This window comes from Triticum urartu, chromosome 4A (assembly GCF_056163025.1).
Source record: "Triticum urartu cultivar PI428250 chromosome 4A, HENAU_Tu73, whole genome shotgun sequence".
Lineage (NCBI taxonomy): Eukaryota > Viridiplantae > Streptophyta > Magnoliopsida > Poales > Poaceae > Triticum > Triticum urartu.
Window position 1 is genome coordinate 229,977,466 of NC_141876.1, and position 72,089 is coordinate 230,049,554.

A 72,089-nucleotide genomic window follows, 5' to 3' on the forward strand; every position below is an offset into this window, starting at 1 on the left:
AACATGGGTCTCATGACCCAACATTCAGAGCATACAAGTCAAAGCACATGCGGAAGCTTAACATGTCTGAGTACAGACATCTACAAATGAAAAAGGCCGAGAAGCCTGACTATTTACCAGATCCTGCTGAGGGCACAAGATCGTAGCTGAGGTATCGAGCTAAACATCGAAGTCCACACGGGACTACTAGCGAGACTGATATCTCTCTGCAAAACATAAAATAGGCAAATGTGAGTACAAATGTACCCAGCAAGACTTACATCAGAACTAGCTACATATGCATCAGTATCAACAAAGGGGGCGGTGCAGTTTGACTGCAGCAAGCGAGCTTTGACTCGGTGGCTATCCTGAACTGCTTCAAGTAACTCTTTTGAGGTGGCGCACATGAGTCCACATATTCACCATATCAATACACCACTATGGATCCGCTCCCGTCTTCCTACGAGAACGCCATCCATAGCACTCACTCTTATCTTGCACATTTTAGAGTATCCACTTTCACTTGTCCATGAACTATGCAAGCGGTCCAAGTTTCCATATCCAAGGAATCCGGCTATTTGAATAGATAATGATAACCCTGCAGGGGTGTACTTCTTCACAAATGCTCTCGCCACTTATCGCCATGTACACGTCATGTACCTCGGCAACCTTCAAGCGGAAGCCGGGCGAGGGTGTCGGCCATGACCTGACTAACCAACAAGTCTCTAGTCCAGGTTTATCGCCTATTCGGGTTCCGTCCGCAAGGAGATCAGGCCGGGGTGTCGCTCACGGCCCCAAATGATGTGTGCAGGGTTCCCAAGCCCACCTATACCGGGTGCCACTTGGTAGACTACTAACACTACCTACAAACACCAGAAACTAGTTGCAACTCCTGGACAGAGATCGAGTTGATTAATAAGCCAAGAGGGGGCCGAGTTACCAGAACCCAATGTGTGGTAGTAACTGTTTATGGATCACAAACACAGAACTCAGTTCCTGAGAACGGCTGCAATGAGACAACCCACCATGTACTCCTACATGGCCTCTCACCGCTACCTTTACCAAATCATGTTCACACACTTAGCTCTCAACGGTAGGACATGTTCACCATGTTCCAATTCATTCCCGATGAATCAGACCTGACTCAACTCTAAGCAGTAGCAGGCATGACAACAAGCATGAATGAGTAGGCACATCAGGGCTTAAACAATTCGTACTCATGCTAGTGGGTTTCATCTATTTACTGTGGCAATGACCAAGGGGGTTTTTCTTGCCTGGCACTTCTGAAGAAGATATAGCTCTTAATCGATGTCATCGAACTCATCGCCGAAACATACACCTACCGAGGGGGAACAACCACCGGCAAACAAGAGGGAACACAATCAATGCAATGCAACAATATGATGCATGATCATGACATGGCAATACGATGTGATTTGGCCTAATGCAAGTAGCAACACAATTAAGTGTAGTTGGTTTGAACCCAAGGTTCAAATTCAAACTCCACATATGGTTATTTAAATGCCATTCATTTGATTTGTCCTAAACAGTAGCTATAAGTTGTTCTAACATGCATGAAAATGGTACAGATGGATAGATTGGATTTTTCTGATCATTTTTCATATATAATTTATCTTATTTGGACTTACGGTTGAAATTCTATGATTTTTAGAAGTTTTAACTATTTTCTAGAATTTTCTAAACCTTTTCTAATTTATTAAAATTTCAGAAAATAGTTACAGCATCAGCATGATGTCAAGATGACGTCATCAGGTCAACACAGTTGACCGGGGTCAAACCTCAGTTGTGGGACCCACATTCCAGGTCACTGTGCTGATTAGGTTTAGATTTAAACTAATCCAAAACTTAACAGGGGCTGGCCCCACCTGTCATGGACCCAGGGGGTCATTAGGTTAGTGCCTAATGGCGTTTTCGCCAGAGTTAGGCCGCCGGCCATGGACAGACGTGGCGGAGGTGCTCGGGAATCGCCTAGAGGGCTCGGTTCGAGGTGTGCTTGGGCTCGTTGGAGAGCCCTCGCTGGCGTGCGTCGAACGGTGGTGGTGGCCGGTCTTGTGGTTGCCGGAACCGACGACGGCGAGCTCGTGAGCGGCGGCCGGAGCTCGGGTGCGGTCTGGTTCGGCGCGGCTACTCACAAACGAGCGAGCTGCGGCGCTGGGGGTGCTCGACGGGTCCCGGCAAGCACAGCGGGTGCACGCCCATGACCAAATGGTCACCGGGGCTTCGCCGGCGACGAGCCTGTGCGGCGGTGGCTGCTATTAGCAAGGGGGCTGCGCCTACGGCAATCAAACGGAGGCGGGGTTAGTGGGGAAATGACCAGGGGCTCACAGCGGTTGCAACGGGGGCCTCGGCGAGCTCGGTAAGGGGCTGGTGACGTCGGAAGGTCACCGACGATCTCGGGGAAGAGGCGGCGAAGATGGCGGTGTAGAGGGTGATGCAGGGCGTCCGGCGTCGCGTGAGTTGACGGAGAAGTGCAGGAGATGGAGGCGGAGCCTGTGGACAGTACGGGGAGACGAGGGAAGCACGGTGGTTGCGGCTTTACGGTGGCACGGCTGCGTCAGCCATGGCGGGGAGAGGCGAGGGAGAGGAGCAGGGGGGAGTGAGGATGTCGGCCCAATCCAGATGGCAGCGGGGGAGGCCGAAGCGGCGTCGACGTGGCCAGGGGAAGCAGGCAGGCAGGAGGTGTGGCGGCACGGCCGTACGCGCGCGTCGGCCACACGCCTGGCCGACTAGCGCCAGGAGGACGACGGCGCTGATGGGCTGGGCCGCCAGCAAAATTAGCAGGCCGGCTGGTGAGCGCCAGGTAAGTGGGGCTGCGGCTATAGGTAAGTGGCCCACGTGGTTTTCTGCCTTTCTTTTCCTATTTCTGTTTTGTTTCCTATTTTGTTCTGTTTGTTTGATTTGGTTTAACTACCAAATCACTTTACAAACTTCTGAAATTCAATATGTGGACCTAGGGAACTAGTCTAGAGCCACATACAAACTTTCAAAATTATTGGACCCATATTTAATATATAACAAATATAAGTCCAATGCAAATAATTATTAGATTAACTCAAATTCCCAAAATAAATATTTCTGACATTCCAAAAATAATGGTTTGAATTTTATCTCTTGCCAATATTTTCACAGAATAACAGGAACATTTTCTTGGACTTATTTGAGAAAATTTTAATGTTGATCATTTTTAAAATGTTTCTGAGACTTTGAATAACTCAATTCAAATTCCTTGAATTTTAAAAAGATGCATGGATGCTCACAAATGCAATTAATTACAAGAAAGATCTAGGGCTGTGACAGAAGATCTCACAAAAGGAGGAGGTGGAAGGCCCCTTTGGTTGAAGCATTTGTTTGCATAGTGCCCTTTCTGCTGACACTTGTTGCAAGTAACCTCTGAGAGCGGACGGTGATAAGGAGCACTTGACCTTGGAGTTTGAGACTGAGCTTTATTCTGATAGCCTGGGTTGGGTGAGTGGGAAGATCCATTGCCACCTTTGCTCTTCTGCTGGTAAGGCTGATGAAACAGAGGAGGAAGAGGCAACCAGAACTTCTGTTGGTTAGCTGCCACTTGTGATGAAAAATAAGATTGAACTGCATCCCTGACTCTCTTCTTAGATGCCTCACACTTGAGCTGAGCAGCTTCTTGCTTTAGTGCCATGTTGTAGAATTGATTGAACTCGGTCAGCTTAAGAAGCACGAGAGCTAACTGCAGATCTTCTCTAAGGCCACCTCTGAATTGATATATCATACTCTTTTCATCAGGGATGTCTTGTTTAGCGAAGCGAGCAAGTTTCTGAAACTGGATATTGTATTGATACACAGACATGCTGCCTTGCTTGAGATTACAGAACTCCTCACGCTTGCTCTTAGCAACACATGGTGGGATGTGATGAGCTTTGAAGTGTCGGCGCAAATCATTCCAGGTAATCACACGACCTCCTCAGGAATCTCTGTATTGTTGATACCACTCAGCAGCTTGATCCTTGAGTTGAAATGAAGCAAACTTGACAAAGTCCTCAGGCCTGACATTGCTACATTCAAAATGCTTGCAAATGTCCATGAGCCAATCGTCGGCGTCTGTGGCCTCGACAGAGTGTAATACCATACTCCAGTGTTGTGTGGTGGATTGCCTCTTGGGCTAGGGATGAACTAGTACAGTGGATGAACAGCCTCCTGAGGAGAGGTGTTCTTGAGCTCGATGAGCTGGTGAGATGGCCTTGGTGGAGTGGATCCGATCCAAGATGAGCCAATCCTTGACTACGGTGGTGGCTAGCCCTATTTACAGAGGCCCTAGTCCTCTTCCCAAATGTTTAGGCGGGAAGGGATCCCACAATGGCCAATTTTGAAGGGAGACAACTAGTACAAGTTATCCTGACAAAAGGTGGTCTTCGCCTACCAAAGGTTCTGGTGGTGACGCCGTCGTGGGCTCCACGGTGACCTCCATCCCGCCGTCCTGCTTGTCTTGGTCTTGTTGCACCGATGTCGAAACATTTGTCTAGCGCCTTAGGACTGCTCGCCTGCGCCTGGTTCCTTAGCATGAAAGTGGAAACTGGCACTCTGTTCCCGCTGGCGCCCGCCTGGCTTCGGTCGTCATGGCTCACATCACGCGGACCTCGCGAGGTGCCCTAGAGGAGGTCTTGGTGTCGTATGCCTCGCGAGGCTTGGGCCCTCGCGAGGGTCTTGAGTGGTTGCTGATGAAGATGAGCCATACCAGGACGTTGGTGGAGCCATGCCCTAGGCTGCAGGTAGGCAATTCTGGGCACCCCCGTTCCCAGGACGCCGACAGTAGCCTCCGGGCCGAAGGCACGCTTGGACTTGGCTTCGAGGCGAAGCCAAAGGGCAAGTGCAGAGCGCCGCGGGCCCCAACCACCTACGGCCTTGCTTCACGCATGGCGATCGACAGGACGTGGGTGTCTCCGCTTCCCCACGCTACCTCGACAACTGCCCAACTTGACGAGACCCTGCTGCATGCAGAAGAAAGCCATCATTACCTTAGATCGTGGAGGCTGGCGGTTGGCCTCCTTCTGGCTATAAATGAGGAGAGGAGCAGAGCCCCCGCTTCTCATCTCAGCCTTCATCCTACTTGCTCCCTCTTCTTCCTTCTTGTTGCGTCTCTTATGGCGCCGATACGGAGGTTCTCCACCGCTGAGAAGGGAAAAAACCCCTGCGAAGAGCTTGGGCGACTCCCATTGAAGAAGAGGCTCGCCCGCTCCGGTGACATCATTCTGAGGCCAGAGGTGACGAGGCCTTGGTACGAGCGGCCTCCCCCTGGCTAACCGCTACCCTTGTACACTCGGGAAGAAGGCACAAGAGGACGAGGCAGCGACGGGCGCCCACGCCATAGCTGTGGTGGCCGTGCTGTGGTGGCGCGCGCCGCCGCCCTGCGAACCCACGTCGAGGGCTCCTAGCGTGAACTCGTGGTGTGGGTGGCAGTGCCACCACGCACGTGGATCTGATTCCCGCCACTCTTTGCCGAAGAGATGCTGCCTAGGGGGGCGCTCGAGCTATGGCTGCAGCACGCCGAGTGTGGCACCCCGGCGATGGGAGCAGAGGTCGAGGCCGTCTCCCCGAGCAAGATCTTCATGACCCATGTATGGGGCGAGGTTTCCCGCGTCTATCACACGGAGGGGGCCCTCGTCATCCATTTTGAGTATGACGGCGCCTCCACAATGTTCTTCAAAGTCTTTGATGAGGAAGGCCGCCGCCTGGAGTGCTACCCTGAAGGGGAATACCAGGATAGCGCAGGGGCAGGCACTGGGCCCACCCTTGGTCCTGCCAATGACTCCTCCAGCAGCAGTGACGGCGCCTGGGAGTCCAGCGACTCTCCTGAGCCTAACGAGACTCCGGAGACGAGCGACGACTGTTACGTGCCCTCGAACTCTCGCCGCGCCCGGAGATTAATGGTGGAGTTCGCTCGTCATCGCCACTGATCTAGATGGTGTTGGCGGTGGCCCCTCGTGGCCCACTTTGATGATGGCGCCGACAACGATACTTGTAGATAGGGCTCCGAGAAACTTCCTTCTTTTGTTCCCTGCGAGGAATCGAGACAAACCCCATGGCAGTGTGTAAAGGATCTGTCACACTTTTGCATCAATATCATTTTTATTGTGAAATTCATGATTGCATGTCTTGCTCCGGCATTGTCCCCCTTTTCGTCCTCGTGGTAGCTTAGTGCTCTATGCCGACAGGCCCCAGTCCCCAGGCAGGCTTCAACTGTCACTGGTATGCTAGGTCACGATGCCGTAGTCAAGGCCAGGAGGTGAGCGGCCCGAGGTCTGGTAAGAGCTCCTGAGGTGTGCTGCTCAAGAGGTCCCCCTTGGCGTGCAAGCAGCTCCCTAAAGATAGAAAAGGAAGGCGGCATTGTTGGAGTAGGGCTGCAAGAGCCGAAAATCCTAAGCCGCAAGCTGGGCTGCCTTGGATACGTGACTTATCTTAGCGATCCTGGGTCAATTCTTTGCATGGCGTCTAGTTCATGCACCGCTGATGGCGATGCTACCAGATTGTGTCCATGCCAACTCGCACCCTTCACACTCTCCTGAGTGCTCTGCATCCTCGGGTCCCGACCCTCGAGCAGGCTCAGCCGTCGCTGGTATGCCAGGTCGCAATGTCGTGATCAAGGCCAGGGGTGAGGGCTGGAGATTCAGTAAGAGCTCCTGAGGCACGATGCTCAGGAGCCCTCCCTTTAATGCCCAAGTGAAAATCATGAAGGGGAGCAGCTGGTGGGACCACCTGTAGCCAGGCTCCAGAGGTTCCTGTGGGTTAGTGCAAGGAGAGAAAGTAGCCCGTAGCCACGCTTGTTGTCCTGCCATTGCTCCTTTTGTGAAAAGATAAAGGCACTACGGATCTAGTGAGGTGGCGTGCGTGGAGCGGGCCGCGAGACAGAGCTCGATCACACATGTTTATCAGTGTTGCAGGGATGGACCGGAGCACAAGCGTCGTGCCAGCATGTGAGTCTCTCCGTTGTGGGGTGAGCAGGTGACCGATCAGTAGCGCGGGAGGCCACGACGAGCAAGCACCAGGTGAGTAATTATTATAGAGCAATTTATGCGAGGAGGCAAATTAGTTCAGATAGATGCAAGAACGATACATGCCACTGGGATGGACCCGAGCGGCTTGGGAATGATGCAGCCCGTGAGGTGCTCCCAACAGAGCAAGCTAAAGATGCAAAAGGATACACGCCACAGGGACAGGCCCATGCGACTTGGAGCTAATGTTGCCCGAAGGGTGCACCTAATTGAATGAACTGAAAAGAGTCACCTGATATCGTAGGCTGGAGTGATGTCGGGGTAGCTGAAGATCTGCGCCGGAGAAGTTGCTCCTCATGAGCCGCCAGGGTCCTGAACCTCGGGAGGTTCTGTAGGCCCAGGTGGCTCTTGAAGAACTGTCGCAATCTCTGCCAGAACAGCGCGATGCCTGGCCTCCTGGTCCGCCAGAATGCTCCATAGGTTGCACTGGAAGGAGACAGCCGCGTTCGGCAGGCCGAGAGGCATGCAAACGTAGCTGTGAGGGGGACCCTTGCATCATCCAACGCGCGAAGGCCAGAAACGTCCCTGAGATGCGGCCCTATTGAGCCCTGGAATGTCGATGCAAATGCGCAGCCCGCCTTCCTCGCCAGGATGGAGAGCTATGCCAAGTGGTGGGCGGCGGTTGCCGCACATGGTCCTTGCCTCTTGAAGCTCCTGGATCACCTTGGTGATGAACTCCTGAGCAGTAGGCACTCCATGCCTCGTGCCCTCCTAAGGGAAACGTGCGGTGAAGCACGCCTCCCTGGCACCTCTTTCTTCACAGGGGACCATGATGATGCCGCCGCTCCCTGGCATCTTGAGGATGTTGTAGCCATGGTGGGTCACTACCATAAACATGGCCAAGGCTAGATACCCAAGTGTGGCGTTGTATGGCAGGCGAATGTGGGCGATGTAGAAGTCGATGAGCTCGATGCGGTAGTTGTCACGCTGGCCGAAGGTTACAAGGAGGCGGACCTGCCCTATCGGGGTGGTGGAGCTGTCGGTCACTCCTGAGAAAGGCTTGGTAGGCTATAGCTGATCGTATGGCACCTAGAGGTTGTCGAATGTCTCGACAGACAGGACATTGAGCCCTGCGCCGCCATCGATGAGGGTCTTAGTGAATTGAACATTGCTGATGACGGGTGAGTAGAGCATCGGGAGGGCGCCGACGGTCGACGCACACTTGAGCTGGTCTGACGAGCTGAAGGTGATGGCGCACTTAGACCACCTGAGCGGGTGCATGGCCTTGAGCCTGGGAAGGGCCGTGTTCACCTCACGAGGAAACTGCTTGAAGACGCGCTGAGAGGCTGGGGCTTGAGCACCACCCAAGATACATGCGATGGAGCGTGGCTCCTAGAAGCCCCAGCCCCCTCATCTTGATGGTGGTCGTCGTTCCTTCTCGGTGGGGGCGGAAACGGAGAGACGTCGGCGTTGCCCTGAGGGCGGTCCTCACGAGGCTGGTCCCTCCAGGCGCCCTCACGAGGATGGTCCTGCCAGCGGTCCTCACGAGGCCGGTCACGCCACTCCTGGCGGGGGCGGCGGTCGTCCCAGCGTACTCCACTTCGTCCTCCTCCTCGGCCGTAGCCTTGGTCCCCGCGTTCGGGGCGTCTACTGAAGTGCCCATCTCGGATGGCCCTGAGCTCCTGATAGTCGCTGGTGTTGTGGCTGTGAACATTGTGAAAGGCACAGAATGGACAGTTAGCCTTGGATGATTCGGGGTGGTCGAGGCCGCGCTTCATCTGGCTCCGCCGCGAGCATGGCAGCCCCCTTGCACTTCGCGCCCTTGATCTTTGCCTTCTTGTCTTCCTAGTCAGCAGCTCGGAGCTCGAGGAGGGAAAGGCGCCCTTCCTCTGCCCTTGCGCACTTGGTCGCCATATTGAACATCTCCAGGGCCGTGCATAGCTCCTCATGGATGGCGAGCTCCTCCTCCATGTTGACGTCGTGGACGCCATCCGACAACGTGGAGATGATGGCCTCATCCATCACCTTGGGAATCTTGTGGGGAACGTTGTTGAAGCGCTAGATGTAGTTTTGTAGGGTTTCCCCTGGTTGCTGCTTGATGCGCCGCGGGTCGCCTGCGGCAGGTGGGCGGTCGCGACTGCCTTGGAAGTTGGCCACGTAGCGCTCGCGCATCTCGCCCCAGGAGGAGATCGATCCTGCGGGCAAGTTCAGGAGCCATGAGCGTCCGCAATCCTTGAGGACATGGGAAACTAGTTCACCATGACCTTCTCGTCTCCATTGGCTGCCTTGATGCTGAGCTCGTAGAGCTGCAAGAACTCCGCGAGGTCAGGAGTGTCGTCGTAGTGCGGAGGCAGGTCTGGCTTGAACTTGCCTGACCAGACAACGCTTCCCAGCTCAGGAGTGAAAGCACGGCAGCCTGCTGTGGTCATCGGAGCCCGTCGTGGAGGCGGAGCCTGATCCTGAGATCCACGCACTACCGCCGCAGGCGGCACACAGTCTCGACACAGTGGTGCTAGGAGCGCAGGAGCGTTTTCTTGCGGCCTCGGGACTTCTTGGCAGCTTCTCTCTTCATGCGCAGGCGCCCGACGAGGTGGGTCACGCCGCGGGACCACGCGTCTTGGTGCGAGGGCGCCGTCTTGATGTGGGGGTGGCGGAGGCGCTCCGTGAGCTACGTCACCCGCAGCTGGAGGTGGGCAAGGCAGCGAGAGGGATGATACGTCTCCAACGCATCTATAATTTTTTATTGTTCCATGCTATCATATTATCCATCTTGGATGTTTTACATGCATTTATATGCTATTTTATATGATTTTTGGGACTAACATATTAACCTAGAGCCCAGTGCCAGTTTCTATTTTTTCCTTGTTTTTGAGTTTTACACAAAAGGAATACCAAATGGAGTCCAATTGACGTGCCAATTTTTGATGATTTTTTATGGACCAAAAAAGCCCCTGGAATAAAATAGTTGGGCCAGAAGAGTGCCGAGCCATCCACGAGGGTGGAGGGCCCGCCCTACCCCCCTAGGCATGCCCCCCTGCCTCGTGGATGACTTGGAGACCGTCTTGACATGAGACCGACGCCAAAAATTCCTATAAATATCGAAACACCCTAAAAGAGACCTAGATCGGGAGTTCCGCCGCCGCAAGCCTCTATAGCCACCAAAAACCAATTGGGACCATGTTCCGGCACCCTGCCGAAGGGAGGAATCATCACCGGTGGCCATCTTCATCATCCCGGCGCTCTCAATGATTCGGAGGGAGTAGTTCACCCTTGGGGCTAAGGGTATGTCCCAGTAGCTATGTGTTTGATCTCTCTCTCTCTCTCTCTCGTGTTCTTGATGTGGCACGATCTTGATGTAACGCGAGCTTTGCTACTATAGTTGGATCTTATGATGTTTCTCGCCCTCTATCTCCTTGTGATGGATTGAGTTTTCACTTTGAAGTTGTCTTATTGGACCGAGTCTTTAAGGATTTGAGAACACTTGATGTATGTCTTGCATGGGATACCTCTGGTGACAATGGGGTATTCTATTGATTCACTTGATGTATGTTTTGGTGATCAACTTGCGGGTTCCATGACCTTGGGAATCTATGCATAGGGGTTGGCACACGTTTTCATCTTGACTCTCCGATAGAAACATTGGGGCACTCTTTGAAGTTCTTTGTGTTGGTTAAATAGCTGAATCTGAGATTTGTGTTGGATACTTGAGGTGACATTGGAGTATCTAGGTGACATTAGGGTTTTGGTTGATTTGTGTCTTAAGGTGTTATTTTACTATGAACTCTAGGGCTGTTTGTGACACTTATAGGAATAGCCCAATGGATTAATTCGAAAGAATAACTTTGAGGTGGTTTTGTACCCTACAATAATCTCTTCGTTTGTTCTCCGTTATTAGTGACCTTGGCATGACTCTTTGTTGCTTGTTGAGGGATAGTGATATGATCTAATTACGTTATCCTTGTTGAGAGAACTTGCACTAGTGAAAGTATGAACCCTAGGCCTTGTTTCAACGCATTGCAATACCATTTTCGCTCACCTTTATCATTAGTTACCTTGCTACTTTATAATTTCAGATTATAAAAACCTATATCTATCATCCATATTGCACTTGTATCACCGTCTCTTCGCCGAACTAGTGCACCTATACAATTTACAAATGTATTGGGTGTGTTGGGGACACTAGAGACTCTTTGTTATTTGGTTGCAAGGTTGTTTGAGAGAGACCATCTTCATCCTACACCTCTCACGGATTGATAAACCTTAGGTCATCCACTTGAGGGAAATTTGCTACTGTCCTACAAACCTCTGCACTTGGAGGCCCAACAACGTCTACAAGAAGAAGGCTGTGTAGTAGACATCAAGCTCTTTTCTGGCGCCGTTGCCGGGGAGGTTAGTGCTTGAAGGTATATCTTTAGATCTTGCAATCGAATCTTTTAGTTTCTTGTTTTATCACTAGTTTAGTTTATAAAATAAAACTGTAAAAAATGGAATTGAGGGTGCCTCATATGCTTCATCTTTTTAATATCTTTCGTGAAAATAAGGATTCCGATAATTGTGCCAAAATGTTAGAAGAAGAATGCAATAAAATGTTTGGCATACAATCTTTGAATGATGAGCATGATTGCAATGTTGTTAGTATGAACTCTTTGAATATCCGTGGTACTAATAATGATTGCACTAGTCATGATGAAAATGTCTCTTATAAGCATGTCAATTTTTGTGGAGTGCATAGAGTTTGCAAGTACACACCAAATAGGGAAGATAGATTTTGCAAGAGGCATAAGTATTTAGAAACTAAATGGTTGCAAGAGAGGGTAGATGCATGTGCTGAAAATTTAAAACTTCTTTGCCATCCTTGTCAACTTGGCAATGAACGCGATCATTTAAATCTACAATGCAAATTGTTTCATGATCATATTGTGTCCAAAAATTGTGATGACTTGATTTCCCTTGCGCATCATAATGAACTTAGTTTGCTTGTGGGTTATGAAGAAATGAAACGTATAGCTAAGGATATTCCAAAAAATTTCCTTGATAAAGTTCTTGGTTCTGATCTAGAGGAAATTTATATGTATTGTGCGGTGAATTGCATTGAAAATCCTTATATTTCCAATTACATAAAGACAAAAAACAAATAGAAGATGAAGAGAATACTAATGAAAGGGAAGAGATTTCCCAATATCCTCCTATTCTTTCTTATGATGAATTAGGTAATGAGGAGGAGCCTTCTATTCAACCAATCTCATTAATAAGGAGATCCAAAAAGAGGATTAAAACCATACTTAATGTGAAGAAGAAAAGGAAAATACGGAGAAGCAAAGGTAAAAAGGTGTCCCTCCATAATGATTTTGCTCCTATTACTCATTGTGATGATGATAATTGCTATACTATTGGTCCTATCCATACTATTAATGATGGTACTGATTATGCTAATGATATGAAAACGCCCAAGCTTGGGGATGCTATGTTTAATGAAGATGATATTTTTAGACTCCCCAAGTTTTGATGAGAAAATTTATTATGATGATAGCATGCCTCCTATTAATGATGATTATATTGATGAAAGTGGGTTTGGAAGAGTGTCAACTTTAGGAAGTAATGATCCTACTATTTTGGAGGATATTGAATATTATTGTGATAATTATAAAAGTGGATTTGGAGACGTCGTGACTTTATTTAGTAATGATTCCACTATATTGGAAGAGGTTTCAATTGATTATGATGCGAACAAAGTTGCTACTTATGATGATTATTGTGATGATACTTATGTTATAAAAAGTAGTGGTGATTATATTTACAAAACTTTTCATGATTATGATTACTCTTTTTCTTAACATTACTCTTTTAATGTGGAAACAATTTATAGTATTTGAGTTTCTTATGATACTCCCATTATTCCGAATGAGAAGAATTTTGCTTATGTGGAGAGTAGTAAATTTACTATGCTTGTAGATCATGAAAATAATGCTTTATGTGATGGTTATATTGTCGAATTTATTCATGATGCTACTGAAAATTATTATGAGGGAGGAATATATGCTTGTAGGAATTGCAGTAATATCAAGTTTCCTCTCTATGTGTTAAAAGTTTTGAAGTTATGCTTGTTTTGTTTTCCTATGCTAGTTGATTCTTGTTCGCATAAATTGTTTGCTCACAAAATCCCTATGCATATGTAGTGGGTTAGGCTTAAATTTGTTTGTCATATTGTTCATGATGCTCTCTTTATGTTTCAATTCTTTCCTGTCATTCAATTCATTACCTATCACTCGATGTGATCTGTTTTGTCAACAATCGTCCAAAAAGGGGGGAGATTGTTGGTGCTATATCTTCCTACCTTGTGTTTTGGAGATTGTTGACAAAAACAGGTATGGACTAATTTGTTTGCTAGTGCATACAAAGAGAAAAAGTCCATACACAACTGAAGAGAATGCTATCTCCGGTGCTGAGTTTGAGGAACTTCACAGAAGTATATCTGCGGTGCAGAGAAGAACGAGCTATATTTGTTGAAGTGATAGAGTCGAGATGATTGACGCGAAGAAATTGACCCCTCGAAACTTTACTGTTGAAGCAAAGCTTTTGATTCGGTACTATCGTCCGAAGAAATTGACTGCAGCGATGGAAGTCAAAGACAAAGTGAAGACATAGTATTCATTTGGTAGTTCTCCTTTCATTCTTTCGAGTCATAGGACCTCCGAACTATTAAGAGGGGTATAGGTTCTTGATTCTTAGATCTATTGTGATGCTTAGCCACAAACTATGAAAGATGCGAGAGAAATCTCTTTGTGCTCCGAGCAAATACTTGCCAGCAAGAGACTTTGATCTTCTTCGCTGCGAGAGATTTGCCTCGAACCAAGGAGTTAGCATTTCTTGCTCCGTAAGAAATGTTACCATTGTGCTCAAATCCGACCATTGGACTCGTGTCGTTCGGCCATTGGCTGAACCCGATGTCTAATTTGGCATTTTCCCATTAGGGAAGGCTGTGGCTATAAATAGCCACCCCACTCCAACTTCGTTGCTTGGTTGCTCCACTTGAGATTTCTGAGAAGATTGATTTGAGCAACACCCCTTCAAGTGATTTGAGTTTAAGATCCACCAAGAGAAAAACCAAGAGCCAACACTTAGATAGTGGTTTAGCATCATAGTAGTTCTTAGTGAGAGTTCTTGTACCTATTACTCTTCAGAGCTGCGCACTCTCCAGACGGATAGGTTTCGACTTCGAGTGTTGAAGAGTTGTTGTCTTCACCAAGCCATATCTTCCATAACCAAGAGTGATCGTGGTTCGCGAAGGTCAACCGAAGGTTTTGAGATTGCCGACAAGGATCTACCATGAGTGAAATCAACCAGAGTCTAGTCAGCTCTACAGAGGTGGCGGCAGAACTCCCGATCTAGGTTTCTTTTCGGGGGTTTATGTATTTATAGGAATTTTTGGCGTCGGTCTCATGTCAGGGGGGTCTCCGAGTCATCCATGAGGTAGGGGGCGCGCCCAGGGGGTAGGGTGCGCCCTCCACACTCATGGATGGCTCGGGACTCTTCTAGCCCAACTCTTTTACTTCGGGGGCTTCTTTCGGTGCATAAAAAATCCACAAAAATTGGTCGGTCAATTGGACTCCGTTTGGTATTCCTTTTTTGTAAAACTCAAAAACAAGGAAAAAAGAGAAACTGGCACTCGGCTCTAGGTTAATACATTAGTCCCAAAAATCATATAAAATAACATATAAATGCATATAAAACATCCTAGATGGATAATATAATAGCATGGAACAATAAAAAATTATAGATACGTTGGAGACATATCGATGAGCAGATCGGCAAGCGCACATCGCCCTATATACCCTGTAATACGTCAGTGTGCAGAGGCTTCAGGACATAGGCACTCGGGCGACGCTTGAACAATGCCTCGTCGCCCCAGGAGAACTAGCCTCGGTCAGGTGACGCTCCGGCCTACATCATCAGCCACAAAAAGCAAAGTACAACCACCTCATACACCGCGTCGTTGCCGAATTGGACCCCTTCCTCTACGACCCTCACGAAGTGGACCGCTTCTTTTTTGTGTGAGTCGCTTGCACGTTCAAAGGGGAGCTCTTGGGCCCTCACCCCTGGCCTTGTCCTAGGCATCATGACCTGACATACCAGTGGTAGTTGAGCCTCGCTCGAGGGCATGGTCCTGAGGATGCAGAGCACTTTGGACAGCGAGAAAAGGAGAAGCAGGCCTCGCGAGGAGGTATGGAAAGGAGGGTCACAGTTCAGCTGCGTTGATATCAGTTCAGACGCAAAGGACGTTGATTATTCATGCACCCCTCGCGGGACTTGTGTCGATTTATCACAGAATAGAAGGTGAACAAGAATCCAAGCTCCAAATATGCGCGTCCTCAAGTCGCAGGGATTCCCACAGGCTGTGGACGCTCCCACACTGCACCCCAAGCTAAGTTGATCGCCTCGCACATCGCACAAGTCTCACTAACAATGCTTCGCTTCTGCTTTTGCAATGTCGTTGGGGCGGAAAACATTTCTCTCTCGTGAGCCGCTTGCGCGTCAAGGGGGACCTCTTGAGCATCGCGCCTTAGGAGCTCTTATCGGACCACGAGCCCCTCACCTCCTTGCCTTGTCCAAGGCATCAGGAGCTGGCATACCTGCGATGGATGAGGTTTGCTCGGGGCTGGGTCCTAGCGATATAGAGCATTAATGTGATCACGAAGTGTCAAAATTGGGGCTCCACAGACCCAAACAAGGTTCGAACTCTGGGGCATGTGCGAAGGATCTATCCTAGCTGCAGCTCACTGCCTCACGGCTTGGCCTCATTGGGTTCGAACGAATGGGAAGAAGTAGTCGACACGATGGTTTACCCAGGTTCAGGCTACCCCGCGGTGCAAAACCCTACTCCTACTTTGTGGTGGATTGCCTCGCGAGGAGGATGAGTATAAACTAGTATAAGTGTGAGCCGCTTGGGGAGAGCTCAATAGCCAATGTTCTCTCCTCCCCTCTACGGTGGAGTCTAACCTATATTTATAGTGGCATTGGTCATCTTCCCTCATAGCTTAGGTGAGAAGGGATTCCACAATGGCCAATTTGAAAGGGGACAGGAGTACACCCTATCCGGACGAAAGATGGTCTTCGTCTGCAGAGCTTCTGGTCGTGACGCAGTGGTGGGCTAGGCGATGACCTCCTTCCTGCCGAGCCACTGGTCTTGGTCTTGTTCCACCATAATGGAAACCATTGGGGGATTCCTTGGGAACCCACGTACGTCCTTGCCTCCTTAGCACCAAACAAGAAACTGTCCTGTCCTGCCCCCGCTGGCGCCTGCCTAGACTTGGTCGCTATGGCTCACCTCATCGTGCACCTTGCGAGGTGAGGTGCTTGCATAGAGATATCCGCTCCTCGGGAAGCTACACCTCGGGAGGCCTTGGTGTCATTCGCCTCGCGAGGTGAGGGGCCCTCGTGAGGGCCCTACTAGCGAGTCCTTGCAACTGGGCTGCGCCGGGCCGTTGATGGAGCCACGTGCTGGGTCGCAGGCAGGCAGGTTTGGCTACCCCCAATACCAGAACGCTGACGGTACGCCCCGGCCCTTGGCTCGTTCGGCCTGGCCTCGAGGCGAAGGCAACGAAGGGAGGTCGAAGCGATGCGGGCCCCAATCGCCAGCGGGACAGGCTTGACGCTTGGCACACGGCGGGAACGCGGACGCTCCCACTTCCCCATGTTACCTCGGCAACTGCAAGGGCTGACCAAATCCTGGCACACTCACTGTGAGGCCATCATTGCTTCGCTGCATGCTCGTCTTCCGCCCCTTACTTCTCAAGCAAGTTTGTGCCTCGCCTCCAAGATCTTGTGCTGCTATGTCTTGTTGGAGTGGGAGGAACATGGCCTTGACGGCGGCGGTTCACCAGACGGGGTCGAGCCCCGCTCTTGGTTGGTCCACCATGCTCAAACGCGAGGGGCTAAACAAGCTCCTTCCAGTGATTGCGGTCAATTCCAACGAGTAGAAGGCGATAAAGATCTAGCCTACTACACAGCCCTCCACCGAATTGGAGGCCACCACCATTGCCCTTCATCTCCATGCCCTCTTCTCTGGCTTGCTGCCTCCGTTTTTGGACTTCTTCAATTCCGTGTTGTCGCACTACCAGGTCTACATGCTGGACTTTGACCCAGAATCCATCACCCTCCTTTCCGCCTTCACATTCTGGTGCGAGGCCTTCGTGGGCATTCCCCCCTCGGTGGCGCTGCTCTGCCACTTCTTCTCCCTGCGGCTGAATGCGAGCGCGCAATGCTTCGGATGTGTGTCGCTCCGCACAGCGAGCACAATGGCGGGTGAGGGCATTAGTATGAAGATCTGCCCAAGTGCAGAGGGCTTCTGGCGGAAGTGAGTGTACGTCGATGCATCCCGGTATAGCCCCCCTGCAGCAAACTCCATCATCCCCAGCAAGTTCGAGCTCTGGATGGGCGCACGAGAGGCTCGTCGATCTGAGGCTCGCGCGGGTCATGGCAAGGCTGGCTGACCTGAGTGTGGCAGGTATGACAGTGGAGATGGTGGTGAGGGAGTTCGTCCGACAGTAGATCGCCCCACTCCAGCATCATTCTCGCCTGATGTGGACCGCCAGCCTCCCTGCCCCCCAAGTGTGCTGAATGGGATAGTCCGCCTCCTGACCGGTGGGGAAGCCTGTGCACCCCCTTTACAACTACATGAGGGGAAAGACTTCGTTAGGGGGATGCCTCACTTCAATGAGTGGGGGTTGCCTCGCGAGGGCCATGAGGGGCCTCCACTGAGGGTCTCGAGGGCGAAGCATCCCAGGCAACAACGGAAGGACTTGCCGATCTGCCTGTCGCGAGATAGCTCGCCCCCGCGCTTCTGGACTATGGTAGAGGTCCTCCGCCAGGGGAAGCGGCCATTTGTGCGAGCACGCGAGGAGGCCAGGCACACCCCGGAGCACCAACCCCGAGGGCCCGCGTCCCTTTGAGGAGGAGGCGGCTTGAGGGTGGCGCCGGCTCGCCCCTGTAGGCCCTGAAGAGAAGGAAGTGGGTCACCACCGGCAAGTAAGTCCTCTGCTCCCCTGACCTCCACTCGAGCCGCCCTTGTTTCTTAGGTCTCCACCAGGCGAAGGGGCGAGGGTGCTCCCGTCGCCACTTCCCAGAGCGTCAAGGCGCTCAGCAATCGTGCACCCCCCGAGCTTGGCGACTGAGCTGATGCGCACCAGAGAGGTCATGCTCCTCCCGAGGCGACCCCTGGCGTGCCTCGACCCTGGAGCCCCAGCATCCTCCGACGGGGGTGGCATCAGGCTCGCATGGGTGGTGTCAAAATCGGGGTTCCGCAGAGCCAAAGAGGGTTTGAAATTTGGGTCGTGTGCGAAGGATCTATCCTAGCTGCAGCTCTTTGCTCACTGCCTCATGGCTTGGACTCGTCGAGTTAGTGTGAATGGGAAGAAGTGGTGGATGCCGCAGTTTACCCAGGTTCAGGCCACCTTGCAGTGAAAATCCCTACTCCTGCTTTGTGGTGGATGGCCTCACGAGTATGATGAGTATGAACTATTACAAGTGTGAGCCGCCTAGGGAGAGCTTAATGGCTGAGGTTCTCACCCTCTCTACGGTGGAGTCTAACCTATATTTATACTTGCCTTGGTCCTCTTCCCTCATAGCTTAGGCGGGAAGGGATTCCACAGCGGCCAATTTGAAAGGGGACAGCAGTACACCCTATCCTAACTAAAGGTGGTCTTCATCTGCAAAGCTTCTAGTCATGATGCCGTGCTGGGCTCGGCGATGACCTCCGTCCTACCGAGCCAGCAGTCTTGGTCTTGTTGCACCAGAATGGAAACCTTTGGGGCTTTCTTCGGAACCTGCATACATTCATGCCTCCTTAGCACCAAAGAGGAAACTATCCTCTCCTGCACCCGCTGGCGCTTGCCTGGCCATGGTCATCATGGCTCACTTCATCGCTTGCCTCATGAGGTGAGGTGCTTGCATATAGATCTCCACTCCTCGGCAGGCAGCCTCGGGAAGCCGTTCCTCGGGAGGCCTTGGTGTTATTCTCCTCGTGAGGTCTTGCTGGTGAGTTCTTGGAACTGGGTCGCACCAGCCCATTGATGGGGCCATGTGCTGGACCGTAGTTAGGCGGGCCTGGGTGCCCGCGATCCTAGAACGCGGACAGTAGCCCCTGGGCCCACGACGCGTTCGGCTTGTCTTCAAGGCGAAGGCAATGAAGTGAGGGCGAAGCGAGGCGGGCCCCAATCGCCTATGGACCAGGCTTGATGTGTGGTGCACGACGGGACATGGACGCCCCCACTTCCCCACATCGCCTCGGCAACCGCCCAAGTTGACAACAGCCTGCCGCGCACACTGCGAGGCCATCATTGCTCGGAATGTGAAGGGACGCCAACTGGCCTCCTCCGATCGCCTATGAGAGGGAGAAGGTGCTGAGCCCCTAAAAAATCTCCGTCTTCTCGTCCATTCACCACCAGTCCTTGCCACAACAACCATGGCACCACAGAGGAGGTTTACCGTCACGGAAGGGCAAGGCGCCACGGGATGAGCCGGAGCTGCCGTCGCCCAAGAGGGGTTGCAGCCATCCCCATAAGTCCACCGCGACGCCGCGACCGCTTCTCAAGGGCACGGGCACACACCTTTGGGTGTTTGTGCCGGCTCCAACAGCCGTGGGAAGAGCTCATCCTACGGACGTGGCCGCGGAAGCCATGGCGGCCACGGTCGAGGGGGAAAGTGTGCGATGGCCGCTTGGCCACCTCATCCACAAGCACACTCGGACGACATGGCCCGCAAGTTTGTGGTGTGGATGGAGAGCCCACCTTGCACCCGGATCAGGCTTCCGCGCTCCTTTGGGGAGGAGCCACCAGCGGGGGGACCTGTCGGGCTGTGGCTGCAACCTGACAGCTACTACAACATGTCCTCATGGGCGGAGGTCGAGGTCACCCCCTCCGATTCCGTGTACCTAACCTGAGGGTTGCAGTCATTCGCCCGCACCCGCGGCAAGAAGATGAGGCACACCCTCCACTTCAAGTATGATGGGGCTATGATGGTCTTCGTCAAGATCTTCGGGGTGGATGGCGGATGCCTAGGGTGCTGTCCGGAGAGCGACAGCAACAGCGGTGGCCTTCTCTGACGATGACGTCCATCACGGCGGTGACATCCTCGGTGGCGAACTTGCCCTTGGGAGACGACTATGATGCCTCCAGTGGCAACGATGTTTCCTCTAGGGGAAGCTCGAGCGACGACGACTATGATGAGCCGTCGTGCCGCCGCGTCAAGGAGAAGGAGGACTCCGACTGAGCGTCGATGACACCGGAATTGGTTCCTCACGGGCTACAGCTTCCGGGAGGCTGCTTCTTTTGTTCTTTTATTTCCTACATCGGAACCATGAAGGGCCCTGTGGGGGTGTGTAAGGAACTACAGTGCTCGCGACTTTATCTGAATGCTTTTATTCGCATTTCAAGTTCTGTCGGCGCCTCTCATTTAGACTCGAGCCCCTTTCTCCCGCAATAGCTTAGTGCACTGCGTCGCTATCGGTGTTCTGGGAAACAGGGTACACAGACTTGCCTGCCTGCGGCCCACGGCGTGGCTCCTTCGATGGCCTAGTACTGGTCATTGACAAGACTTCCAAGACAAGACCCTCACGAGGGGGATGAATCCAAGACCTCCAGAGGGGACGGCCTTCCTATGCTACCTCCCGAGGAGCAAAGATTTCTATGTAGGTACCCAACCTCATGAGTCCTCCATGACGCAAGCCATGACGACCAAGGCAGGCAATCGCCACAAGCACAGAGGAGGCAATTTCCTCTTTCGTGCTAAGGAGGCAAGGACAGACGTGGGTTCCCGAGGAATCTGGCAAATGTTTCCATTCCGGTGCAACAAGACCAAGACCACCAACATGGCAAGACGGATGTCATCGCCGAGCCCACCACTATGTCACGACCAGCAACTTTGCAGGCAAAGACCACCTTTCATCAGGATAAGATGTACTACTTGTCCCCTTTCAAATTGGCTACTATGGGATCCCTTCCCGCCTAAGTTTTGGGGGAAGAGGACTGAGGCCACTACAAATATAGGTTAGCTGCCACCGTAGAAGGGGGAGACTCATTCCCCACCCCTAAACCTCGCGAGGCTAATTCCCTTGCGCCAGTTCATCCTCAGCCCCTTGTGATGCTAAGCCACCACAAAGCAAGAGTAGGGTCTTACACCGCAAGGTGGCCTGAACCTGGTTAAACTTCCATGTTCATCTTCTTCGTTGCTCATGTGAATCGGGATAGGCCGTGAGGCGAAGAGTTGGTAGGCTAGAGAGATTGACTTCTTGGCACACGTCCCAGAGATCGAACCTTCTTGGGTCTGCGGAGCCTTGAATCTGACATTTGGCGTGCTATGTAGGGGCATGATGAAGCTCGGCCTCTTCATTAACCGTGCTCCGCTTGCACTTCATGGTTCCCATGGTAGGCGCCGTCCTGCCCGTCGGGCACTTTCCGAGGTGCTGCGGGCCACCGGGCCTTCGCCCCCGACCTACGGCTGGTGTAGTGGCAACAAAACTTCAGGCTGGTGTTGCCCCCACGATACGATTGTGCGACGGACCCCCAGGAGTTCCTCCAACTGTACGCGCAGGCTATCTGGGCGGCGGGTGGCGATGACAAGGTCATGGCAAACTCTCTCCCTAAGGACCTCAAGGGTGTGCCGCGCTCCTAGATCCTTAGCGTGCCGGGATCTTCCATGGTCTCCTAGGAAGAGCTGTGCAGCATCCTGATCGCGCGCTTGCGGCACTGGCGCCCCTCATTGTCCGCGGCAGGGGGCCCCTCCAGGCCGCACAGCTCCTGAGACCGACATCACCTTCAACTCTAGGGATCACCCCAGGATCACGGTCGGCGCCGATGCGCTCCCCATGCTGTGCACGCCCACCATCAGCAATGTGACGGTCTCCAGGACCCTCATCGACGGTGGTGCTAGCCTCAACGTCCTCTTCGTGGAAGCCTTCGACCTACTTCAAGTGCCCTACGACCAGCTCGCGCCCACCAGGCCTTTCTCAAGGCTGGTCGGCAGCTCCAGCTCCCTTGGGGTAGATACGCCTCTTGGTCACCTTTAGCATGCACTGCAACTACCGCACCGAGCTCATTCACTTGGATGTCACCCACATCGGCCTCCCGTACAATGCCATCCTTGGGTCTACGGCCCTTTCCAAGTTCATGGCCACGACGCACCCTGGCTACAACGCCATCAAGATGCCTAGAAGCACCGGCATCATCACCGTGTCAGGGGACTCTAAGGATGCACTCCTGGCTCTCAAGCTCGCTTTCATGGCCGTAGCAGCCACACAGCTAGGCGTAAGGGATACCCCAGATATCATGGAGACCGCGCCCGCAATGAAGAAACAATTGTTCTCTCAAGACCGAGCCAAGATGAAGCAGGTACCCGTCGACGTCGGGGGTTCAGGCCCTACCTTGACCATAGGCACTAGCCTCCCCCCAGATCAGGAAGAGGCGATGGTCGGGTTACTCCTTGCGAACAAGCATGTGTTTGCATGGGAGGCGACGGACTTGGTCGGCGTCCCACGGGATGTGATCGAACACTATTTGATGGGGAGCCCCAATGCATGCTCGGTGAAGCAGAAGGCGCGGGTGGCAGGCCCAAGAGAAGCAATCGTTTATCGTCTAGGAGGTCCGCAAGCTGCAAGAAGCCAGCGTCATTCGGGAGGTGCGGCACCCGGATTGGCTGGCTAACCCAGTCATCGTCCCCAAGAAGGGCGCCAAGGAGCGCATGTTCGTCGACTTCACGAGTCTCAACAAGGCATGCCCTTAGGACCCGTTCCCTGTTCCGTGCATCGATCAGATCGTTGATTCCACTGTTAAGTGTGACCTACTATACTTCGTGGATGCCTTCTCAGGTTACCACCAGATCAAGATGGCAGTGCAGGACATCGAGAAGACAACCTTCCTCTCCCCGTGTGGGGTCTACTGCTACACCTGCATGCCCTTTGGGCTATGGAATGCTGGCACGACCTTCCAGCAATTGAAGCACATCGCCCTGGGCCGGAAGTTCGGGAGGAATGCCGAGGCGTACGTCGATGAAATAGTCGTCAAGTCGCAGGAGGCAAGGATCCTTGTCAAGGACCTCGCAGAAATGTTCGCCAACCTGCGCAAGTTGAACCTACGACTCAATCCGGATAAATGCGTGTTTGGTGTCTCGTATGGAAAGTTGTTGGGTTTCTTGGTGTTGCTCAGCTGGATCAAGGCTAACCCCAAGAAGTTCAAGGTGATTGAAAGGATGAGACCACTGCAGACGCTCAAGGAGATGCAGAAACTTGTGGGCTACATAACCTTGCTGGGGCGCTTCACCTCCAAGCTTGGCTAGTGAGCCCTCGCATTCTTCAAGCTGATGAAAAAGAAGAGCCCCTTTGAGTGGACTCCAGAGGCAGAGGCGGCTTTCTAGACCTCAAGAGGTACCTCACAATCCTGTCGGTGATGGTGGCGCCTCATCCTCTTGAGCCCTTGGTGCTTTACCTAGCTTCCATGCCCCACTCGGCTAGAGCAGTGCTCGTGGATGTCAGCAAGGAGCGTGCTGGTGCAGGTGCGCGGCTTAGCACCCCACGTATGCTCACTGCATCGCCACCTCAGGATGGCACTCCTGAGACCTCAACTGCTCCATCGGACGGCAAGGCTCCCGAGGCCCCCTCTCCCCAACAGGAGCACGGCGTCGTCGACGCTTCTTCCCTTGTCGAGCACCCAGTGTACTTCATCAACACCGTGTTGTGTGGCACACGCACACTACCCCATGCCGCAAAAGCTCCTACTTGAGCTCCTCGTCGCCTCTAGGAAACTGTGCCAATATTTCTAAGGCCACCCCATCAAGGTCATTTGGCCTACCCCCTAGAGAAGGTGCTCTGCAGCCCCAATGTCGCGGGGAGGGTTGCCAAGTGGAACATCGAGCTGCCAGCGTTCCAGCTAGAGTTCAGCACCAACAGAGTCATCAAGGGCGCGACTATCGGATGTCGGGTTCCAGCAAACCCTTAAGGTTCAAACAGTGGGGTGCACGCGAAGTCTTTTCCTCCCACCGATCTACGTCCTAACTCGCTAAGATCTCGTGGAAACCCTCGAGGAACTCGCAACACAGAAAGACACAAGATTTATACTGGTTCGGGCCACCGTTGTGGTGTATACTCTACTCCAGTGTGGTTGTGGTGGATTGCCTGTGGGGTTGATGATGAGCAATACAATGGGAAGAACAACCTCCTAAGGTTGAGGTGTTCTTGTGCTTGGCTAACTTGTGTGGGTGAGAGTGATCTAATATGTCATCCCCCCTGCCAATGGTAGTGGCTAGTCCTACTTATAGAGGCTGTGGTCCTCTTCCCAAATCTTGAGCGGGAAGGGAGCCAACAATGGCGGGCAAATCTGAAGGGGGACAACTAGTACAAGCTATCCTGACAAAAGTGGGTCTCCGCCTGCGAAAGGCTCTGGCGGTGACACCGTCTTGGGCTCCATGATGATCTCTGTCTTGCCGTCCTTCTGGTCTTGGTCTTGTTGCACCAAAATGGCATCCTTGGTCTGATGCCTCGATACGCCTCGCCTGCGCTGGTTTCCTTAGCACCAAAGAGGAAACAAGGACGCTATGCGTGCTAGCGCCCGCCTGGTGTCGATCGTCATGGCTCACGTCACGAGAGCCTCGTGAGGTTTTCCTCGCCTTGACATCTCCGCTCCTCATGAGCCTGTTCGACTAGGCCACTCCAGAGGAGGTCTTGTGTCGTCCGCCTCGCGAGGCATGACCCCTCGCGAGGGTCTTGGATGCCTTGTTGATGAAGGTGGGCCATACGGCCTACTATCTTAGCCACGCCGCGGGCCGTAGGTAGGCAAGCCTGGGGACCCCCGTTCCAAGGACGCCGACAGTATCCCCTGGGCCCAAGGCACGCTCGAGCTTGGCTTCGCGGCAAAGCCAAGGGCCAAGTACGGAGCACCATGGGCCCCAAAAGCCTGCGACCTCGGTTGACGCGTGGCGGTTGATTGGACGTGGGCATCTCCACTTCCCCATGCTGCCTTGGCAACTACACAACTTGATGAGTCCCTACGACATGCAAGGAAAACCATCATTACCTGCGATTGTGGGAGGTGTCGGTTGCCTTCTCTTACTATAAATGGGGAGGGGGGCGGAGCCCCCATTGCAGATCTCTTCCTTGCTCGCTTGTTTCTTCCTCCTCGCTCCACTGCTAGCTGTGCCACCAATGGTGCCACGAAGGAAGTTCTCCGCCACTGAGAAGTGAAAGGCCCCTCGCGAGGGGCCCGTCTCGCTGGCGCCCAAGCACGGACGTGGCCATCCGCGCAAGCACGCCACGTCCCTTGTCGCGGCCCATTGTCGGAGTGGCGCCATGGCACGCGGTGGGGATCTCCCTAGCCATGGCGATCCAGTTGACAAGGGGAGGCGTGCTTTGGTGGCGCAGCCCCCCGTCCGCGCTTTGACATGGTGGAGGTGTCGCCGGAGTATGTCGGCTGGTCAGAGAAACCGGCCGGCAACTGGCTCCCACTTCCGCGCTTCTCCGCCGACGGGAGCTGGCCTCTAGTCCAGGCGGACTCTGGCTGCAGGCGGATGGTTGCTGCAGCATGGCCTCTTGGGTTGCAGTCGCGACTTCTACCGTGGGCAACATAGCCCTGGCCTGCGGTTGGCAGACGTTCGCCCCCGCGCGCGCGGATTGGGCCCGCGGTGCTCCCTCCACTTCAAGTACGACAGCGAATCAACCCTCTATGTGAGGGTGTTTGGAGAAGATGGTCGCCGCGCCGGGTCCTGCCCCAAGGCGAATGATGGTGAGGAGGTGCTTGGTCTCGGGCATGGTCACGACGAGGATGAGGGCGAGCCTACACTTGGGGGCGGCTGTGTCTTGTCCAACTATGGTGGCTCTTCCTCCGGTGAAAGCTCCAGTAGCAGTGGCCACGAGCCCACTTTGAAGGCGGCAGTGGGTCATCTCGTTACCGCGCCTCCGTGAAGCGCGAAGAAGGATCCGGCTAGGCTCGGGGTGCCGCTAGGGGTCTGCCTCTGCAGATTGCTGCAACGCTACTTTTGTTTTACTCTTTTTGTAGCATCAAGAATGTAACCAGTTTGGGCCCAGGGGGGCGTGTATCGAACTATGGTTCCTCGGTTGTGGAACCGTGGGTGTTGTGTCGTTATTTCGTGCAAAGATAACTTAACCAAGTATATCCGAGATGCCCTCTTCCTCACGAGGCGCTCATTTCCTCGCGTCCATCTTTCCTTGGTGGCCTACATTTGCTCGAGAACTACAAAAGCTCGTTAGGAAATGCGTTAAAAGATTTGCCGTTCGCCCTGGCCCTGACCTGGCGCCTTGTATCGCGGTACCCGAGGGGCACGGACTAGGAGAGGCGCGCCAGCTTTTGGGCTCGAACGAGGGTGGCTAGCGAGAAGGCAGAGAAGGGAGAAAATGCTCGCGAGGGCACCTGCCTAGCCCCTCGTGAGGCATGCGAGAGAGAGAACACAAGCTAATCCGAGCCGGAAAAACGCAACAAGAGGCGAGGGGGTCAAATTGGCAAGGAATGCCAAAAGAAAATTTCGATTAAGGCAAAGAAAGTCAAATACGGAAAGCAAATGAAAAGCCGCGTCCGGCACCTAATCTAGTCTTCATGTCTTCTCACCAGCGCGGAGCTAAGTGCTACCACTAGGCATGGGCGGGAGCCCCAGGGCCTGAGGTCGAAACCACTGAGACTCCGGGGCGTGTACAGCCCCAACTCATTATTATGTGAGAGTGTCACGGGCGGTGATTCTTCACAGGCATCGGGCCTTCTTCAAAGGCTCTCGGCCTTTCTTCATAGGCTCTGGGCCTTGCTTCACAGGCTCTGGGCCTCGCTTCACATGCTCTGGGCCTTGCTTCATGGGTAAAACTTCCGGAGGTACTGGATGTTCCAGGCGTTTTGGACTGGTACTCCGTCTTGTTTCTCCAGGCGCACGATGCCAGGCCTGGAGATGTGGACGACCTTGAACGGGCCCTCCCGCATTGGTAAAAGCTTATGCAGCCCTTCCTTGGAGCTGATGTTGCGGCAGTGGTATCGCCGCAGTGCTTGCTGGTACCTCGCCGCCCGTAGCGCAGCTTCGCGGCGACGTTTCTCCACTAACACGAGGTCCATCCCCCGCGTGGCATCCTGCTTTGTTTCGTCGAACGCCAGGACCCATGCGGAGCAATGCTTGACCTCGTGAGGGAGGACAGCTTCGGCTCCGTAGATGAGGAAGAATGGAGTCTCTCCCGGAGGGACCACAGTACGAACTGGAGATCGTCGTCCCAGCCCTTGCTGTAGGCCTCCAGCTTCTTCTTGAAGGTCCTGGTCTTGAGGCCCCTCAGGACTTCGGCGTTAGCACATTCGGCCTGACCATGGCTCCTGGGGTGGGCCACCGAAGCGTAGCAGATCTGCGTTCCAAGGTTAGCACAGTAGGTTTTGAAGAGGTTGCTAGTAAACTGCGAACCGTTTTTTGTGATGATGCGGTTGGGGACCCCGAAGCAGCTCACGAGGCCCTTGACGAACTTGACAGCAGAGCCGGCTGGGATGGTACGGAGGGCTTCCACTTCCGTCCACTTGGTGAACTTGTCGATGGCGACATAGAGGTAACGGTAGCCCCCTGGCACCCGAGGGAACGAGCCTAGGATATCCAGCCCCCAGACTGCGAACGGCCACATGAGCAGGATAGTTTGAAGGCCCTGAGCTGGTTGATGGATTTGCTTGGCGTGGAATTGGCAAGCTTCGCAAGACTTCACCAGCTCGGCTGCGTTGTTGAGTGCTGTAGGCCAGTAGAATCCATTGCGGAACACCTTGCCGACGAGGGTCCATGACGACGAGTGGTGTCCGCAATCCCTGCCGTGTATGTCAATCAGCAACTACCTTCCTTGGTCGCTAGATATGCAGCGCAATGTGACATTGTTCAGACACTTCCTATATAACTCGTCGTCTTGGATACAATATGTCGTGGCTTGCCGGGCCACGTGCTCCGCCTCCTCTTCCTTCTATGGCAACGTCCCGTGCATTAAGTACTCCTTGAATTCCTTGGTCCAGCATTCCTCCTGGGGCTCGAGCGCCAAGAGCAGCCGAGCTTCGGAGGTCGGTCCATAGGTCGGGGCTCTCGCGGCCTGAGGCTAGGGGAGCTCCTCCCGAGGCTGAGTCGTGCTTGAAAGGTGCGGCGCAGCTAATGGCTTGAAGAGCCGCTCCTCAAAGACGCCTGGCTCCTGTGGTTGCCGCTTGGATGCTCTGCTGGCGATGTCATCGGCTCCCTTGTTGGTGCCCCGGGGCATGTGCTGCAGCTCCAGGCCCGAGAACTGTTTTTCCATCTCATGCACCTCCGCGAGGTAGGCCTCCATATGCTCGTCCTTCGGCTCATACACCTTGTTGGAGAAGTTGATGAGCAGTTGTGAGTCGCCTCTGACGGTGAGGCGCTTCACCCCTAGTGCCACTGCAGCCTTCTGGCCGGCTATGAGGCCTTTGCATTTTGCGATGTTGTTGGAGACCTTCCCGCCATGCTGAAAGCAGAGTTGCACAACGTAGTAGAGCTTGTCCTGGGTGGGCGATATGAGCACTGCTCCAGCCCCCGCGCCCTGGTGTGCGAAGGCGCCATCGAAATACATGATCCAACCGTCCGGAGCCTCAATTCCTGGGGAGGTGGACCGGTCTTCTCCTTCCTCAAGTGTCGGGGCATCCGTCCATTCGCCCACAAAGTCAGCAAGTGCGGCCCCCTTGATGACCCTGGTAGTGCTGAACTCCAACTAGAACGCTTGCAACTCGATGTTCCACTCTGCGACCCTTTCGGCTGAGTTAGGGCTCCTAAGTATCCTTTCCAGTGGGTAGGCTGAGACGACCTTGATGGGGTGGCCCTGTAACTAGTGTAGCAGCTTGCGTGAGGCCACCAGGAGTGCGAGCAGGAGTTTCTGGCGCATGGGGTAGCGTGCTCTCATTTCCTGTAGTACGATGCTGACAAAGTACATCGGGTGTTCGACGAGGGCTGGCACGCTGTCGAGGCTCTGGTCCTGCGGAGATCGGGGCATATCCTGAGATGGAAGGGTCCCTGAGACCCGACTGTCCTCAGGAGGTTCTGCAACGCCACCCTGCCGAGCTTAGCCTTCCACCGCTGATGCCTTTGCTGTGCCTTCCTGACCTCGCGCTACTTCAGCCTTGGCCTGGCGGGGCGCTCTTCGCTTGGTGCTCCTCCCGAACCACCACCAACACCGCGCTGGCAGAGTACGGGGCGGTAGCAATGTAGAGTACTAGAGGCTCGAGGGGCCGTGGTGCCACCCTCACTGGGGGCTAGTAAGGTATTTCTTGAGGTCTTGGAAGGCCCGGTCGGCCTCCGGGTTCCACTCGGACGGGCCCTTCCTCTTCATGAGCTTGAAGAATGGTAAGGCGCGCTCTCCTAGTTTGGAGATGAAATGCCCTAACGCGGTCCCCCGCCCTACGAGCTTCTCTTTGAGGGTCTACGGCGGGCTCATGTCCTCGTTAGCCTTAACCTTCTCCGGGTTCGCCTCGATCCCCCTGTGGGATACGAGGAATCCCAGCAGCTTGCCGGAGGGGACACCGAACACACACTTCTCCGGGTCGAGCCTTAAGTTCACTTGGCGCAGGCTCTCGAAGGTGTCCTCCAAGTCTTGAATCAATGTCCCTGCCTCGCGAGACTTGAACACTATGTCATCGACGGAAGCCTCTCCGTTCCTCCCAAGCTGCCGCCCCAGAGCGATGTGCATCAACCGTTGAAAGGTCGCGCCAATGTTGCGCAACCCGAAGGGCATGCATGTGTAGTAGTACACCCGACATGGTGTCAGGAAGGCCGTCTTCTCCACATCTTCCACCGCCATCTTGATTTGATGTGTAACGCCCTCGATGCGGCTATATCTCCTACGTGTCGAAGCATGACTTAGAGGCATAACCGCATTGAAAGCAATGTCGCAAGTAAGGTAATCTTCACAACAACCCATGTAAATAGATAAAAGGGGAAAGGATACATAGTTGGCTTACACTCGCCACGTCATAGAAATACATGAATAACATTACAATCATCCAATACACTCATGGTCATACTACGGTACCAAAATAAAGATCAACCCCCACATGCGACAAAGTCCCCGATCGCCCCAACTGGGCACAACTACAGATCATCTGGGAAAGACACATAGTAACGGCGAGAGTCTTCATCGAACTCCCACTTGAGCTCAAGCGCATCGTCTGGAACGGTATCATCGGTCCCTACATCTGGTTTGGAAGTAATCTGTGAGTCATGGGGACTCAGCAATCTCGAACCCTTGCGATCAAGACTATTTAAGCTTTTAGATAAGACAAGGTATGATGTGGAGCTGCAGCAAGCGACTAGCCTATATGGTGGCTAACCTGTTCGCAAAAGAGAGCGAGAAGAGAAGGCAAAAGCGCGGTCGAACAACTATGATCAAGAAGTGATCCTAGAACAACCTACGACAAGCATTACTCCAACACTGTGTTCACTTCCCGGAGTCCGCCGAGAAGAGACCATCGCGGTTACACACGCGGTTGATTCATTTTAATTAAGTTAAGTTTCATGTTATCTATGACATGAATAAATTCCCATCTGCCCATAACCGCGGGCACGACTTTCAAAATTTCAAATGCCTGTAGGGGAGTCCCAACTTAGCCCACCACAAGCTGTCACGGTCAACGAAGGATATTCCTTCTGTCAAGACATTCCGATCAGACTCGGCATCCCGGTTACAAGGCATCCTCGACAATGGTAAAACAAGTCCAGCAACACCGCCCGAATGTGCCGATAAATCCCGATAGGAGCTGCACATATCTCGTTCTCAGGGCACACTCAGATTGTCCAAACTTCAGGTAGGCCAGCCCAGAGTTGCCCCTGGTGGCCACCGGCGGCTGACGAGGTGGATCAACACTCGGAGGAGCACTGGCCCGGGGGGGTTTAAATAAAGATGACCCTCGGGCTCCGGAAACCCAAGGGAAAAAGAGGCTAGGTGGCAAATGGTAAAACCAAGCTTGGGCATTGCTGGAGGAGTTTTATTCAAGGCAAACTGTCAAGGGGTTCCCATTATAACCCAACCGCGTAAGGAACGCAAAATCCGAGAACATAACACCGATATGACGGAAACTAGGGCGTCAAGAGTGGAACAAAACACTAGGCAAAAGGCCGAGCCTTCCACCCTTTACAAAGTATATAGATGCATTAAGATAAACAAGATAATATGGTGATATCCCAACAATAAACAATGTTCCAACAAGGAACGATCTCCAATCTTCACCTGCAACTAGCAACGCTATAAGAGGGGCTGAGCAAAGCGGTAACATAGCCAATCAACGGTTTGCTAGGACATGGAGGGTTAGAGGTTTGACATGACAATTTGGGAGGCATGATAAGCAAGTGGTAGGTATCGTAGCATAGGCATAGCAAAAGAGCGAGCATCTAGCAAGCAAAGATAGAAGTGATTTCGAGAGTATGACCATCTTGCCTGCAAAGTTGTTAGAGTTGACTTGATCTTCGTAAGCGAACTCAACGGGCTCCTCGTTCACGAACTCGTCTCCCGTCTCTACCCAAACAAAAACAACAAGCAAACGGAACACAATCAACCACGTGCAATGCTCAAACAACATGATGCAAACATGGTATGATATGCGGGATGCGGTATGGGATGCATATGCAAGATTTGACAAGGAACGATTGAACCTGGCCTCAACTTGGAAACCCAAGAGTTCCATTGGAAAGGTGAGGTGATTTCTGTTGAAATCTATATAAAGATCACATGAATCGGATGCACGGTTTGGAAATGGCAAGCAAAACAAATATGGCACCGGTTTGCGATAATCAGCAAGTGACCAACTAAATGCATCAAGATAAATATGCTACAGCAGTCAAACATGGCAACAAAATACATGGCAGGGATCCACGCATGAAGCTTGACAAAAGATGAACACTGAGCTACAGCTAATACATTCATTAACAGGTTCAAACAAACATGGCAAAAGTGCAAATGACAACAGGTTTCAGACTTAGTGAAATTAACACAAGTCTGGAATTTATCATCAGGAAGCACACTTTAGAGCATGAAAAGTACACGCTACAAGAATTTAACATGGCAAAGCAAGGCATGGCATGGATCTACTCAAAGCAGTTAACAAAAGTCCCTTAGTGACCTTGAGCCAAAAGGGATCAGAAAATACAATTGCAAGCATGTGAACATAGCAAAAACATAAACAGTTAACGAGTTGGCATGTTTACGAGCTTGATGCACTCACTAAAGAGCATGGCATGACAAACTAAGCTTACACCCATCAAGAATACATAGCATAGAAGCTAGGCATGGCAAGAACAACAACATAGCATGCACGGATCAAAAGCAACATCCTCGGCAAAATCGCTAAACATGTCAACAATCTGCCAGGATTAATTTATAGCAAAAGTAGAGCTCGATTGACTCAAGCTAGGTTGCTCCATAAATGCAAACAAATACATGTATGGATAGAGAACCACAATGTTAACAAAACATCCTTACTGATCATCCTCAAAAGAGGCACGGATCACTAGGAAACAACATGAACACATGGCATAACAACAAAATCAGGACAAGGACTTAGTGAAATTCTAAGTCCCTGAAATCAGTAATACCAATTACGCTACTTTGCAAGCTTGTGCTAGTCACCACAAATATCACAAAAATACATGGCAAGCACCTCCGTAAAGATGGCATGGCATATAACAAAACTCATGTAGAGCTCAAGATAATAGCATGCACACATTAATCATGGCAAAAATGACAAAAAGCTATTTGATGAAACAGATCTGACAAATTCATCACATAGCCCTCTTCCAACAGCATTTCGGGCATCAAGATGAGGTCAAATGAATAGATGTACTCGTCGAGACGAACATTTTGATATGCTACACGCACGAATCGGATCTACGATGAGAGAGTTATGACATGCCAAAGTTTGCAAAAAAAATTAGTGTTCGGGGATGAAAAGTCAACCCTCGCGGATTCCAGATCTGGATCGGATCCGAGCGCACTGTAGCAGCGCGGTGCAGTTCCCGAGGTTGAACATCGCCGGAGCTTTGAGGTCGCCGGTGAGGTGGAAATCCGGCGGAGGAGGAGGCGGCCCGCTGGCGAGGTGGCCGCGACAGAGGCGGCGGAGGACGGCGGCGGAGGTGGTGACCGGGGCGGCGAGCGGCGTCGGGGGCGGCGAGGAAGCGATGTCCGGCGAAGGTCGGCGCTCGCCGGCGTGGTGGCGGACCGGCCGGTGCCGGAGTCAAAGGCGGCGGGGGCAGAGGAGTCGGGCGGCGCGGGCGAGGATCGGCGGCGGTGGACGCTGGGCTCGTGGGGGACCGACTTGGGCCTCCCGGGCCGGAGCGGTGGCGGCGGGTGGTGCCACGCGGCGGCGGGATGTCCGGCGGCGGCGAACGTGTCCGCCCGCGCGGAGAGGAGCGGGGCTAGGGTTAGGGGGTGATTTGATCCGGAATTTTTGAGGGAGAGACCTTTTTATAGGTAGGAGGAGCTAGGAGGCTCCAAATTGAGCATGGTTTTCGGCCACGCGATCGTGATCGAACGCTCTAGACGATGGAGAGGGTTTTGGTGGGTTTTGGGCCAAATAGGAAGGGTGTTGGGCTACAACACAAACGAGGCCTTTCCGGTCCCTCGGTTAACCGTTGGAGTACCAAACGAAGTCCAAATGGCACGAAACTTGACAGGCGGTCTATTGGTAGTAAACCAAGGCCGTGTGGCAAATCTCGGTCCAATCCGGAAATGTTTAACCCCCACACACGGAAAGAGGTAGAAAGGAGCACCGGGTGACATAGGAGCGCCAGAATGCAAAACGGACAACGGGGAAAAAGGTCGGATGCATGAGACGAACACGTATGCAAATGCAATGCACATGATGACATGATATGAGATGCCTGACACAAACAACAACACATGGAGACAAAAACCCGACACCGAGGAAAATAAAATAACTTAGGCCGGAAACGGCAAGAGTTGGGATACAGATAATATTGGGGATATTACTACTGGCATAAACCGGCCAGGACAAGCCGGGTTAACTTCATCAGTAGTTGAGTGTGATAAAAGCCCATGAGGGCAGATGAGGGCTAAAGGCCCATAATCGGTTTACGGCCTATAGCTATAAACCGGCGTCGGTATGTAACTTGTGTTATAAGTTAGGAATAGTGGAGACCGAACCGGACGCATCTATGAGCCGGTGTCGGGACTCTGTAAACCGACGGGCGTCCCCATGTATATAAGGGGACGACCCGGTGGCGGTTCAAGGACAGACAACAACTCGAGACATAGGTGAAGCTTATTTGCTCCCTAGTCATCGAAACACCCATCAATTTCATCACAACTAGACGTAGGCTTTTACCTTCATTGAAGGGGCCGAACTAGTATAAACTCTCTTGCGTCCTTGTGTCCGCTTTAACCCCTTCAAGCTAACCCGTAGCGATGGCTCCACGACTATGTCCTTTCTCTAGGACATCTGCCGTGACAAACCACGACAGTTGGCGCCCATCGTTGGCGCCCACCGTGGGGGTATCGCACGATGGTTTCCGGTTCTTGGAGGGCCGCTTTGAAGGACTCGAGGGCTACGCTGTAGGCCGGATGACTAAGAGTCGTCATGGCAAAATCTACATCGACGACGCAGGCTGCGGCCCCGAGGCCGGCTCAATTGAGTACGGGTACCGGGTCCCCTTTGGTAGTATTCACGTTTTCATTGGCAAGATCGGTGAACCGGGCCCTGAGCCGGACATCTGCACTGACCTCATCGAGACGGCTCAGCGTACGCGATCCGCCCGGGTTAAACCGGCCATGAAGCGTGCCTTCGTGGGAATGATCCATGGAGGGAGTTATGAGGATGGATCGGAGCTTCACGGGGCGACTGCCGTTTGTTCCGGTGACGAATCTTCGACCGGAGAAACCAAATCTCTTTATCAGCTACAGGATGGCCGGATTGAGAGCTGTTCCGATGGCGACAGTATTCCGGACCCCTCTGATCTGCCTAACCGGGTTGGAATATTCATGACCGGAACACAAGCAGCGCTTCACTCTTCGACAGCCGCGGCAACGATCTCCGGTTCAGCAGCGGCAACGGTTGCCGGGGTGGGAGGCCCTGTGCGCCCACCGGCTCAGGTTCTATCAGAACTATTTGATGCGTTGGCTGTGCTTATGGCAGAAGTTAATCCGCCAGATCAGGACGCTCACAACACGGAGATTGCAAAGGTAAAGGAACAAATCACCCAGGCCAAAATGGATCTGTCGGCTGAGGACACCAGGATGGCCGCAGAGCGGGCCGCTTTAGACGCACAGGCCTACAGGCTTATGTTGGATCAGAGCGCGTCACATGAAGTCATGAGGAGGAAGCACCGGTCCCGCTTACCTCCGGTTTTCGAGGCCAGAGACCTTTTCAACACTCCAGGACCAAGAGCCAGTAATCCGCTGGAGGGGAACCGGCAGAAGCCCTTGGGACCGGTGCACCGGTTCAGCCCCCTCAGATGGACCCGCCTCGTCAAAACACCGTTATACCTCGGGATGCTTTAACACCTCCGGGTCACTACTCCAACCCAATGGAGAATCTTGTTGCCGCTGCTGCACGACTGGAGGCCATTCCAGTTGAAGATGACTCGCCGCAAGCAGTAGAGACGCGACGGGTCAAGGAACTTCTGAGGACAGCTTTGGCCCAACAGGAGGAGTACTCGTACAGCCGCGACCGAATCCACTCGACCCCCCGTCCAAGCCGAAGCTATAGCAGACATATGGATGAACCAGCAGTGTCGAGTAATGAACGACGTGGAGCACCCCGTGGTAACAACCCGACGGGTGGTGCTGATGACCCTCAGGAAGTGGTGAACCGGGCCCGAGCGCGTAGGGAGGCCGAGTTAGCCGCACAGCATCAGGCTCGGCAGCTCACGCCGGTTCGTCCAACCATTTCGATCGAACCTGGTGTTACTTCTAGTTCTTTGGGGGTGCCTTGCCTCGTCCCCGCTTTACGCAACGTGCGTTTGCCCAAGGATTTCAAAGGCCCATGCAAGGTACCAAATTATACGGCGGATCAACCACCAGAGACATGGGTAGAGAGCTATGAGATGGCCATGGAGATGCTTGATGTGGATGACATGGCGTGTGCGAAATACTTCACCATGATGCTTGAAGGAACAGCCCGTACTTGGTTAAAAAGCTTGCCCGCTAATTCTATCAGTTCATGGGCCCAATTACGAGCCCGGTTTATCAACAATTTCAAGGATACCTGTAAACAGCCTATGTCGATAGTAGACTTAGCTGCATGCGTCCAGGAGGAAGGAGAGTCAACGACTCATGGGGTGCGCCGGGTTTCACAAGTGTTGCACTCCTCAGACCGCATCAACGCTGACACCGCAGTATTAACCCTAGAAGCCAACTGCCGGTTTGGGCCCCTGAAGTTGAAATTGGGACGGATGAAGCATCATTGCACCGACATGGGGACCCTCATGGCCGCTTTGGTAAAATATGCTAATTCTGATAGTACCAAGGATCCCGAATCTGATGATGACAAGACAGGGAAGGGGAAGAAGAACAGCAGCTCCAAAGGTCAGCAGTATCACTGGGTAGGCAATGGCGGAGGAGGCAAGCGTAAAGCGGATGGCAACATGGATTTTGTGGCTAATACCAACGTACAGGACAATGGACAACGGCGCAAGGGTAGGCCGAAAAATCGTAATGGAGCCCCCAACCCCAACCCAAACCGCCTGAACTATCTGCTAAGCCAGCCCTGTCCAAGACATCGGACGAAGGAGGAGCCAGCAAACCACCTTTGGAAGGATTGCTTTATTATGCAGGAGTTCAAGAATTCTAATAATTTCCGGTATGATCACGGATCTGGCGGTGGCTCAGGGTCTGGGCCGGGTTACGGTGGAGGAAGTTCCGGTTCAGGATTTAATGGTAATCCGGGCGGACATAATGGTCAAAATAGTCAGAACAGCCAGGGTGGTTACAACCAACAGCAGCAACAGTTAGGTTACCAAAGCAACCCAAAGCAGTTGAGTAATGGGCAGTACCATGTCTTTACCACTATCTTGGACAAGCGAGACCGGAAGGTTCAGAGGCGGGCAGTCAACTCTGTTGAACCGGCCACACCCCGTTATCTACGTTGGTCTGAACAACCAATCATATGGAGCAGAGAGGATCACCCACTCCAGGTCGATAATCTGGGTCAGTTTGCTCTAGTGGTGGCGCCTCAGGTGGGAGGTTATAAGTTCACCAAGGTGCTCATGGATGGAGGGAGCAGCATTAACATCCTATATTATGAGACCTTCCGTCGTATGGGACTTACAGATAGGAATCTCAAACCGTCCAATACAGTATCCATGGTGTAGTGCCTGGCAGATCAGCATATCCCATTGGTAAGATAGCTCTTGAAGTGGCCTTTGGGGATGATCATGATTCCAGGTCGGAGACATTAACGTTTGAAGTGGTGAAAATCCAAAGTCCATATCATGCCCTGTTTGGGCGTCCGGCATACGCCAAGTTTATGGCTCGGCCCTGTTATGTGTATTTGCAGCTCAAGATGCCGGGTCACAAGGGGACAATAATGGTTCACGGAAGCCGCAAAATCGCTTTGGAATGCGAGGAAGGAGATGCGGCTTATGCAGAGTCGGTTTGTCCCACCGAGGAGTTGAAGTACTATAAAGACAATATTGATCCGGCGGACATGACTCCGTTGAAGAAGCCAACTACGGAGCATGATCCGGCCCTGAAGTTCAAATCGGCAGCAGAAACTAAGCTTGTTGACTTCGTACCTAGCGATTCGTCCAAGCAGTTCAGCATTAGTGCCAACTTGGATCCGAAATAGGAAAGCGCGCTCATCGAGTTCATCCGTGAGAATCGGGACATTTTTGCATAGAAGCCCTCTGACATGTCAGGTGTACCGAGGGAACTCGCTGAGCACACACTTAATGTGGATCCTAAATACAAACCGGTGAAAAAGTTCCTCCACCGGTTTAACAAAGAAAGACGCAAGGCGATTGGAGAAGAGGTAGCCAGGCTCTTACCAGCTGGTTTTATTGTTGAAGTTTTTCACCCTGAGTGGCTTGCCAATCCGGTTCTAGTCCTTAAGAAAAACGGCACCTGGCGTATGTGTGTGGATTACACAGATCTTAATAAAGCTTGTCCAGCAGATCCTTTTGCCCTCCCCCGTATTGATCAAATCATTGATGCTACGGCGGGTTGTGAGCGTTTAAGTTTTTTGGATGCATATTCTGGCTATCATCAGATCAAAATGGCAGTTAAGGACCAGGAGAAGACGGCATTCATAACTCCCTTTGGAGGCTTCTGCTATGTGTCTATGCCCTTTGGGCTCAAAAGTGCCCAGGCAACTTATCAATGGTGTGTACAAAATTGTCTTCACAAGCAGATTGGTCGTAATGTACATGCTTACGTGGATGATATCATGGTTAAATCCAGGGAGAAGGAGACTCTGGTTGATGATTTGAAGAAAACCTTTGATAACCTAAGGACGTACAAGATGATGCTTAATCCGGACAAGTGTGTCTTTTGTGTACCGGCGGGCAAGTTATTGGGTTTTCTGGTGTCCAACAGGGGAATTGAGGCTAATCCGGAGAAGATCACAGCCATCACCTCCCTGGCTAAACCGAAGTGTATCAATGATGTTCAACGCCTGGCAGGCCGGATTGCCGCGTTAAGCCGGTTTATCAGCCGCCTTGGTGAGAAGGCGATCCCTTTGCATCAGATGTTGAAGAAGACGGATCAGTTCGTCTGGAGTTCTGCTGCCGATGAAGCATTTGAGGACTTAAGGCGGCAATTGGCCAATCCTCCTGTGCTCGCCGCTCCCATTGACAAGGAGCCGTTACTGCTATATGTTGCTGCTAATGCTCGTGCGGTCAGCGTGGCTATTGTGGTGGAACGAAAGGAGGCAGGTAAGGAGCATCCGGTTCAATGTCCGGTCTATTATATCAGCGAGGTACTCATTGAGTCCAAGCAAAGGTATCCGCATTGGCAGAAGCTGGTGTACGGAGTTTTTATGGCAAGCCGGAAGCTTAAGAAATACTTCCAAGGGCACCCAATTACGGTGGTCAGTTCTGCTCCTTTGGGAGATATCATCCAGAACCGGGAAGCAACTGGCCGGATTGCAAAGTGGGCTATAGAGCTAGGGCCGTACGGTTTGAAATATGTGCCTCGGACAGTGATTAAGTCTCAAGCACTTGTTGATTTCATCAATGATTGGACGGAAATGCAAGCACCTGAAGAAAAGCCGGATCATACGTATTGGACCATCCATTTTGACGGATCCAAGCAGTTGGAAGGCTCGGGGGCTAGAGTTGTATTAACTTCCCCACGAGGTGATAAGTTTTGTTATGTTCTCCGTTTAATGTTCCCTTGTACTAACAATGCAGCTGAGTATGAAGCCTTGCTCCATGGTCTTCGGATGGCTAAGGAGATGAATCTAAGTCGAGTTAAGTGCTTCGGTGATTCGGACCTTGTGGCTCAGCAAGTGTCTGGCACTTGGTACTCCAAGGACCCACTCATGGCAGCATATCGTCATGAGGTGGATATTGTTGCAGGTTATTTCAGAGGCTATCAGGTGGACCACGTGGACCGGCGGAAAAATGAAGCGGCGGACGCTTTAAGCCAGCTGGGCTCTCCAAACCGGTCCCACCCAATGTTTTTCTGGATGTGCTGCACAACCCGTCGGTGAAGATCCCTGGTGAAGAGGATTTGGCCATTCCTGATCCGGAGGCTCAATTGGTGGCAGTTCTTCATGTTATTCCAGATTGGACGCTTCCTTATCTGGCGTACAAGAACCGGGGCGAGTTGCCAGAAGATGAGATTCCGGCCCGGCAGATAATCCGGCGATCCAAGTCCATGGCTGTCATCAACGGTGAGTTGCATCATTGCAGTGTATCAGGAGCTTTTAAACGTTGCGTGTCTCCTGAAGAAGGCCATGAAATTTTGCGGGAGATCCACAAAGGAGATTGTGGTCACCACGCCGGTTCAAAGTCTCTGGTGGCTAAAGCGTTTCGCCATGGTTTCTATTGGTTAACTGCTCATGCTGATGCGAAGGATCTGGTCAGACGATGTGATGGTTGCCAAAGGTTTTCAAGACATGCTCATGTACCGGCTCAAGAATTGAGGATGATTCCAATTACTTGGCCGTTTGCGACTTGGGGGCTGGATATGGTTGGGCCTTTCAAAAGGTCCAAAGATAAGAAGACCCACCTCCTGGTGGCGGTGGACAAGTTTACAAAGTCGGTGGAGGCAGAACCTATTAGCAAGTGTGATGCGGCCACGGCGGTTCAGTTCATCAAAAAAGTGATTTTCCGGTTTGGCTTTCCGCACAGTATTATCACAGATAATGGTACCAATTTATCCAAAGGTGCTATGAAGGAGTTCTACGAACGGGAGCACATCCGGCTCGATGTTTCATCAGTGGCACATCCACAGTCCAATGGTCAAGAAGAAAGAGCTAATCAAGAGATCTTGAGAGGCATCAAGCCCCGGCTCATGGTTCCTTTGCAGAGAACGCCGGGTTGTTGGGTAGAAGAATTACCATCTGTGTTATGGAGCATCAATACAACACCCAACAGATCAACAGGATACACACCGTTCTTCATGGTTTATGGAGCGGAGGCGGTTCTCCCCAGCGATATCCGTTATGACTCACCTCGTGTCACGTCTTATGTTGAAGCGGACAATGAGACAGCATGGCAAGATGCTTTGGACCGGTTGGATGAAGAGTGTGACATCGCAGCCGCCCGGTCGGCGATTTACCAGCAGGATCTTCGTCGTTATCACAGTCGCCGAGTCAGAACCAGAGCCTTCCAGGAAGGAGATTTGGTGCTTCGGCTCATCCAAGATCAGACTGATATGCATAAGCTATCCCCACCTTGCGAGGGGCCTTTCGTGGTCAGCAAGAATCTGCACAACGGGTCGTACTATCTGATCGATATTCGAGAGCATAAGGACTCACATACATCAGAGGAAGAGACTAACAGGCCGTGGAATATAGCTCATCTTCGGCCTTACTATACCTGAGCCATTGGCTATACTTATGTACATACAATGTATATATTATGATTAAGTATAATAAACCGGAACCTCAGCTAAAGCGGGGTATCTGTTCTTTTACATCATGTGAGGTTACACGGAGTTGCTCTAAAGCGGCCTCCGGTTTACCCCTTGAGTTTGCTTTGCTAAAAGCATCGTGTTATATCACTTGGAGGATTGGTCGTGTCCGAACGAATACCATGCCTCTTGATAGGCGAAAGCCACCAGATCACATGGGGACTTGGTCATGTCTGAACCAGTCATGCCTCTTGATCGGCCTAAGGCCACAGAATCACTTGGGGGCTTGGTCAAACCCGAACCATGACCACGCCATTTGGTCGGCATAAATGCCACAAGAATCACTTGGGGACATGGCTAACTAGAACCATAGTTACACCTAACGGGAGCTTGGTCGTGTTTAGCCATGGTTACGCCATTTGATCAGCTTAAATAAATCTTTTTAGCAAACGTTTTTGTCGTTGCTTTTGCTTCATACTTTTCTTTGAAGGGGGTTTTTTGCTTTTTATTGTGTTCTTTAAACCGACAAAGTTTTTTAACCAATCAATTGACAGAACACAGTTCACGTCAATCCGGAGACTATTTGTCCGGTTTGATCCTTATTGTTAACATCCTCTTATGGAGTAACACGGTGTTCATTATAACCCGGCACGGTTTACATGGTAACCAGTGTCATATACATATACATGAGTTGTTATTTCCTCCAACAGTGTGGGTTTGCAAAAGCTCCGCTTCAACGTTGGCCAAGCCAACTTCACACTCAATGGTGGCAGGTATTATGTATCTCAAAAATTTTGATCATATACTTAAAATTTTGTTTTGGATGTTTTGAATTTATATATACAAACATCATATTCCGCCTGACGGTACAACTGCGGTGGCACTTAACGAATTTCTTATTTCAGAAAGTATTTTGGAAAGTTCATTACCACAGGAAGAACAAGTTATGCGCGAAGGCATATCAACATCAAAGGTATCAGCTAGCCTGTTACAAGGCGACATGGTGCCCATAGTAACATAATTGTTTTTCACAAAGGAGAGACAGTTTTAAAACCGGCTTCCGGTTTAAGCTTGGCCACCAGCCTGGCCTGATGGTTGTGGGTCATCCTGCGCCGCTTCAGCTTCCATTTCTCTACCCAGTGGCTGGAAATCCACAGTTGTCCAATCGATTCCCATCAATGCTTGAAAAATAGCTTCGTCATGGATTAGCGAAGACAGGTCAATATCGGGAGCGTAAGTATGCTTATGGATTGGAGGGATCAGGTTTTCCGATTCATGGATTGGTTCAGCTATTTGCTTGTTCCGGCTATCATATTGGGCTTGATAATGAGACAAATCTGCTTCCTCAGCCAGTTGACAAGCTAGCGGACGTACCTCCCGGTTTATGGCTCGCAGATCCGCTTCACCAAATTCTGACCCGTCTTCCTTCAAACTGGGATAACCCTAAGCCGCTTCAATAGGATCAAAATCCGGCACCCAAGCTTTTGCCCGGATTAAAGCATTGATTGCACCGGTTCAAGCAGCAGATTTCTTCAGCTCTTCAACCCGGGCAGGAAGCACTGATAGTTTCATCAAAGTATCTTGAATCAAAGTGGTCGCCGGTTTGTTATGAGACGCGGTACAGATGATCCGCTGGGCACCAGTATACAATTGTTCAACCAAGGTATAGGCGGCTTTCAATTTCTTCCGCACATCTGACCCCAAGTGACCAATGCGTGTCCCTGAAATACCATAAAAGGTTAATAAACCGGCGACTCTGTAAGAAGGCAGAACCAATTCAGAAGGTAAGCTGGCTTACCAAAGATAGCAGTGGTCATGGCATGAACGTGCCGCTTTATGCTGGTCAGTTCATTCGTCACTGGTTTCAGTGCAGCCTCGGCATCCTCTGCTCGTTTGATCAAAGCGGACTTTTCAGTGGCCCAATCCACCCGTTTCTTCTTGAAGTTCTCCTTAAGTTGTTCCATGGCGCTTAAGGCACTGGCCAATTCCTATTTTGCCTTGGAGGTTTCAGCCTGTTGAGTTTTCAGGTTTTCTCGCAGATCGATGACTTGGCTTTCTTTTGCCTTCAGCTCCGCCTGCAGGCATACAGATATATGTTTCAACAAATCGGTAGAAGGATTCAAGTACCAACCACATAACAAGTTATGCGCTTAGCACTTGGGGGCTAATGCATATTCGATCTTCATCTTTCAATTGTTTACAAAGTCCCAAGCTCAATACAAGTATTCAACTTGGCACTTGGGGGCTAATGCATATTCGATCTTCCTCTTTCAATTGTTTACAAAGTCCCAAGCTCAATACAAGTATTCAACTTGGCACTTGGGGGCTAATGGCTATTTGATCATATGTATTCTGATGCGGCAGTTTCAATTACTTAAAGTACCGGTTTAACTACGCTAAGTTGAACCGGCCCTTGGGGACTACATCAGCAAATTTCAAAGCATCAAGATTCATATTATTAAGTCCCGGTTTGAAAGAATATTTCAAATCGGCCCTTAGGGGCTAGGAGAGTCAGCAAGAATGAAAGCATACAAGCAGGAAGGAGCATATGGAAGTTACCTCATATTTATCCTTCATCATGTTAACCAGACCGGCTTCATAGTCACGGCTGGTATACAGCCGGTTCAGATAGCCAGAATGGATATCTTGGGCGTTCAGAGCAGCGTAAGCCGTCAGATCAGCAATCCACTTGCCTTTGCCAAAAGCAGCTAATTCTTCCTTGGCAGAATTTTTGGATAAAGCAACAGGATTGCTTGGCTCAGTATGGCTAGTGCCAGTAATGACAACTTCATCATCATTGGTACCGCCGGTTTGCACTGGAGCTGTTGGCTTGTTATTAGGTTTTGCGGGACCGGTGGAGCTTTCAACCCGGAGGGAACCTGTGGGCTGATGGATAGGACCTGAGGTGTCAGTAGGTATTTCCTCAACAGTAAGGTCATCATCTGGCTGCGGTGGATCATTGGGAATATCCTCAGGAATAGCCGCTTCAAGATTGGGTGTGGTGCCTGGTTCAAGAATGGCATCTTCTTCGGCCGCTTTATCCAGGCGGGCCTTCTTGCTCGGCCTAGGTTTGGCCCTGAGAAGAATAACAAAATTAAATACAGCATATGTTCTAAGGCAATATACTACAAACATCACAATAAATATAGCTTACCCAAGCACCGTTTTGAGCGGTGGGAGCTGAGTAGCCGACGACTCGCCAGAAGATGAGTGGGAAATAACCTGATAATCGGAGTCAGACAGATTAAGAGGTTGACGAAAGCAGCCTGCTTTAGGACAAGCACTGACAAGCGAATTAGAGACCTCGGAATGACGTTTCCGAGCCGGACTGTTCGGTAAACCGGCGGAGGTAACTACCTAGCCGCTGTGCTGGGTGGTGCGGCGAGCTTCGTGTTGTTGAGTCTTCATAAGAAGTTTAGGATCCAAATAAGCAACAGGATGAGAAAAATTTAACTTTCCGGTTTGCCTGACGGATTTTTTGTGAAGGCAAAGTTTCTGAATCGGAAGAGAGAATAATTACCTCTGCAACATCCGCATGGCTGGCTTCGGTATCATCCTGACAAATATCATCATCAATAAGATGCATGAAAAATAAACCAAGTGAGTCAAGCTCTACCTCAAAGTCCGGATTATCCACCTCGTCATCTGGGGCCGGATTAGAAGATGCAGTGGTTCTTTTCCGGTGGGCAGTCTTCTTCACAGCTTTAGTTTTTTGCCGGGTTGCTCTTTCCGGTTTATCTGTTTTCTCTGGTTTCTCCTACGGCAGCTTTTTGCTCCAAAATGGATCATCGCCCTGGTTATGCAGACACTGATATTAAAAACAATGGCCAGACATATCAATAACAAATTCAGCAAAGAGAAAAATCAAAGTCTTACAGCTGGTGGTTTGTTTGTGGCACAGAAGGGAAGCAGGCCGGTTCTAGTGCAGATGTGCTCCGGTTCATTCAGTATCTTACGCACAGCCTCTGTGATTTCTTCACCGGAGAGCTGGAGTCTTGAATGTCACAGTGGTTCATCCACACTATCAGTATATTCGCACATCAAACCGGAGCATTGACTAAGGGGCAGTATGCTCCATGATATCCAACAGCGAGCAAGGTCAACCCCTGTTAAACCGTTGGCCATAAAGGACCAGAGCTTTGACAGCTGAGGAGCATATTTACTTCTCTCCTGGGCAGTCAATCGTTGAGGAAAAGGATGGGTATTGCTGAGCCGCTCCGGACGAAAGCCAGGCAAGGGATTCTCACCAGCAGGGGAGGTGTCTTTGCAGTAGAACCATGTCTGATTCCACTCCTTGGGGTGACTGTGCAGCTTGGCATGAGGGTATGTGACCTCTTTCCTTTTTTGAATCGCCATGCCACCCAACTCCGTATTAGAGCCATCAGTAAACTCAGTACGGCGGCTTAGATCGAAAAGATCTCTGAATAATTCCACTGTGGGCTCCTCTTGAAAGAACACCTTACAGAGCACTTGGAAGTGGCACATATTTGTAACAGAGTTGGGGCCAGTGTCTTGTGGATGGAGTTGGAAATCAGCTAGAACATCCTGGTAGAATTTAGAACCGGGCGGTTTAAAACCCCGGGCTAAGTGGTCTACGAAAACAACAACCTCTCCTTCTCGAGGTGTGGGGGGGGGGGCATTCTTTGCCAGGAGCCCTCCAATGGACGGTGTCATTGTTGCCCAAGGCGCCAATCAGGACTAAATCGTCTAGTTGATCCTCTGTGACGTGCGAAGGGACCCAATTGCACTCATACACTTGCTTGGCCATGATGAAATCTACAAAGTACATTGATATGTGCAATGTTAAACCGGAAGCAGATCTATCTAAACCGGAGTTTATGAAGCAACAGCATCCCGGCGGTTCAACAAGGGGACTAATGATATATGATAGATTGCTTTTTCAAAGGTGAACCGCCTATGTGGTAAAGAGGATACAGATTTAAGGCAAGAATGACTAAGGAAGGTAAAAACAGATTTCATAAGGTCGCAGTGAAATTTTGGATCTACCGTAAGACAGGAAAATAAAATGATTTAGATCTAAAAGGTTGATCTCAAAGCAATTCACAAGGGACCAGATCAGTGTTTTATGCGCATAAAGGTTTGCTTTGGTAACAAAAGATAAGCCATTACGGAGAATACATCAGGTTTGAAGTTTTATTCATGGGCTAAAGTAGAAACAAAGGAAGAACAGCGCCAGAGTCTTGATGAACTTCGACGAACGAGGAAACCCTAGAACAGATCTGCGGGGGAAAGGAAAGAAGATTTACCTGAGCTGAGGAAGAAGCGGAAGGTCGCCGTGATGCTCTGGTGTGCTCAGGTTGATGTAGCGGCCAAGGTTGATGCAGAGGTCGACGGTGGTGGCGGAGCTCCGAAGCTGGGCGACACGAGGAAGATGAAGCAGAAGGGGTCGGAGGGAAAGAGAAAGGAAATGACCCTTCGGTCCTATTTATAAAGAAAGGGATATATCAGGCGCGAGAATCACGGAGCCGCGAGTTTGGAAACAAAGTTGCGGCCTTAATTGTCGCAGGCTTGTTAACAGGATAAGGTTCTTTATAACCAGTGATGTCACACCGGTCTACCGCGAGCGGAGAAGATGACATCACGGCGGTTCAACAAAATACAAGAAGATGTTGAAGATGAAGATTTTTGCTAAGGATTGACATGAACCTGTTCAAATCAATTTGGGGCCTAATGTTGGGGATATTACTACTGGGCGTAAACCGGCCAGGACAAGCCGGGTTAAGTTCATCAGTAGTTGAGTGTGATAAAAGCCCATGAGGGCAGATGAGGGCTAAAGGCCCATAATCGGTTTACGGCCTATAGCTATAAACCGGCGTCGGTATGTAACTTGTGTTATAAGTTAGGAATAGTGGAGACCGAACCGGACGCATCTATGAGCCGGTATCGGGACTCTATAAACCGACGGGCGTCCCCATGTATATAAGGGGACGACCCGGCGGCGGTTCAAGGACAGACAACAACTCGAGACATAGGCGAAGCTTATTTGCTCCCTAGTCATCGAAACACCCATCAATTCCATCACAACTAGACGTAGGCTTTTACCTTCATTGAACGGGCCAAACTAGTATAAACTCTCTTGCGTCCTTGTGTCCGCTTTAACCCCTTGAAGCTAACCCGTAGCGATGGCTCCACGACTAAGTCCTTTCTCTAGGACATCTGCCGTGACAAAACCACGACAGATAAGGTAAATTACATCCGGGGTGTTACAACACTCCACCACTACGAAAGGATCTCGTCCCGAGATCTAGGACTGGAAAAACGCCGAGTACTCAAAACGGAGGTGATCCTTCCGTTCCCAGGTGGCTTCACGGTCGGAATGGTGTGACCACTTGACTTATTGCGAGTCTTGTGCTCAGTTTCTTCAAGAATAGCAACTGGGTGCTGACGATAAGAAAGGTCTTCTTGGAGATCAATCTCTTCGAAGTTGACGGTGCGGTTAGGGGTCTTGAAGCACTAGCGGAGCTCAGAGACATGGAACACGTCGTGCACGTTTGCAAAGTTGGAGGGAAGCTCGAGTTGATAGGCGAGATCGCCTCTCTTGCTGACGATCTTTAAAGCACCCATGTATCTAGGGTCAAGCTTCCCTTTGATACCGAAGCGACGAGTACCTTTCATTGGAGAGACGCGGAGGTAAACATGGTCTCCGATCTCGAAAGCCAAATCACGATGCTTACTATCATAGTAGCTCTTCTAGCGTGATTGCGCTACTTTGAGGTTATCACGAATGACTTTGCACATCTCTTCTGCCTCTGTGATCAAGTCATTTCTGAGAAGTTGACGTTCACCAGTCTCTGACCAGTTAAGAGGAGTACGACACTTCCTACCATAGAGAATTTCAAATGGGGCCTTGCCCGAACTCGCTTGATAGCTGTTGTTGTAGGAGAACTCGGCATATGGAAGACAATCTTCCCACTTCATACCGAAAGAGATAACGCAAGACCTGAGCATATCTTCAAGAATCTGATTGACACACTCGACTTGGCCGCTAGTTTGAGGATGAAAAGATGTGCTGAAACGGATGTTGGTGCCCATGGCCTTCTGAAAAGAATCCCAAAACTTCGAGGTGAAGATGCTGCCACGATCTGAAGAAATCAACTGCAGAATGCCGTGCAGAGAGACAATCCGAGAGGTATAAAGCTCCGCCAATTAAGCTGCTGTGATAGACTCTTTGATAGGCAGGAAATGAGCCACTTTAGTGAGTTTGTCGATGACAACGAATATAGCATCATTGCCACGCTTGGACTTTGGAAATCCCATCACGAAGTCCATCTCAATGTGGTCAAACTTCCATTCTGTAATGGCAAGAGGTTGGAGGAGACCAGCTCGTCGTTGGTGTTCTGCCTTCACTCTTCTGCAGACATCACATTCATTCACGAACTGAGAAATCTCACGCTTCATTCGAGTCCACCAATACGCCTGCTTGAGGTCATTGTACATCTTTGTGCTCCCAGGGTGGATAGAGAGGAGTGAATTGTGAGCCTTGTTCATAATAACTTTACAAAGGTCACCTTTAGGCACAACAATGCGATCCTCGAAGAAGAGAGTATCCTTGTCATCAAGGCGACAACACTTGTACTTGGATTGACTCTTGGCAATCCCAATCTTCACCTTCTTCACCATAGCATCAAGAAGTTGAGCCTCGCGAATCTGATCTTCCAAAGTAGTAGAGACTTGAAGGTTGGCGAGGAAACCTTGAGGAACAACTTGCAGATTGAGTTTGCGGAAAGCCTCACAAAGATCGGGTTGGTAAGGCTTGAGAATCAGACTATTGCTGTAAGATTCCTGCTCAAACATCAGCAATTACATTGGCCTTGCCTGGAGTATATTCGATTCTCGGATTATACTCTTGAATCATTTTGACCCAACGAGTCAGCCTGAGGTTGAGATTAGGCTGAGTGAAGATGTACTTGAGACTCTTGTGGTCAGTGAAGATGTCCACTTTCCTTCCCAATAAGAGATGTCTCCAAGTCAAAAGAGCATGCACAACTGCCGCCAACTCGAGGTCATGAGTGGGGTAGTTCTTCTCGTTGGGCTTCAAATGGCGAGAGGTATAAGCCACAACTTTCTTCTCTTGCATCAACACTGCATCAAGACCTTGAATAGAGGCATCACAGAAGACCTCGAACGGTTTGGATTCATCAGGAGGAGTCAGAACTGGAGTAGTGACTAATTTCTCTTTCAGTGTGTTGAAAGCGATGTCACATTTAGGATACCAAACGTTGAAAGTGCAACTATCCCTAGGTGGTTTTGGTAATTCATAACAACATATAGCTCATTGAGCTAATGCTATTCCAAGATGATTATTTCAGGAAAGCTCAATGATTGGCGTGGCATGGATGTGAAAATGGAACCCTCAAAATGCTAAGGACAAAGGATTGGCTCAAGCTCAAAAGCTCAAGACTCTTCATTTTATATTTTAGTGATCCAACATCACATTGAGTCTTTAGGAAAAGCCAATACTATCAAGGAGGGATGAGGTGTTGCTTAATGAGCCTCTTGCTTCATGTGCTTAGTGATATGCTCCAAAACCCTCAACTACTTTCCCATATCCACATATGACCTAAACCCTAAGCCAAACTCGGTCCTATCGATTCTTCCTATCCGGCGCCACCGAGTTTCACTTGTCATAAGCCACTTCCAAACCCTAGCAATTCGGTTCTACCGATAGGGATCTCGGTCTCACCGAGATGGGATTGCAAACTCTCTATTTCCCTTTCGTAACTTTTCGGTCTCACCGAAAGAGCAAATCGGTCCAACCGAGATTGCAATGTAAACTCAGTGTTTCCCCTTTGTAACTTTTGGGTCTCACCGAAAGAGCAAATCGGTCCCACCGAGTTTGCCTGACCAACTCTCTGGTTAGCTAATTACCAAATTCGGTCTCACCGAGTTTGTGTAATCGGTCTCACCGAGATTACGTTATGCCCAAACCCTAACCATATCGGTCCTACCGAGTTGCATGTCAGTCCCACCGAAAATCTCTAACGGTCACTAGGTTTACATTTTCGGTCCGACCGAGTTTGTTGATTCGGTCCCACCGAGATTGGAAAACTGTGTGTAACGGTTGGATTTTGTGTGGAGGCTATATATACCCCTCCACCTCCTCTTCATTCGAAGAGAGAGCCATCAGAACACATACACCATTCCAACTCATATGTTCTGAGAGAGAACCACCTAATCATGTGTTGAGACCAAGATATTCCATTCCTACAATATGAATCTTGATCTCTAGCCTCTCCAAGTTGCTTTCCACTCAAATCTTCTTTCCACAAAATACAAATCCTATGAGAGAGAGTTGAGTGTTGGGGAGACTATCATTTGAAGCACAAGAGCAAGGAGTTCATTACCTACACACCATTTGTTACTTCTTGGAGAGTGGTGTCTCCTAGATTGGCTAGGTGTCACTTGGGAGCCTCCGACAAGATTGTGGAGTTGAACCAAGGAGTTTGTAAGGGCAAGGAGATCGCCTACTTCGTGAAGATCTACCGCCAGTGAGGCAAGTCCTGTGTGGGCGATGGCCATGGTGGGATAGACAAGGTTGCTTCTTTGTGGACCCTTTGTGGGTGGTTGCTTCTTCGTGGACCCTTCATGGGTGGAGCCCTGTGTGGACTCACGCAACCGTTACCCTTCATGGGTGGAGCCCTGTGTGGACTCGCGCAACTGTTACCCTTGGTGGGTTGAAGTCTCCATCAACGTAGATGTAGGATAGCGCCACCTATCCGAACCACGGGAAAAACATCCGTGTCTCCAATTGCGTTTGAATTCTCCAAACCCTTCCCTTTACATTCTTGCAAGTTGCATGCTTTACTTTCCGCTGCCAATATACTCTTTGCATGCTTGCTTGAATTGTGTGATGATTGCTTGACTTGTCCTAAAGTAGCTAAAATCTGCCAAGAACTAAAATTGGGAAAAGGTTAAGTTTTTATTTGGTCAAGTAGTCTAATCACCCCCCTCTAGACATACTTTCGATCCTACAAGTGGTATCAGAGCTTTGGTCTCCATTTGCTTTGATCTCCATAGCTTTTGGTGGTCATAGCCTTGGTTTCACAACCTAGGAGAGTATGGCGTCTAGCGAGGGAAATTATCACCGTAGAGGTCCCTACTTTGATGGTACTAATTTTGCTAGTTGGAAGTATAAAATGAAAATGCATATTCTTGGACATAACCCCGCCGTTTGGGCTATTGTGTGTGTTGGTTTGCAAGGTGACTTCTTTGATGGGAGAGAACCAAACCGTGAAGCTACCGCGGATGAGTTGAAGATGTTGCAATACAATGCTCAAGCTTGTGATATTCTCTTCAACGGATTGTGCCCCGAAGAATTCAACAAAATCAGCCGTCTTGAGAATGCGAAAGAAATTTGGGACACTTTGATTGATATGCACGAAGGTACCGACTCCGTCAAGGAATCCAAGTTGGATGTGCTTCAAAGCCAACTTGACAAGTTCAAGATGAAGGATGGTGAAGGTGTCGCTGAAATGTACTCTAGGCTTGCTCTCATCACAAATGAGATTGTCGGCTTAGGAAGTGAAGAGATGACCGATAGATTCATCATCAAGAAGATTCTAAGAGCCTTGGATGGAAAATATGATACCGTGTGCACATTGATCCAAATGATGCCCAACTACAAAGATCTCAAGCCAACGGAGGTGATTGGAAGAATTGTTGCTCATGAGATGTCACTTAAGGATAAAGAGGAACTTCACAACAAATCAAGTGGTGCCTATAAAGCCTCATGTGAAGCCCCTACATCATCAAGTGAGAAACAATACTTCAATGAAGAATTGAGCTTAATGGTGAAGAACTTCAACAAGTTCTACAAGAGTAGAAGCAAAGATAGAAGCTTCAAGTCAAGGTCCTACAATGACAAAAGATCTTCTAGTCGAGAGCGAAACTGCTACAGTTGTGGAAGACCCGGACACTATTCCAATGAGTGTACGGCTCCCTACAAGAGAAGAGAAGATTCTCCAAAAAGAAGAAGCAAAGAATCACCACCAAGAGAGAGAAGGAGTAGAGATGATCGTTATGAACGAAGATACTCACGGAGAAGCAAGGATTCGGAAAGGAAGGAAAAATCATCAAGGAGCTACACAAGACGAAGACATCAAGCTCATGTTGGTGAATGGGTATCCGGCTCCGACTCCGACAGCCACTCCGAGAGAAGTTATCACTCCGACTCCGAAGATACTCAAAATGAAGGTGTTGCCGGTCTAGCACTTGTGTCAACCAACTCCTACGACATATTTGACTCACCAAATGAAGGAATTGGAAGATGCTTCATGGCCAAAGGTCCTAAGGTAACACACCCCGAGTATGTTGATTTCAATAGTGATGAAGATGACTTGTTAGGTGATGATTTGCTTGTTGACAACTCTAGTGATGAATACTATGATGAAATGTCAATTAATCATGCTAATCAAGATAAAACGAATGACAATGATAAGGAAAAGATTGAGGCTCTAACTAAAGAACTAAACACTCTTAAGTTAGCTCATGAAACTATCTTCGAAGATCATCAAGAACTTATAAGAGCTCATGAGAAATTACGCTTTGAAAAGCTCAACCTTGAGCAATAGCATGAGTTCTTAAAAGCAATCAATGATGATCTCCGCAAGAAAAGTTCTTCTTACATTGCCAAGCGTTTTCTCTTATCCAATTACATGCCTCAAGTCAAGTCTAGTAACAAGAACAAGAAAGATTCTTCCTCTAGCAGTAACAATGATCATGCTAAATCCAATATTGTTGCTTCTAGTAGTTCTCTTGATTCCACTAATGACTCTCTTAGCCAAGTTACACTTGATCAAGAAAATAGCTTATTGAAGGTAATTATAGAGAAAGGAGTGTACAAAAGCCTTGCCGGGAGCAAGCAATTCGAGGAAATTGTGCGCAACCAAGGAATGCACCGGAAGAATCAAGGCGTTGGTTTTGAACGAAAGTTCAATGCCAATGGAGTTGAGTGGTAAGAAGATCAATACCCCAAGACAAAGTTTGTTCCTCAACAAGAGAAGTATGATACTTCTTTCAAGGGGACACAAGCTCAAGATGATCTTCCACCACAAGACTACAAGCAAAAAGGCAAGGACAAGCTTCAAGAGGAAATTGACGCATTTGAAGAAGCTCCTAAGACCTTAGTCAAGTGGATTCCCAAGACTACTTCAAGTTCCACTTCATCAAGTACGACTACAACTCCAAGGATTCCCATCAAGATGGTGTGGATCCAAAAGAAGAAGAATTAGAGAGTTCTTGAGGGTGACTCCGCCAACATACTTCACTCTTATCATTTTGGCAAGAACAAGTGCAATCAACTTCCACATCTTGCACTAGTTCAAGGAGTCACAAACCCTCTTGTTGGTAAGATAAGGGACAAGGTAACCTAAAAGTTTTCATGGACATCATATTGTGTGTGCATCACTCTATGTCTATGGATATCCTTGTTTGTTCCTTGTGGGACTAACCCATGTAGGTATTGAAAGTGCAATTCACTCAAATGGATAGCTCCAAGTGATCTACATCAACAACGAGCATCCACATCTTCAACATCTACATGAAGTCATCATCGACGAAACCCAAGGTTAGTTCATCCCTCCAAGGGGGGATATCACATCTAGGGGGAGCTTTACTCTAAAGCAACTCTAAAGATGTGAACACAACAATGCTTTATGTAAGAGTGGTAACCCCACCTGAGCTTAAACGATGAGTATGACCTATGATCAAGTGTTCTCACTTGACTCCTAAGTCAATATACTCATATATAGATGACCTTGTCATCGCAAATTGCTTGATAGATGCTAGAATTGGTTGTGCATGCCTTGCCACATATTTCATTTGCCATCTTATTATGTGAGCATGCTGGTTGCATATTTTACTCATTCGGGGACATCCACTTGTTGTTTTGATCGTTTGGGTTTATTTCCTTTGCCAAGTGGATGGACAACAATGCCTAAGAACCTCCTCTAGCTATCTATGCTTTTCTCATCTCAAACTCTATTCATGCTGCATCACAAAATTTGATCAAGTCAGATTCGAACCACTCTGTGTGAGGAGCGCTCGGAGTCCCCGATTCGTCATAGACTTAAACTTCCAAAACCTCTTTATGATTCTCGGTCCGACCAATACCCCACTTTCGGTCCTACCGAGATCATTAAGTTGATCTAGGTTTTCGATCTCGGTGCAACCGATTTGAACATTTCGGTCACACCGAGTTTCAGTAACTGCATGCAGTTATGAATCTCGGTGCTACCGAGTTGTTCCATTCGGTCACACCGACAGGGTCGGGCTATATATAGTCACGGGCAAAATTTGGAAATTTCTCCAAACCCCTTCGCCCGCGCGATAGCCTGCTCTGCCACCGTGGTCTCCGGATCGTCTTCTCGCTGCCAGCCGCCTCCAGTCGCTGGTCTCCGTCGCCGTCAACGAGAATTCTGCCCCGCCGTTGCCGTCATAGCGAGTCTCCGCCGAGCTAGGGTATGGACTCGATCTTTGTGCTATTCTCCAATCCAATTCTCAGCACATTGTGATCATCATGATTCTTGCCACGATTGAAACAATCCTATCCAGTCAATACGTCCGTAGATTAGCTTTGATTCGAAAATTTTAGGGTTAGGTTTCCGCCGAAACCATCTCGGACACACCGAGTTGAAAAACTCGGTCCCACCGATTTGGCTTATGCCATTGCACAAGTGAGACTCGGTCTGACCAAGAATTACTTATCGGTGTGACCGATTTTGGAACTCTGTGAAACCCTAGCAGTCTCGGTGCCACCGAACTGTGACTCGGTCTGACCGAGTTCAGTAGTTTAGGTGCCAAAACTGCTTCGGTATCACCGAGTTTAAAAATCGGTAGATCCGAGATGTTTTCAGTGGGAAACTAAAACTAAGTTTTTGGATCATTCTTTTGCAAAAATCTCTGCATTTTGTGATGCTCATCTATTCCACCTCATCTATAAAACTGTTCACAGGGTCAGCAGTCAGCTTGTTCAACATGTCAGATCAGAGTGACAGCCAGAACTTGTCAGAGCAGCAAGTGCAGATGAGTGAGGTCACTAGTCCCTCCAGCTCTTCAGATGATGGCAGCAGAAGTACCCAAGCAATCTGCCAAAAGCTGCCACCAGACAGAGGAAGAAGAGAACTTCAGACTCCGAAGATGAAGATTATGTGGCAGAGGAAGAGGCCACATCAAAGAGAGTTGAGCCAGCTCAAGGCACAAAGCCAGGGCTGAAAATCAAAAGGCCAGCAGGCAGGCAGCCCATGTCAAAGGCAAGAGCTTCAACTGAGAAGCCCACTCCCAAAGAGCCAGTTGCTGCAGAAGGCAAGAAGAGGAAGGAAAGGGTCAAGAAGACCGTAGCCATAGTGCTAGGAAAGGCTTCCATCATGGAAGAGAAAGAGGAAGAAGAGGTAGCTGCACCAGCACCTAAGGCACCCAAGCTGATGGGTGATGCCATAAGACCAGGGGCTACTGCATCTAAGCCCAAAGCTGCCTCCAAGCCAAAACCAAAGAGGAATACAAGGAGCATTCCTGCAGCTGAGAAGAACAAGGCCCCAATGCCTGAGACTGTTCCTGAAGAAGAGGATGAAGAGCAAGTTCTTAGAAAGCTGAAGCCCAAGATCCCAGACCACAACGATGCTCATCCTGTGGCTGAGGACATGAAGCTCAGGAGAGATTCAGGGCTGAGGAAGTGGAGAGAAGCAGATCCATATGCTTCAAGGAGAAGGACTGCTGTGGATTACAGATTTCACACCAAGGAACAGTAGGACTTCTATGAGACAGTGCTACTAGATAAGAAGCCCATTGTTTGTGACATGAGATGGGTCGACTGGACCTACATGAAGGAAAATGAGGAACACTACCCTGGAGTGTATGACAGCTTTAGTGCTTGTGGAGTTGCTGACTTTGTTGGGCAGAAGCTCACAAAGTGGAACGAGGAGCTTATCATGCAATTCTACTCCACGGCACACTTTTATCCAGATGGGAGGATAACTTGGATGTCTGAGGGTACGAGGTACCAATCTACTGTTGCTGAGTGGGCACAGCTCATAAATGCCCCAGAGGAGCATGAGGATGACTAGGATATCTATGCCAAGAAGAAGATGGATCATAACTCAATGTCAAACATGTACAAGGAGATTCCAAATGAAGCACTTGACACTTTCAAATTTGGCTCAGTGCGTTATCTTCTGTCAGGGCTGCCAACCATCAATTGGATATTGAGGCACACCTTGTTGCCCAAGTCAGGTGATCACAAGATGATCAGAGGCCACGCAATTAATTTGCTTCATGTGTTTGATGTGCCTCAGAAGTTCAAGGTGATGAGCCTTATAGTAGAGACTATTAAGAGGACAGCAGCTGATCAGAAGAGGAGCTGTGGATATGCCCCTCAGATTTAGGAGCTCATCAACTCCAAGATGAGCACGGGCATATATTTATTGGACAAGGAACACCTGCCCATCCGTCCAGATTTTGAGGACAATCAAGTTGTCATGACTGAGAATGAGCCATCATCTGCCCAAGCACAAGCAAAGAAGGAGAAGGCAAGGAAGGACAAAGCTGCCAAGATGCCAACTCAAGAGGAGGCATCTGAGTAATTCTTGAAGACCAAACAAGAGCAGCTTGGTTACCTGATTGCATCCACCCTGCGGATTGAGAAAGGACTAGCCACCCTAACTCAGAACCAGGCAAGCTTAGAGAGGATCATGGAACAAAAGTTCTATGACTTGGATGTCAAGGTGACAGAGATTCAGACTGCAGTGGAGCAGCTCCAGGATGACATGCAGGAGAGGAGAGGCAGGACTACCACTCATGCCTTTGCCAGAGTGCCACGAGGTCCGAGGTCGTCTGCCGTGCCAGTTGCTGACATAAGAGCCACCACTTCTGCACCAGCTATAGCCTCAGTTCCACCAGCTCCAGCATCTACTTCAGCTCCAACTCCAGCGTCTACTTCAGCATCTACAGAAGCCTTCATCCTTGGAGTGATCCGGACTCCACCACCACCTGAAGATCAAGCCCGAGCGTCGATCTAGCACTATGCATTTTCTAGGAACTTTTTGGTAACTTGTTGCCAAAGGGGGAGAAGATGTATAGATCATAGGCTTCGAGAGAGAGAGAGTGTTGGTTTTCTCTCTTGCTTTATTTGGTGGTTTTTCGAACCTGTTTGCTTTTGAGTGCTTGAGATACTATGTCATTGCTTGTGAGACATTGATGATCATGTGTTTGATCATAAGCTACACTTAATGCTTGCTTAATGCTATTACCTTATCTATCTTATGTGATCATTCACTATTCTTGGTGATGAGTGTATGTATTTCATTCTTATCATTTTAAGCGCTCCACCAAGATGTATGTGACATGGAAGATTAACCCATGACTCTAACTCCTTTTGCATTTGCAGTCCAAAGCAAATTTTAAATATGCACAAACTTAGGGGGAGCTCTTACTTATCACATACTTCTCAAAGCGACGATATATTTCATGCTTATTATCATTTGTCGAAGCTTTGATCTATATGTTGTCATCAATTACCAAAAAGGGGGAGATTGAAAGTGCAACTATCCCTAGGTGGTTTTGGTAATTCATAACAACATATAGCTCATTGAGCTAATGCTATTCCAAGATGATTATTTCAGGAAAGCTCAATGATTGGCATGGCATGGATGTGAAAATGGAACCCTCAAAATGCTAAGGACAAAGGATTGGCTCAAGCTCAAAAGCTCAAGACTCTTCATTTTATATTTTAGTGATCCAAGATCACATTGAGTCTTTAGGAAAAGCCAATACTATCAAGGAGGGATGAGGTGTTGCTTAATGAGCCTCTTGCTTCATGTGCTTAGTGATATGCTCCAAAACCCTCAACTACTTTCCCATATCCACATATGACCTAAACCCTAAACCAAACTCGGTCCTACCGATTCTTCCTATCCGGCGCCACCGAGTTTCACTTGTCATAAGCCACTGCCAATCCCTAGCAATTCGGTTCTACCGATAGGGATCTCAGTCTCACCGAGATGGGATTGCAAACTCTCTGTTTCCCTTTCGTAACTTTTCGGTCTCACTGAAAGAGCGAATCGGTCCCATCGAGATTGCAATGTAAACTCAGTGTTTCCCCTTTGTAACTTTTCGGTCTCACCGAAAGAGCAAATCGGTCCCACCGAGTTTGCCTGACCAACTCTCTGGTTAGCTAATTACCAAATTCGGTCTCACCGAGTTTGTGTAATCGGTCTCACCGAGATTACGTTATGCCCAAACCCTAACCATATCGGTCCTACCGAGTTGCATGTCAGTCCCACCGAAAATCTCTAATGGTCACTAGGTTTACATTTTCGGTCTGAGCGAGTTTGTTGATTCGGTCCCACCGAGATTGGAAAACTATGTGTAACAGTTGGATTTTGTGTGGAGGCTATATATACCCCTCCACCTCCTCTTCATTCGAAGAGAGAGCCATCAGAACACATACACCATTCCAAATCATATGTTCTGAGAGAGAACCACCTACTCATTTGTTGAGACCAAGATATTCCATTCCTACCATATGAATCTTGATCTCTAGCCTCTCCAAGTTGCTTTCCACTCAAATCTTCTTTCCACAAAATCCAAATCCTATGAGAGAGAGTTGAGTGTTGGGGAGACTATCATTTGAAGCACAAGAGCAAGGAGTTCATTACCTACACACTATTTGTTACTTCTTGGAGAGTGGTGTCTCCTAGATTGGCTAGGTGTCACTTGGGAGCCTCCGACAAGATTGTGGAGTTGAACCAAGGAGTTTGTAAGGGCAAGGAGATCGCCTACTTCGTGAAGATCTACCGCTAGTGAGGCAAGTCCTGTGTGGGCGATGGCCATGGTGGGATAGACAAGGTTGCTTCTTCGTGGACCCTTTGTGGGTGGTTGCTTCTTGGTGGACCCTTCGTGGGTGGAGCCCTGTGTGGACTCGCGCAACCGTTACCCTTCGTGGGTGGAGCCCTATGTGGACTCGCGCAACCGTTACCCTTTGTGGGTTGAAGTCTCCATCAACGTGGATGTAGGATAGCACCACCTATCCGAACCATGGGAAAAACATCCGTGTCTCCAATTGCGTTTGAATTCTCCAAACCCTTCCCTTTACATTCTTGCAAGTTGCATGCTTTACTTTCTGCTGCCAATATACTCTTTGCATGCTTGCTTGAATTGTGTGATGATTGCTTGACTTGTCCTAAAGTAGCTAAAATCTGCCAAGAACTAAAATTGGGAAAAGGTTAAGTTTTTATTTGGTCAAGTAGTCTAATCACCCCCTCTAGACATACTTTCGATCCTACAAACGTACTTGACGTGCTTCTGGAGAAGGTTTGAAAGAGGCTTTGCGATCTTTGAAAAGTTCTCAATGAACCTGCGACAGTAGCTTGCGAGACCAAGGAAGTTGCGGAGTTGCTTCACGTTCTGAGGTGGTTCCCAATTCACAATTGCAGACACCTTCTCAGGATTCACCGCTATGCCCTTGGCAGAGATGATATGCCCAAAATAGAGAACCTCATCGAGCCAAAACTCGCACTTTGAAAACTTGGCGTAGAACTGATGTTCTCTGAGCTTATCCAGCACCAAACGCAAGTTCTTGGCATGATCTTCCTTGTTCTTGGAAAAGACAAAAATGTCATCGAGGTAGACCAAGACGAAGTCATTTTTGTAGGGGTTGAAGATGAAGTTCATCATGCGAGAGAAAGTCAGTGGAGCGTTGACGAGGCCGAAAGACATGACAGTGTATTCATATGAACCATAGCTTGTTCTGAATGTCGTCTTGGGGATATCTTGCTCACGAATTCGGATCTGGTGATAGCCCATACGGAGATCAATCTTGGAGAATACTTGAGCACCTTTGAGTTGTTCAAACAGCTCGTTGATGTTGGGAAGTGGGTACTTGTTCTTTATAGTATTCTTCTTCAATGGACGGTAGTCAACACAAAGTCGGTCCGTTCCATCCTTCTTCTTCACAAAAAGAACTCCACAACCCCACGGAGAAGAACTAGGTCGGATGAGACCCATACGCTCTTGTTCATCGAGTTGTTTCTTCAGCTCCTTCAACTCTTTGGGTCCCAGCTTGTAAGGACGTTTGCAAACAGGTTCCGTGCCAATCTCAAGATCGATGACGAATTCAACTTGCCGGTGCGGAGGCTTTCCTAGAAGCTCTTCTGGAAAGACGTCTTGATATTCGCAAACGACTGGAATTTGAGAGATGGCATCCAGTTCATCCTTCTCATTGAGACAAAATAGACGGATGGTATTATCCCAAGCGGCAAAGACAATTACATCCTCAGACGAATGAGTCAACTGAATCTGCCTGGCTGCACAATCAAGCTGAGCCTTGTGCTTAGAAAGCCAGTCCATTCCAAGAATAAGATCAATATTCGAGTTACCAAGAACCATTGGAGAATCCAGAGACTTGAAATCACCCACCATGATAGAAATATCCGGAATCTCGTAGTTTGCGAGCAAACATTTACCCAGTGAGACAACTGCTAACGGTTTATGCAAAACTTGAGAAGACAACTCATGCTTAGATGCAAAAGGTTTCGAGATGAAACAATGCGATGCACCAGTGTCAAAAAGTACTTTTGCAGGAACATCGTTAACAGGAAGGTTACCCATGATGACATCTAACGAGTCCTCTGCCTGAGCTGCATTCATCAAGTTGACCTTGGCGTGCTTGGGGTTATGCTTGACCACAGCTGTACTTGCCGATCTCACAGGAGGAGGAGGAGGGAGACGCCTCTGATTGAAGCATTTGTTGGCATAGTGACCCTTCTATTGGCACTTGTTGCACGTGACCTCTAAAAGCGGACGGTGATACGGAGCACTTGATCTTGGAGCTTGAGACGAAGTCTTGTTATGAAAGCCAGGGTTGGGTGGGTGGGAAGATCCACTGCCACCTTTGCTCTTCCGCTGATAAGGCTGACGGAACGGAGGAGGAAGCCAATACTTTCGCTGCTTAGCCACTTGAGTTGAGGAAGAAGGAGTTGCATCTCTGACTCGCTTCTTCGAAGCATCGCACTTCAGTTGAGCAGTCTCTTGCTTCATTGCCATGTTGTAGAACTCATCGTACCTCTTGGGCTCAAAGAGGACGAGAGGTAGCTGGATTTCTTCTCTGAGACCACCCCTGAACTGGTATATCATGCTCTTCTCGTCAGGGACGTCCTCCTTAGCAAAACGGGCGAGCTTCTGAAACATTTTGTTGTACTCATAAACAGACATAGTGCCTTGCTTCAGGTTATGGAATTCCTCACGCTTGCTTTCAACCACACTCTGAGGAATATGATGAGCTTTGAAGTCTTGACGGAATTCATCCCAGGTAACCACACGGCCTCCTCTGGAATCTTTGTACTGCTGAAACCATTCTGCCGCTTGGTCTTTGAGTTGGAAGGAGGCGAACTTGAAAAAGTCCTTAGGCTAGATGGTACTGCACTCGAAATGCTTACATATGTCCACGAGCCAATCATCTGCGTCTGTTGCCTCAACACAATTACTGAAGGTCTTTGGCTGGTTAGCAAGGAACTGGTTGAGTGTAGCAAACTGATTCTGATTGTTGCCATGGCCCTGGTTCCCATGGTTGCACTCTTGAAGAAGTTGCATGATCAGCTACGTGTTTGCATTGGTAGCGGCCATCACAGCTTGCCATGCCTCCGGAGGTGGAGGTGGTGGTGGCGGATCAGGATTCGGAGTCGTGCGCGTTGGAGGAGCCATCCTGAAGAGGTTGACATCCGTTAGCACATTGACAGACAAATATTGAAGCTGAATCAAACGGGTTGAAATTGCAACATATAGTCTTCACATCCGAACAAAATGAACGAATGCATTCCAATTGAAATGGTCACATATCCATAAATTGAGAAGCCACTTAGAATTGAGGTAGAAGAATAAAACCAACAAGGTACGTACAAGAATGAATACTTGGTGAGGATTTCCCAATCCCAAACCAAATATCCGCGGAAGAAGAACTAGAGCTACAAGAATTCCCACCTATGAAACTCCCGAACCTTTCCGGTTATGCAATCAGGTGTAGGGGATACAGGGGAAGCATAATATCTCACTCAAATCTAGCAAATCCTACATCCAGCTGTATCCATCCTTCAACACATAACCGAGAAACCTTCGGAAATGATTTACCTCAACCTTCGAAAAGCATCCGTTATACAAGTTATGGCAATACTCCCAAACTCCCGCCCCAGTACTGGGTGTCGTCGAGGTTATCTCACCAACAACTACATAAAAGAGATTTTTGATGTCGGCGAAACTCAGGTATTCCAGAATCTCAACGATAAAATTGTGACGACAACACCTCGGAGCTCAACTCCCCGGGACACTGCCACAACCCCTAAATGACAGGAGGCACCAAGAACAATGTTCTCGTCACAAATCCATCGGAACGATTCCAAGATACCCGCATGATCCGAAATTTTTTTTTAGTGAAATTTGAGAAGAGAAGAGTCAAAACTCTACGTCCGGATGCCTTACCAGAGCGATGAAGGAACTGAGGAGTAAAAAGAATTCCTAACTCTCGGATATATATAATTCCTAAAAGACTCAAAACATTTTTCTAGACTCAACAACGCCAACGATTCGATCAAGCAGGGGGCTCCTAAGGTCGGGGAAGGCTCTGGTTACCAACTTGTAACGCCCTCGATGCGGTTATGCCTCTAAGTCGTGCTTAGACACGTAGGGGATATAGCCGCATCGAGGGCGTTACATGATGATACACTGAGAATGCATCCAGGAAGCACAACAGGTCACACTCGGTGGTGGAGTCAATGATCTGGTCGATGCGCGGGAGTGGGAACAGGTCTTGAGGGCAGGCTTTGTTAAGATTAGTGAAGTCGACGCACATCCTTTCCTTCCCGCCTTTTTTCGGCACCACGACAGGGTTCGCCAGCCATTCGGGGTATCAGACCTCTCGGATGCCACCTGCCGCTTCCAGCTTGCGTGTCTCTGGGACGATGAAGGCCTGCTTCTCAGTAGACTGCCGCCTCGCTCGCTGCTTCACGGGGCGGATGTTGGGGCATACCCTTAGATGATGCTGGATCACCTCCCTCGGGACCCCTACTAGCTGATTGGGCTCCCATGCGAATATCTTCTTGTTCGCGTGCAAGAACCTCACCAGGGCTTCTTCTTGTTCCGGGTCAAGGCCGACTCCTATGGTAAAGGTGGCTCCTGAAGACCCGTCCTTGCTGACCGATACCTGATTGGTTTCCGCCTTGTCCTGGGTGAACAACTGCTTCTTCTTGGTGGGCGAGGCCTCCCCGACCGCGGGGACACTGGCGTCGGCGGGTTGTGCTGCTGCCGCGGTCTTGGAGGTGAGCCTAAGCGCCATCACGGCCTCCTTAGTGTCCCCCTAGATGGTTAGGATGCCCTTGCTCCCTGGCATCTTCATGAGGCTGTAAGCCGGGTGAGTCGCCGCCATGAACCGAGCGAGAGTCGGGTACCCGAGGATGGCGTTGCACGGGAGACTGATGCGAGCGATGTTGAAGTCCACCAGCTCGGTGCGGTAGTTGTCGCGTGTGCCGAAGGTGACAGGGAGGCGGATCTATCCCAGGGAGTGGGCAGCTCCACCAGCCACTCCCGAGAAGGGCTTACTGAGGCCAAGCTGCTCGAGTGGCACGTGGAGAAGGCCGAAGGCTTCCATGGAGAGCAAGTTGAGGCCAGCACCACCGTCGATGAGGGTCTTGGTGACGGCCACGTTGCAGATGGTGGGTGTGCAGAGCATCGAGAGCATTCCAGAGCCAGTGGTGGGGTCGGGGTGGTCTTCTAAGCCGAAGGTAAGGTCCGCCTCTGGCGTTGCCCAGCCAGGCGGAGCCCCCGGGCGCCTGGAGGTGGCCTTGATCTGAGGGAGGAACGACTTGGCGTGGCGGTGTGACGGCGGTGCTTGAGAGCCACCAAGCAGGGCCGCGACTGTGTGGTGTGCCGGCACCGCGTAGCGAGTAGTGAAGAGGTCGCGGAGGTCCTCCCAAAGATGCCATCGTGGATCCGGGAAGGTTGAGCAGCCAGGCGCGTGGCTCGCCGGCGAGGGCCATGGGAAGCTAGTTTTCCATGACCTTGTCATGACCCCCGGCTGCGAGGACGACCTCCTTGTACGGCAGCAGGAAAGCTGACGGGTCCGCCGCACCGTCGTAGCGCCGCGGCATCTCCCGCCTGAACATGGGCAGCCACTGGACCCGCCGCAGGGCGGGGGCTAGGGCTCAGAGCCCCCTGGCCCTGTTGTCAACACTGACCATCGGAGTCGGCGGCAGGGCGCCTGCCATGTGGGCGAAGCGCAGTGGCGACGGAGCGCGGATCGACGGAGGGGAAGCTACGTCGCACCCCTACCTGGTGCGCCAAATGTCACATGTGGGGTTCCGGTAAACCCTTAAGGTTCGAACACTGGGGTGCGCGCGAATTCTTTTCCTCCCACCGATCTACGGCCTAACTCATTAAGACCTCGCGGACGAACTCGCAACACAGAAAGACACAAGATTTATACTGGTTCGGGCCACTGTTGTGGTGTAATACCCTACCCCGGTGTGGTGGTGGTGGATTGCCTCTTGGGATGATGATGAGCAATACAATGGGAAGAACAACCTCCTGAGGTTGAGGTGTTCTTGTGCTTGGCTAACTTGTGTGGGTGAGAGTGATCTAAGATGTCGTCCCCCTGCCTATGGTGGTGGATAGGTCTACTTATAGAGGCCCTAGTCCTTTTCCCAAATCTTGAGCGGGAAGGGAGCCAACAATGGCAGGCAAATTTGAAGGGGGACAGCTAGTACAAGTTATCCTGACAAAAGTGGATCTCCACCTGCGAAAGGCTTTGGCGGTGACGCCATCTTGGGCTCCACGATGATCTCCGTCTTGGCGTCCTTCTCGTCTTGGTCTTGTTGCACCAAAAAGACAACCTTTGCCTGATGCCTTGGTACTCCTCGCCTGCGCTAGTTTCCTTAGCACCGAAGAGGAAATAAGGATGTTGTGCGCGCTGGCGCCCACCTGGCGCCCGCCTGGTGTCGATCATCATGGCTCACTTCACGAGAGCCTCATGAGGTTTGCCTCGCCTTGACATCTCCGCTCCTCGTGAGCCTATCCGACTAGGCCACTCCAGAGGAGGTCTTGTGTCATCCGCCTTGCGAGGCTTGGCCCCTCACGAGGGTCTTGGATGCCATGTTGATGAAGGTGGGTGGTACGGCCTACTAGCTTAGCCGCGTCGCGGGCCGCAGGCAGGCAAGCCTGGGGACCCCCGTTCCTAGGACGCCGACAGCGGCCCTCACTGACTTCGTGACGGAATGGACGGATGCCCCTCGCCGGGGGGTGGGTGAAGACCGGTCACTCGTGCCCGGAGACAAGGCACCCAATGGCTGGGTCATGTACTTCGACAGCGCATTTGCGTGGCAGGGCGCGGGGGCTGGAGCCGTACTCATCTCGCCAGCTCAGGATAAGCTATACTATGTTGTGCAGCTCTGCTTTCAGCATGGCAAGAAGGTATCCAACAAGATCGTGGAATACGAGGGCCTGATCGCTGTCCTCAGGGCCGCAAAGGCCTTGGGGGTCAAGTATCTCACCATCAAGGACGTTTCTCGGCTCCTCGTCAACTTCTCCAACAAGGACTACAAGCCAAAGGACGAGCACATGGAGGCATACCTAGAGGAGGTAGGCAAAACTGAAAAATGCTTCTTGGGCTTGGAATTGCATCACGTCCCGCATGGCATGAACAAGGAGGCGGAGGACATTGCCAAGAGGGCATCCCAACACAAGCCCCAGAAGCCTGGCATCTTTGAGGAAAGGCTATTCAAACCGTTGGCAGCCCCCCACCCCCGCTCCAGGACCGGTGCTACTTCGGGAGCAGCTTCCCCTGGCCCCACCTCAGGTGCCCTGCCCTATGGCCGGACCTTAGGAGCCTGCGTGCTCCTAGCGCTGTAACCTCGGGAGGGTTGCTGGACCGAAGAGTTCAAGGCATACCTGCTCTGCAGCACCCTGCTGGAAAAGGAGGAAGATGCGGAACATGTGGCCCGTCAGGCCAGTGCTTACTGCTTGCAAGGTGCCCCAAGGACGTCTCACTGTGATGCATATCCAAGGAGCGAGGGCGCAAATTGCGAGCTGACATCCACGGCGGGGATTGTGGGCACCATTCTTCATCACGCACCCTCGTGGGCAAGGTGTTCCGCAACGGGTTCTACTAGCCCACGGCGCTCAACAATGCCACTAAGCTGGTGCGAAACCGTGAAGCCTACTAGTTCCACGCCAAACAAATCCACCAGCCCGCTCAAGGCCTCCAGACTCTTCCGCTCTCGTGGCCATTCACGGTATGGGTGTTGGACATCCTGGGTCCATTTCCCCGAGCAGCCGAGGGCTATCGCTACCACTACGTCACCATCGACAATTTCACCAAGTGGGCGGAGGTGGAGCCCGTGTGCACCATTCCAGCTGGATCGGCCGTCAAGTTTATCAGGGGCCTCATGAGCCGTATCGGGGGTCCCCAACCTTGGAACACAGATATGCTACGCTTTAGTGGCACACCCACGGAGTAACGGCCAGGCTAAGCACGCCAACGCAGAGGTCCTGAGGGGCCTGAAGACGAGGAGCTTCAAGAAGAAGCTTGAGGCATGCGCAGGGGTTGGCTCAGTGAGCTTCAGTATGTGTTGTGGTCCATGTGCACCACCGCGACAAATCCCACCAGCGAGACCCCCTGCTTCCTTGTCTACGAGGCTGAGGCGGTCCTCCCACACGATGTCAAGCATCGCTCTCCATGGGTCTTGGCGTTTGATGGGGCATGGGAGGCCGCCTCGCGGGGGATAGATCTCGTGCTCGGGGAGGAGGCCCGCTGCTAACCTTCGCTCCATGCCGCAAGGTATGAGCAAGCGATGCGGGAGTATCGCTGTCGCAGCGTCCGCTCCAGGACCCTCGAGGTGGGTGACCTTGCCTTGAGGCGGGTACTCTCTAGGGAGGGGCTTCGCAAGCTCTCGCCTATGTGGGAGGGCTCATTCGGGATCGCCCGCGTATCCAGGCCTGGTGCCGTGCGCCTGGAGACCCAGGACGGGGTTAGCATCCAAATTGCCTAGAACATCCAGCATCTTCGGAAGTTCTACCCGTGACACTCTCATGTAATGATGAGTGGGGCTGTACACGCCCCGGAGTCTCCTAAGCACCACTCTAGGGCCTCACGGGGGCTCCCACCCATGCCCAACTGGAAGCCCCATGCTCCGCGCTGGCTGCTGTCTTTCAACGACTATGCCCACGCCTAGTGGAAGCCCCATGCTCCGCGCTGGCGGGAAGACAAGAAGACTAGTGTGGGTGTGAGACGCGGATGTTCTTTTGCTTGCTTTTTGTAGCCAACTTGCCACTTCTTGGAATGAAATTCGACGTTCTCACGTCTTTATCTGAAAGGGGTGGGAATTATTCTCCTTGCAGCATTTGCTCTTTCGAGTCTTGCTTCAGGGAGAGTGGTAGTTGTCCATCGCTCTTCCCCGCGTGTCTAAGCCTTGGTGTCATAACCTTTGGCGTCCTAATCCTCGTGCAATGCTCTTAAGCGAGCCAACGAGCATGTATGCCCTCCCGAGTCCTCATATCCTAGCCTCGCCGGGCATCGTGACCCAGTGTACCAAGGATGATTGGTCCTCACTCAGGGGCTCGCATGGGGCGCAGTGCCCTGTGACGCATCTTCGGAGACCCCACACCCTCATCGGCCGCTAGAGACCTCGTGGCCACCAGGCGCCTCCTAAGGCCTGAGAACCTTCAGGTCCTTTAGAATGAAACCCCCGGCAAGATCTCTCTGGAATGAGAGGCACGCAGGGGATCCAAGCTCCGAAGGAGCACACCCTTATGGCGTAGGAGTCTACCACAAGTACGCCAAGCTAAGTTATCCTAATCATGACCAACGAGAACTTGTCGATTGGTAGTAAGATGAATGCTAATATACGAAATAAAAACATTAACATAACGGTGCAAGTGCCATGGTCCATTACATGCCCTAGTAGGGAGTTCTATATTTTTTCGTGCTGGGAAAAAGAAAAGAAGCAAAAGCGTCCTCACAACCACCGTGGCCCCTAAGGCCAGGCTTCATCTTTGCCAGTGCTCAGTCGGAGTCCTCCTCCTGCTTCACCAGAGCGTGATGGCAAGGTGGCTCGTCGTCCTCCCAAGCAGGAGCGCGGCGACGTGGCGGCTCACAACCCTCCCCGGTCCGGGATTGGTGACGTGGCAGCTCGTCATAGTCATCATCGCTCGTTCTCTTCCCAGAGGAAGAGCCGCCACTTTTGGAGGCGCCGAGACCGTCGCTAAGGGCGAGTTCAGCGCCAGGGATGTCGCCACCCCTCTGGCCTTCGTCAGAGGAGGGGTGGATGTCGTCATCGTCATCGTCGCCCTCCAGACACCACCCCAAACTCCTGCCGTCCTCGCCGAAGATCCTGGTGTAGCAGGTCGTTGCTCCATCATTGCTGAAGTGGAGGGTACATCTCCCCTACAGGCCGCGCGCGTGGGCGAACGGCTGCCACACGTAGTTCAGGAATACGTTGCAGGCATGGGTGACCTCGACCTCCACCCACGAAGCCTTGGTGAAGCATCCATCGGCCTGCAGCCAAAGGCCGCCAGGCCCTCCGGCCGGCAGCGCGCCCACGAAGAAGCGCGGGAGCTGAAACCAGCTACCTGCCGGCCTCTATGCCCAAACCACGAAATCCGAGGACGCGTCGGCCGAACGGGATCACGGGCGCGGCGGCCGGACGGCCACAACATGCTTCCTGCCTTGGCTGCGACAGCTTCCGGCGTGGGGGAGGCTTCCCATGACTGCCGGAGGTGGCGCTGACCTTCAAGGGGGTGCGCCGACGCCCTCGGGGAGCCACCGCCAGTTTCGTGGCCACGACCCCTCTTGGTCGGTAGCAAGCCAGGTCCCTCATTGGGGGCCTTGCCCTTTTCCCCGGCAGAAAACCTGCTCACCGGTGCCATGGATGCTTCGGCAAGATGGCGGGACGATGTAGACGAAGAAGGGGAGCATGGAAAGAAGATGGGCTGGGAGCTCCGGCCCCTTTCCCAATTATAGGCGGAGGAACGCGAACCGGCGGCCTTCCACGTTGCAAGCTATGATGACCTTGCTGCATGCACCAGGCAGTTGTCAAGTCAGGTAGTTGCCAAGGCGGCATGTGTAAGTGGAGACGTCCATGTCCCATCTAGCGCCACGTGTCAAGCTTGGCCCTCATGTGATTGGGGCCCACGGCTCTTCGCCCTTTCCCTTTAGCTTCGCCTCGAAGCAAAGACCGAGCATGCCTTGGGCCCAGGGGCTACTGTCGGTGTTCTCGGCCCATGGTGTGGCTCCTTGACGGCCTGGTATGGCCCATTGACAAGACCGCCTAGACAAGACCCTCGCGAGGGGCCATGGCTCGCGAGGGGGACAACACCAAGACCTCCTGAGGGGACACCTCCCTAGACTGCCTCCCGAGGAGTGGAGATTTTGATGTAACTACCCAGCCTCACGATGCTGCCATGACGCAAGCCATGACGACCAAGGCAGGCAGGCGCCAACGGGCGCTGAGGAGGCAGTTTCCTTTTTGGTGCTAAGAAGGCAAGGACAGACATGGGTTCCCAAGGAATCTGGCAAATGTTTCCATTCTGGTGCAACAAGACCAAGACAACCAGCACGGCAGGATGGATGTTATCACTGAGCCCGCCGCTGCGTGATGGCCAACAGCTTTTCACGCGAAGACCACCTTTTGTCATGATAAGATGTACTACTTGTCGCCTTTCAAATTGGCAACTGTGCGATCCCTTCTCGCCTATGTTTTGGGGGAAGAGGACCGAGGCCACTATAAATATAGGTTAGCCACTACCGTAGAAGGGGGAGACTCATTCCTCACCCCTGAACCCCACGAGGTTGTTCATCCTTTGTACCAGTTCATCCTTAGCCCCTCATGAGGCTAATCCACCACAAAGCAGGAGTAGGGTCTTACAGCACAAGGTGGCCCTAACCTGGGTAAACTACTGTGTTCATCTTCTTCCTTGCGCATGTGAATCGGGCTAGGCCATGAGGCGACGAGTTGGTATGCTAGAGAGGTTGAGTTCTTCGCGCATGCCCTAGAGTTCGAACCTTCTTAGGTCTGTAGAGCCCTAAATATAACAGTCGTTGGGACCTAGTGCCCAGGTAAGCTTCTGTCTTTGCTGGTATGCCAGGTCGCGATGCTGTGTGCAAGGCTAGTAGGTAAGCGACCAGAGGTCCGTTAAGAGCTCCTGAGGCGTGGTGCTCAAGGGGTCCCCCTTGACGTGCGGCCGGCTTTTGTATGGGAAAGGGTTTTCTCCCAAATGAGATGGCGAAAACAGAGGTGCGGTGTTAATATTAACGGTCGTGCTCGGCGCAGAGAAGGTGACTTAACTCGGGGTGATCGTGCCTTGCGAAGGGTTCTTGCATCATGAGGGCACGCTTTCCTGTAGCTTGGTCCTCCACTTTTGCTCTGAAACGAACCAAAATAGGCCCCTCATTATATTGCTCAGCAAGGTGATGTACTTCCTCAGGACCGGCCCTCAGGCGAGCTCAGCCGCCCGCTAGTATGTCAGGTCGCGTTGGCCGGGACAAGGCCAGGGGGTGAGGGTTAGAGAGCCAATACTGGCTCCTAAGGCGCGATACTCAAGAGCCCCCACCTTTTAACGTGCAAGTGGATTGAGTGAAAAGGAGCGGTTAACCTCGCGGGGGCACCTAGGAAAATTACCTTGACCAATGAAATGTGGCGTATGAAGCAATTTTACTTAGCTTTTCGCGGACCAAACTGCTGTGTGATCAAGGCAGGCCTTCCTGAGGCGGTGAGGTGTCATCAAGGCCGGTCGAGCACATGTCTCCTAAGGTTCCTGCGTATTAGCCAATTACAAGACACGAGGGGCGGTGCGCGTGTAATGCCCTCGATGCGGCTATATCTTCCACGTGTCGAAGCATGACTTAGAGGCATAACCGCATTGAAAGCAATGTCGCAAGTGAGGTAATCTTCACAACAACCCATGTAATACATAAGGGAAAGAGATGCATAGTTGGCTTACAATCGTCACTTCACACAATACATAAATTAACGCATTACATCAACCAGATACAATCAAGGTCCGACTACGGAACCAAAATAAAAGAAGACTACCCCAAATGCTACACAGATCCCCGATCGACCCCAACTGGGCTCCACTAATGATCAACTAGAGCGAAACAACACAAAGGACAAGATCTTCATCGAGCTCCTCCTGAGCTTGGTTGCGTCATCTGCACGGACTCATCGGCACCTGCAAGCTGGTTTTGGAAGTATCTGTGAGTCACGGGGACTCAGCAATCTCGCACCCTCGCGATCAAGACTATTTAAGCTTATAGGAAAGGTAAAAGGTATGAGGTGGAGCTGCAGCAAGCGACTAGCATATATGGTGGCTAACATATTCGCAAAAGAGAGCGAGAAGAGAAGGCAAAAGCACGGTCGAACAACTATGATCAAGAGGTGATCCTAGAACAACCTACGTCAAGCATAACTCCAACACCGTGTTCACATCCCGGACTCCGCCGGAAAGAGACCATCACGGTAACACACGCGGTTGATGTATTTTAATTAAGGTCAACTTCAGGTTTTCTACAACCAGACATTAACAAATTCCCATCTGCCCATAACCGCGAGCACGGCTTTCGAAAGTTCAAATCCCTACAGGGGTGTCCCAACTTAGCCCATCACAAGCTCTCACGGTCAACGAAGGATATTCCTTCTAGCGGGAAGACCCAATCAGGTTCAGAATCCCGGTTACAAGACATTTCGACAGGTAAAACAAGACCAGCAAGACCGCCCGATGCACCGACATCCTGATAGGAGCTGCACCTATCTCGTTCTCATGGCAACACCGGATGAGCGCTCTATACAACTAAAACCAGCCCTCAAGTTTCCCCGAGGTGGCGCTGCAAAGGACTCTAGTTCGGACCAATACTTAGACCAGCACTGGCCCGGGGGGGGGGGTTAAAATAAAGATGACCCTCGGGATGCGCGACTCCCAAGGGAAAAAGGCTAGGTCGCGAATGGTAAAACCAAGGTTGGGACTTGCTGGAGGAGTTTTATTCAAGGCGAACTGTCAAGGGTTTCCCATTATAACCCAACCGCGTAAGGAACGCAAAATCCGGGAACATAACCCCG